Source organism: Euleptes europaea, chromosome 1 (genome assembly GCF_029931775.1).
Source record: "Euleptes europaea isolate rEulEur1 chromosome 1, rEulEur1.hap1, whole genome shotgun sequence".
NCBI lineage: Eukaryota > Metazoa > Chordata > Lepidosauria > Squamata > Sphaerodactylidae > Euleptes > Euleptes europaea.
In genome coordinates this window covers 177,346,746-177,417,538 of record NC_079312.1, presented here as the reverse complement: position 1 = coordinate 177,417,538, position 70,793 = coordinate 177,346,746, and the positions used below count along the sequence as shown (strand labels likewise).

Genomic DNA, 70,793 nt, shown 5'->3' with positions numbered 1-70,793 from the left:
TCCCCCGCTCCTTTACATGAGCGGCAGAGGCTAATCTGGTGGACTGGATTTGTTTCCCCACTCCTCCACATGAAGCCAGCTGGGTGACCTTGGGCTCGTCACAGCTCTCTCAGCCCCACCTACCTCCCAGGGTGTCTGTTGTGGGGAGGGGAAGGTGATTGTAAGCCGGTTTGAGTCTCCCTTAAGTGGTAGAGGAAGTCGGCATGTCAAAACCAACTCTCCTCCTCCTCCTTCATGTTATGGGGGGGGGGGGAAACTTGGAATCAAAGTTTTTTCTTCCTTAACACGAAGGAGCTGCTGAGATAGTTAATAAAAAAGCACAAGGATGCTTGTAAGTTCTTGTTCTGTCCTTGCCAGAGTATAAAAGATACAAAAAGTGGGATTTCTCCCCCCCCCAATGATGAGTCGTCTGGGCGTATTCTGCTCATTGTCTATTATTTGTGTTCTGTCCACAATTTGTGCAGCTTTTCTAGTTACTCCTAGGTCTTCATCGAGTGTTCCTTGAGGCAAATTGTCCAGCTTACTTTCCCGTGCGACAAAATGGGCACAACTTTTATGGCCACTGTTACTGTAAATGCATGCAGTTCTGTGGTAAAGAGATCTGTGGAACCTGGAAAGGTTCATACTCTTGCATTGTAAAAAAAAAAAACACTTTGTATTTGTCTAGCACACATGAACACATGAAGCTGCCTTATACTTAATCAGACCCTTGGTCCGTCAAGGACAGTATTGTCTGCTCAGACTGTAGGGTTGCCAACCTCCAGGTGGATTGCTTGATGAAGATGTCAACCCAGTGTGCGGCTATTGTAAAAAAGGCAAATTCCATGCTGGCCATCATTAGATGAGGAATAGAGAACAAAATTGTTGCTATCATACTGCCCTTGTACAAATCTATGGTGAGACCACACTTGGGATACTGTGCGCAGTTCTGGTCACCCCACCTAAAAAAGGATATTGCAGAGCTTGAGAAGGTGCAGAAAAGAGCAAGCAAAATGATTAGGGGACTAGAGCAACTGTCCTATGGGGAGCGGTTAAGACGCTTAGGGCTGTTTAGCTTGGAAAGAAGGCGACTGAGGGGAGACATGATAGAGGTCTATAAAATTATGCATGGCTTGGAGAGAGTGGACAGGGAGAAGCTTGTCTCCCTCTCCCATAATACTAGAACGCAGGGTCATCTGCTGAAGCTGGAGAGCGAGAGATTCAAAACAGATAAAAGGAAGTATTTCTTCACACAGTTCAGTTGTGGAACTCCCTGCCCCAGGATGTGGTGATGGCTGCCAACTTGGAAGGCTTGAAGAGGGGATTGGGCATGTTCATGGAGGAGAGGGCTATTTATGGCTACTAGTAAAAATGGATACTAGTCATGATGCATGCCTATTCTCCCCAGGATCAGAGGAGCATGCCTATTATATTAGGTGCTGTGGAACACAGGCAGGTTAATGCTGCTGCAGTCGTCTTGCTTGTGGGCTTCCTAGAGGCACCTGGTTGACCCCTGTGTGAACAGACTGCTGGACTTGATGGGCCTTGGTCTGATCCGGCAGCGCCTTTCTTCTGTTCTTACTCTTTAAAATAAAACAGAATTCTCAACAAAATAAATGACCAAGTCAAGAGTTCTCACCACAGAGACGTAAACATTTTCAATAGCTTGCATTTAGATAATGGTTCTCATTTATTAAATGGAGAGTTTCAAAGTACATCGAGGTTTGACCCAAGAGCCAAAGCTAAGTGGCGTGGCTTGTATGCGCTCAGAAAGCTGACCCTTCTTCAAGCATAGAGGAGGACAAGCACGCACATTGATCGGTGTGGTTGGCCGGCGGGGCATGGCATCTCTGGGTTGGCAAGGCATGGGATAAGAGGAGACCCACTGTCCGAGCCCCAGTGCCGATCAAACTCTTGTTGTTTTTCTTTCAGCGTCTGTGCACGCACATTGCTCTTAATGTTTTGGGGGGAATTGCAACCCTGGGAATGACGGGAAAGATCTGCAACCGTCAGCACCTTCCGCTGATAGATCACCGGATCCAGCCCATCCATAAAATCGAAAAGACAAGTAGAACGTTCTGTCCTTGCGGCCCCTTTTTCTTTTTCGTTGCCTGTTCTTGAGGGCAGAGACCAGTCCCGGTTGCATATGAGGTTCTGTAGTGTTAAGTGAATCAAAGGCAGTGTGTTCATTATTACCTTAATAACGTGCGTTCAAAATCGTAGCTTGGCTCCAAAGTTGTTTTTTCTCCCCCAAGTAAAAATACTTCTGCCAGCGGAAGTGGGGTGGTGGGGGGCAATTTTTGCTGATTCTTCCCTTCCCACTTCTGCCCCTCCCCATGTCACATCTTGTGCTATCACTGGGAACAACACTTGAACACATGAAGCTGCCTTGTACTGAATCAGACCCTCGGTCCATCAAAGTCAGTATTGTCTACTCAGACCGGCAGCGGCTCTCCAGGGTCTCAGGCAGGGGTCTTTCCCATCACCTCCTTGCCTGGTCCCTTTAACTGGAGATGCCGGGGATTGAACCTGGGACCTTCTGCATGCCAAGCAGATGCTCTACCCCTGAGCCACGGCCCCTCCGCAACATTTTGCATGGTCCAGAGGGTAACAGTGAAAGCGGAGGCGAGAAAGTTCTGTTTGTCTTGCTGATTTCCCCTCGTGCTCCTTTGGATCCAGCCGTTGTCAGCATCAGTCAGACAAGACAATCCTACACAGCAGGTGGCCCTACTAAGAAGGGTTGCCAACCTCCAGGTACTAGCTGGAGATCTCCCGCTGTTACAACTGATCTCCAGCCGATAGTGATCAGTTCACCTGGAGAAAACGGCCGCTTTGGCAATTGGACTCTATGGCATTGAAGTCCCTCCTCTTCCCAAACCCCGCCCTCCTCAGGATCCGCCCCCCAAAACCTCCCACCGGTAGCGAAGAGGGACCTGGCAGCCCTATAGCAAGTCCCATCCCATGGGGCTTTCTCACCTGCTCACCCAGTCCGTTTCAACGTTTGTGTCTCCCAGCAGGACAAAGTGAGGCAACCTCTGGGGGCCCCGCGAAGCCCCCCTGTAGGGTGCGGGGGGCTCAGCTTGGGCCCCCGGAGCGAGATCCCTGGCTGTGCAGACTGCGGGGTAGCCATGGGGGGTGCCGGCCCCCATGTGCACGACTGGGGGTCGGAGCGGATAGAGCCCTGCGGCATCAGGTCAGTCCGTTTTGCTACTCTGCCACTCTCGGGGGGGACCGGGGTGGCGGGAGGAAGAGCCGCCCTTCCCACAACCCATTTCATCTCTTTGTTGTCCCCCCTCCCAAAGCTGCAGCACCCGGCAAAGCCCCCAGGTAACCTGCGAGGCCCGCATCCCGGCAGCAGAAGCCACCCCTGCCGCAGGAGGTGAGTGTCAGAGCGGAGCGGGGTGTGGGGGGTATCCATAGGGTGGGTCCTGGGTTTTGGGGAGGGTTCAGAGTGGGAATTGATTTTTAGCCAGGGGCCAGGATGTTTGGCATTGCCCGCTGACCCGTGCCTAAGGAGAAGGAGAAGAGAGCCAGCGTGGTGTAGTGGTTAAGAGCAGTGGTTTGGAGCGGCGGACTCTAGCTTGGAGAACCAGGTTCGATTCCCCCACTCCTCCACATGAGCAGCGGACTCTAATCTGGAGAACCGGGTTCGATTCCCCGCTCCTCCACATGAGCGGCGGATGCTAATCTGGTGAACCGGGTTGGTTTCCCCACTCCTCCGCATGAAGCCAGCTGGGTGACCTTGGGCTAGTCACAGCTCTCTTAGAGCTCTCTTAGCCCCACCTACCTCACAGGTAGGGTTGCCAACCTCCAAGTACTGAATTGAGTTGTTTCTTCAACTCAGTTACTTTGTTCACAGCACGAACGTAGTTTTGCTTAACCTCCAGGTACTAGCTGGGGATCTCCTGCTATTACTCCTGATCTCCAGCCGATAGAGATCAGTTCTCCTGGAGAAAACGGCTGCTTTGGCAATTGGACTCTATGGCACTGAAGTCCCTCCCCTCCCCAAACCCTGCCCTCCTCAGGCTCCGCCCAAAAAACTCTCGCCGGTGGCAAAGAGGGACCTGGCAACCCTACTCACAGGGTGTCTGTTGGAGGGGAAGGAAAGGTGGTTGTAAGCCGGTTAGGTTCTTCCTTACGTGGTGGAGAAAGTTGGCATATAAAAACCAACTCTTCTTCTTCTTCTTCTTCTTCTTCTTCTTCAAAGCCTCTTGCTACTCATGCTATAAGAGAGAAAGCTAAAGAGCCCTTTGAGAATGCAGCAAGGTGCATAATATTGGGGCAGGGGGTCTCTCTACTGGGGGGGTGCCTTGGGAGCCTGATCTTATATTTCTACTTATCCAAGATTGTGAAAACATATTCAACCAGTTGGTTCTGATAGTAACAGAACATCTTTTTTTCCTAGGATGGGCTTGTAGAAGCCAACTATGGTTGTTTATGCATGGGAGTTTAACCTGAGGTTCGTTGCTCGCTGGACCCACACTTGCCTGTTGGGCACCAGCAGTCTCCAAGCTCAAATCCGGAAGTATTTGAATCCCCGCCCCTTGAAATGCTGCTTCGTAATTGGCTGTAGTGAGAGAAAAGTTCCCTCCCCCCCATCAAACCCAATTGCGGCATTAAAAGGCATTTTAAGAACATAAAACAAAAAAAATACGGCGCAATCTGAAAAGAAGGGGGGGAAATCCAAGCCTCGGTTTTAAAAAGCCTTTCTTTTGCTCAGAAAGAGCTCCGAGGAAGCAGGAAGCATTTGAATCCCCACCTCTTTACACGCTGCTTTGAAATTGGCTGGGAGAGAAACCAAGCTTGTGTGTCCCAGGCTTTGCCTTATGCACGGGGATTTCACCCGGGCTGAGCTCAGGGGAGAGGGAAGAATCAGGTTAACAGCGGAACGGGAAGTCCCAGGATTTGCAAGGGCTGGCCGCGAGGTCATCTCTAATGGAGGGAAAACTCATGCATAACTCCAAGGAACAACCGAGGCAGACCGGGGGCGAACGTGAGTGAAAGTACCCATGCATAAACGACCCACATCTACAGTTGCTTCTCTTTTCCACTCGGAGGTCACAAATAAGGGCAAGTGTGGACTGGAAGCCTAGCAAAACCCTTTCCAGGCCGCTAACATTTGTGAATGTATATACGAGGGGAGGTGTCGAATGCTCGTAAATTTACCTGTTGCTTTTCTGCTCCCCAAGTTGTCAAAACGGAGCCCTCTGTCGCCTTAGAATATGGGTAGGTGGTATGTACTATAGGTTTACTATTTTAGTGGAGTTGCCGTATCGCTGGGCACTGCGGTTTGGTACCACTTTCCGGCGTAGCGGCTGAGATTGCAGGTCTTCGCCCCTCGAAAGCATGAAGAGAGAGGCAAGCCGCAAAATAACGTTTATTCTTGCCAAATCAGAACCACGAGACGGCCAGAGCAATTTTAAATCTCCCTCCGGGCAATATACTCTGGTCTTTTTCAACCACCCCTTTTAGTATTAGAGGTGTATCTTTTCCGGAAATTATGAAGACATGGGGAGAAAAGCGCTTTTTTTTTTTTCCTGAGAAAGAAATGAAATTTTGGGAGAAAACTGACGTTCATGCTCGACTTTCCTATCAAACCTAGGCTTGCTGCGTGAAGGCTTTGATAGCATATAAAATGGTACTACATGAGATATTTATGAAAGTGTTTTTGGCATCTGAGAAAAAGGAAAAGATAAAAGTTGTAAGTGGGAACTACTAATTTTGAAGTACACCATATTAATTGGACACTGAAACAACTCTTTTCAGAGTTGTTAAATTTAACTCAATATCTAAAGCTACTGATAGAGTTTTACCACGTTAAAACTCCATCAGTAGCTTTAGCTATTGAGTTCAATTTAACAACTCTGAAAACCATCGACCTCTTCAAGAACGTATCGTGATCATATGCATGGTGTCCCATACTAATTTTAGACACGATTAGTCACATATAAACAAATAATTTATCCTGAAAGTATGCCGAATATGTATACAGCGTACACAGGAATTATCATGATCTAATATTGCAGTTCATCAAAACCATCACGCTATGCAGTTCTCAGAAAACATTCGGAGTGAGCAAAAACTTTGCCTTAGAAGTCATCTCACTCATTCAAAAAATATATATATATATATATATCTCATAGGAGTTTTTATTCAATGTTCCCCCAAAATTCCACATTTTTTTTCTGTTGGAAAGATTGAGAAAAAAGTCTTCTGAAAAAAAATTGCTTTTTCCACACTCCCCCAGGCCTTTATGTTTCTGCTTGGGATCCTGTCTCTTTCAGGGTCGCTTTTGTTTGTTGCAAAACATGTCAGCAAACTTGGCAACGGATCACAAGCACAAAAGTTCTGCCAATCCTGTCCAACAGGAGAATTGACTATAATATCTTCCTAGAGTCAGAGCTAGATGAATATATCATTCTGAATGCTCCAAAGCACTGGTTCCCAACCGGGGGTCCGTGGACCCCCAGGGGTCCGCGAGAACTAAATTAAGGTCCGCGAAACAAAGTTATAAACCCATAATAAATTAATATTTTCAATTAAAAGTTCTCTATTATAAAAATATATATTCAAATATTATTCTAAGTTTAATGTTTAACTAACAGTTATGATTAAAGTTTATTTTCAAATTCTCGGAATTTTTATTTTGAACCTTGGGGTCCCTGCACCGAACAAAAAAGTCCTTGTGGTCCCTGGTCAAAAAAAGGTTGGGAACCACTGCTCCAAAGGAAAGAGAAATATACCCCAAATTTTCAGGGCAGGGCAAGCATTTCTTTGGATTTACCAGGCCCCATCAGATTTAGAAATCCACAAATCTTATTCTGTTTTGCATTCACTGGGTATCTTTGATCCCATGACTGCTCTAGGGAGAATATTTTTTCCTCCTAAATGTTTCAAAGGAACCAGTTTATAGCCTTGCATTTGGGTCTTGCGTTCTGTAGCGGTGCGCTTCGTCTCGGCTAGAGCTGAAATGGATATCTGAAATGTGCCAGAATTGCTATTCCCCCACCCTCTTACATTGTGAATTTTAATTTCAGCATTTCAGTTCATATTATGAATGTGTACTGTTTCCTCAAAATTCACATTGTGTAGACTGGCAAGCATCTCTCTGTTGCTTTCGCAAGTTTTCTCCTTAAAAAACCACCACTACCCTTTGCCCTATCAAAGCCACCCCCAAAACATGTTAGTAATACAGTTTAATAGGTCCGAAATCTCACAAGGTGTCCGGTACTGTCGATACTAAATACTGTGACATGCTTTCTATCAAATGTTATCGGATCTCAAGTGCCTTTTCTTGCCAGCTGTCAAATATAATCTATAGGTTGGATCCAGGACAGCGGATCCACAGGGGCCAGGATTTCCACCCCCACCCCGCCACAGCAACCCAAATGCACCCCAAAATATTAGCAGCTAGTGTGATGCGTTCTTTAAGCAGCGGCTGAACAAGCACTTGTCAGGGATGCTCTAGGTTGATCCTGCATTGAGAAGGAGGTTGGACTAGATGGCCTCTATGGACCCTTCCAACTCAATGATGCTATGGAAATCCCACTTGTGGGAGAGAGGGCGTCCCCCCCAAAAAAAAACAGGATTTCAGGGGACATTTTAGGCCGCAGAGGGAAAGCCGAGAAAGTTATGCTCCGTGGGTGGAAGTCCTTGCATCCATAGAAACGTTGCACCGGACCCCGGCCTGTGCCTGAACACTTTTGATAGGTTATATTGCTTGCTAACCATTAGGTATTGTCAAATGCTAAATGCCATTGCATGCTTGCTTCCAGATGCAGCCAGGTACCAAATACCATCTGATGCAACCTATCAAATATCACAGGATGTCAAATGCATACGTTACATACTGGACCAATATTTAGCAAATATTGAACAGAGAAATATTTGGAGTATCAAAATGTGCAAGGGAGGATTTGGGAGACATTTTCTTGGGGAGGGGCTGTGACTCAGTTTGTAGAGCCTCTGCTTGGCATGCAGAAGGGTCCCAGGTTCAATCCCCAGCATCTCCAGTTAAAGGGGCCGGGCAAGTCGGTGATGTGAAAGACCTCTGCCTGAGGCCCTGGAGAGCTGCTGCCGGTCTGAGTAGACAATACTGACTTGGATGGACCCAAGGCCTGATTCAGTAGAAGGCAGCTTCATGTGGAGCAGATTTCTTTCAGCCCCTGTTTTTGGCTGTAATGGGTGCCGTCATTCTTTGGCAAGTATCAATTCCCCCCCCCTTTCCATCCTGCAGTGAATGTCGTAGTCGTGGTTGATGGGACCTGCATCCTCCAGTACACCCACCGGCAATCGCCTTGCTCCTGCCTCTCCGATGGGGAGCCTCTCTTGCCCCGTCGCCCTCCGCCAACTTACGGCACTGTGCCACCCAGCCCCACCATTACCCGGGGCCCAGCCTGTGGCCAAGAAGCCGCACCACCCCCATCCCGCAGGATCCGCGGACTCAGTGTGCGCTGTTGCACCAAAGCGTGCCTGGGCGACGAAGAGGACCACGGCGAGCGGCACTTCCACCGGGGGGCACCCTGCAGCCGCCTCACCCCGGTGCCCCTGCCTCGCAGCCCCTCCGGGCCCTGGTTTGGAGTGGGATGTCTCAGCGGAGGCAGGCCAGGGGCTCGGGTTGTGAAGATATGGGACCGGCAGAGGTGCCCTTTGCTGGAGGAAGGAGACGTCATCGCGAAGGTGAACGGGGCGGACGTCCGGGATCTGAGCCCTGGAGAAGTGGAGACGGTCTTGCAAGAGCACACGCGAGCTGGGGATGTGATCCTGCTGGTGGAGAGGAAAGGTAAGAGTCACCCGCGTGCAGGACTGAGTCCAAGGGCTTCTTGCTGCCTTTGAGCAGATTAAAATGTTTCTGCCAGTCTTTGAAAGATTCAACTTCAGGAGAGAGCTGATGGCCAAGAGGTTAAAAGCAAGCCAACAAGAGGAAACCTTAGCAAGAGCTGTTGCAGCCCAGTAGCTAAGGTCGTTTATGCATGGGTATTTTCGCTCCCCTTCGCCCCTGGTATGTCTTGGTTGTTCCTTGGAGTTATGCATGCGTATTCCCTCCATTAGAGATGACCTCGCGGCCAGCCCTCACAAATCCTGGGACTTCCCGTCCCTCTGTTAACCCGATTCTTCCCCCTCCCCTGAGCAAAGCCCGGGAGAAATTCCTGTTCATAAGGCGAAGCGCGGGACACGCTAGCTTGGTTTCTCTCACAGCCAATTACAAAGCAGTGTGTATAGCGGCGGGGATTCAAATGCTTCCTGGGAGCTATTTCTGTGCTATGTAGACTTCCTTGAGTAGATGTTCTTGCAGAAGCCACAGGTTATCTTAACATCTGAATACAGCCTAAGGCTGGGGTTGCCACCTTTTTTTTAAAAAAAGAGCTACTTCTGAGTAATGAAAATATGCTGAGCTACTTCCCACTCACCCATGCCATGGCACATTGCCTATTTTTCTGCATGTCCTAGAAACAGACCACGGAATAGGAAATGCTCCAGTTGGGAGACCCCTGGCATAGGTGTCTGGCAACTGCCCTGGCATCTGCCCTATGAGGAGCGACTAAACGCTTAGGGCTGTTTAGCTTGGAAAGAAGGTGGTTAAGGGGAGACATGATAGAGGTCTATAAAATTATGCATGGTATGGAGAGAGGGGACAGGGAGAAGCTTTTCTCCCTCTCTCGTGATACTAGAACGCGGGGTCATCTGCTGTAGCTGGAGGGTGACAGATTCAAAACAATAGGAAGTATTTCTTCACACAACGCATAGCTACATTGTGGAACTCCCTGCCCCAGTGTCGTGGTACAGGCGAGGAGCGAGGGCTGTAAGCGTAGTCTGGGGAACAGTCCAAGGTCATTCACAGTGAAGGCAGAGTCCGAGATATCAATACAGGCAAGGGAAGTCCAAAGCGTTAGTCAGAGCCAGTCCAAGAAGTCAGGATACCAGGAATCCAAAGGATAGCAGGGAAACAAGGCAGGTAAACAAGGCAGGTACTCAAGGAGGTTGGTGACAAGTTGCTTGCACAACAGCCAAGCCTAACTGATGGCTTAAATCCCTTCCCCTGCTGCTATAGCAGCCAGCTGATGCTGATGAGGCTGAGTTCACAGGTGGTGCTTCAGCCCTGCTCTTCCTCATCACTGCTACTGGGGAGGTTCCTCTGTAAAGCCTTCAGCCTAGCACTTTGCCGTCTCTGCTGCATTGCCAGACGGACCTGTTTTCTTCTCTGCTCCAGTGGCCCTGGCGAGGCCTCTGGAGACACTGCATGTTGCAAGGTGTCAGGTCCAACTGGAGTCCTTGAGCTGGCTGGCTGCTTCCATGGTGAGTCATCTCCTGACCTTGGCTGATCCTCCACTCCGGCAGGCTGTAGGCCCTGTGGTTGTTCCTGTGGGACTTCTGCCTGAGGATGTCCTTCTTCGTCAGAGGAGGTCTCTGCAGGCTGACTCATGACACCCAGGATGTGGTGATGGCTGCCAATTTGGAAGGCTTTAAGAGGAGAGTGGACATGTTCATGGAGTAGAGGGGTATTCATGGCTACAAGTAAAAATGGATACTAGTCATGATGCATACCTGTTCTCTCCAGGATAAGAGGAACATGCCTATTATATTAGGTGCTGTGAAATGCAGGCAGGACAATGCTGCTGCAGGCGTCTTGCTTGTGGGCTTCCTAGAGGCACCTGGTTGGCCACTGTGTGAACAGCCTGCTGAACTTAATGGGCCGTGGGCTGATCCAGCAGGGCTTTTCTTATGTTCTTATGTTCAACATCACAATAATAATTTAACCAACAGGGCTGTTGTGAAGATTACAAGATGCCGCACGAGAAAACACTACTGAAACGCTACCTCTCCCTTATGCCTGCAGGTCACCACTCCCGGAGACACCCCCACGAAAACTGCACTTCCAGACGGGAACACCTTTTGTCCGATCCCCCCCACAATAAAGGAGTCCCGCGAGACGCGCCGAATCCTTGGGGAGGCTCCGCAGGCGACACGCTGGCCGTGACCAGTTTCGTGGGCCCTGAACCCCGGGACGTCCTGGTGTGCCCGGCTCGCTGTTCCCAGAGGCTGAGGCGGCCCCGGCCAGCAGGGGGAGCTGGAGAGCCCACGAGCGGGTTGGATGGTCCCAAAGAAGAAGAAGGACGCAGCGCCGGCGGAGTCGTGCCAACCGACGGAGGTGGAGCCGGGCGCGCAGGTGAGAGTAGGGGTGCCAACCTCCAGGTACTTAATGTAAACAATGGATCTATGCTGTATTAACCACAGTTATACCAAAAAATCAGCACAAGGGCTCTGCTTTTAAACATAAGATTATATTCACCAATTGCCAGTTGCAAGTTTCCCTTATTTAAGTAACACTATATACATTGAAATCAAAATGAACATTTAAACAAGATAATACAAAGTGTTCAGTCACACCATTCAATTTCAGAATCAGTTACTCAAGTGTAAGCTGTTAAAGACTCTTTACAGCTTACACTTGAGTAACTGATTCTGAAAATGTTCATTTTGATTTCAATGTGTATAGTGTTACTTAAATAAGGGAAACTTGCAACTGGCAATTGGTGAATATAATCTTATGTTTAAAAGCAGAGTCCTTGTGCTGATTTTTTGGTATAACCTCCAGGTACTAGCTGGAGATCTCCAGCTATTACAACTGATCTCCAGTTGCATCACAGCCCGAATGTGGAATTAGTTGCGATAGCTGGTTACATCACACAGCCTCCTGATAGCACAGCACAAGAAATTGTCTGGAGGGATTACATTGGGGAAACCCACACATATCCCAGGGAACTCAAGGGTTTTCCCCCAAATACTGCTCCCATGGGATTGTTACGGGTTAGCCCTGAGCTGGACGGCCCAGGCTAGCCTGATCTCGTCAGATCTCAGAAACTAAGCAGGGTCGGCCCTGGTTAGTATTTGGATGGGAGACCACCAAGGAATACCAGGGTTGCTGTGCAGAGGAAGGCACTGGCAAACCACCTTTGTTAGTCTCTTGCCAGGAAAACCCCCCAAAAGGGGTGGCCATAAGTCGGCTGCGACATGACGGCACTTTACACGCACAGGAACATGGCACAGGGGGAAAAGCTGAAGCCTCTACAGCGTGGTGTGGTGGTGAAGTTCGTAGCGCGTTTTGGAAAGTGAAGTAATTGATCCATTTTTTCATCTTCCCTGATTTGGGCAGGAGTCAGGTGACGCTCAGCCTGCCAAGTTCTGGGTTTACAGGCAAACAGGATTAAAACAAAAAAAACATTCCCAGAAACCCTTGGGACATTATGGGTTAGGCGAGCAGCGATCTCCTGTAGAGAATCCTTGGCAACTTTAGCAGAAATTCTCAGCGCTTTTTGGTGCATGTCCCGACCGGTGCGAAATTGATATGCACCGCTGAAATCCGTCTCCTTGTTCAAGAATGAGAGTTTCCCTGCCCCTTGCCAATTTTGGAAAGAAAAGTGATTGTGCGTTTCGGATCCTTGGGCAGGGGGAAGGGATAATTCTGGGAGGGTGAGGCTTGTATCGGGGTTTGTAGGTTAGGGCCATCGCGTATTGTTGCCCTGATTGGGAACATGGGTGTCGAAACACCTGTCGCCAGGCTCGCGTCTGGCCAAGTGGAGCAGGAAATGCCGGAGAGCGGGTAGCAACCAGGCACCTCTCTGTGCACGGAGCACAGCAACCTCTCTCTCCTGGCTCCGAACAGGTTAAGGCTTGGCCCTCCCCTCCCCTGAAAGTCCTTGGCTTATCTGGCCAAACCTCCCCGGGCAGAGAAATTCCGGAGAGGTAGACGGAGGAGAGGCGAGAGGGTCTCGCTGGAAAAGCAGAGGGGTGGGCGAGAATCCACCCAGACTCTCCCTGGCCCCGCTGGTTCGTCCTTCTCCGTCTGGCACCTGAAAATGCTGGAGCAAGTCCAGTCCGTCCTGCGCCACATCCAGGATTTCAAGCGTAAATACTCACCTGCGGCCCCTTTTACTTGGTCGTTTTTGGGGGGTGCGGTGGGGGGGATTCTGCCTTCCAGAAAGGGGGGAGCACAGGGATAAAGACCTCTGGCTCTCCCTCCAAAGCGGGGTGGGTGGGTCGCTCTCTGCTCGTACTGCGTGGAATCAAGGTGTCAGGGTACGCGGGAGGTATGTGGGTTATTAGGGGGGAGCGAAGTATACGTCCGGCCCGGGTCTCGGTCAGATCTCGAGAACGAAGCAGGTTTGGCTCCGGTTCTTGCTTGGATGGGAGACCAGCAAGGAAGTCCAGGGTCCCTGTGCCTGTCTCTCGCCTTGAAAACCCCGTAAGGGGTTGCCGTAAGTCGGCTGCAGCTTGAAAGCACTTTCCACCGCTAGGTATAAGAGGGTGAAGATTACTCTGGGGTGGGGGGTTGTTGGCTGGAATGGTTGTGTATTGTTCAGCTCGGGAATGTGTACGCGAGTGACATCTGTCAGCAACAAGACTCCAAAGTTACTCCAAAGTTACTCCAAAGTTACTCCAAAGTTACTCATTGTCTGTGTGGAACAGGGGTTGTCTGGCCCTTCCCAAGATCTCTGCACATTTTTTTGGGGGGGGGGGCTGAGGTTGAGAAAGACCGTGAAGGTGTGTGCACTGTGGAATGCGTGAGGGCGCCGCGCTGTGATATGCGTACTGTGGGATGTGGGTGTTGGAATGAGGGTGTTGCGCGGCCCCGCATGCCGAGGGAGAAAGTTTACAAAGGAAGCCAAGGACAGTGAAAACAGCTTTTATGGGGGGGGGGTCTGTTTCCCGGGGCTGTTTGCGGGGCTTGTTTTTGCATTTCCCACGCCTAAACTTTAAGCTGTAAAAATTTCCATCAGCAAGAGCAGTTGGTTGGTTCAAAAGGGGGGTCTCTTCCATTTTCCACTAGCGGCATTGCTGAGCGATGCATTCTGGACTAAAGAGGCATTGTTAGCAAAGAGTAACAAAACTGATTAGGGGACTAGACCCCAATGAGGAACTGTTAAAACACTTAGGGCTGTTTAGCTTGGAAAGAAGGCGGTTAAGGGGAGACATGATAGAGGTCTATGAAATTATGGATGGTTTGGAGAGAGTGGACAGGGAGAAGCTTTTCTCCCTCTCCCCTAATACTAGAACATGGGGTCATCTGCTGAAGCTGGAGGGTGAGAGATTCAGAACAGAAGAAAGGAAGTATATCTTCGCACAACGCATAGTTAAATTGTGGAACTCCCTGCCCCAGGATGTGGGGATGGCCGCCAACTTGGAAGGCTTGAAGAGGGGAGGGGACATGTTCATGGAGGAGAGGGCTATTCACGGCTACTAGTAAAAATGGATACTAGTCATGATGCATACCTATTATCTCCAGGATCAAAGGAGCATGCCTATTATCTTAGGTGCTGTGGAACACAGGCAGGATGGTGCTGCTGCATCCGTCTTGTTTGTGGGCTTCCCGGAGGCACCTGGTTGGCCACTGTGTGAACAGACTGCTGGACTTGGTGGGCCTTGGTCTGATCCAGCAGGGCTTTTCTTATGTTCTTATGTTGTTACCTGTGCCAAAACTTTGCAGGTGGGACAGTAGCCCCAAAGATCCTATCGGTATCTCCGAAGAATCTGCTTGGTGTTGAGAAATTGTAGAAAGCCGCTGTATGCAGTGAACAGGAATGGAAGGGTGACTGTGTGTGTGTGAACTCAGAATATAGGTGCGTCTGCCTGTGAGACAGGCCCATGTTGATGTGTATGTGTGTGTGTGTTGGGGGTTCATTCCCCTTCCACTGCCCAGCTGAATTCCAGTGATCAGATATGGCAGGGTAAATATTGACTTGGAGGAATCTGCAAACTGTCAGGGGCCCTGTATTATACGAGAGAGGAAGGAGAAGCGTTTTAGGGTCGGTGTGTTTCCCTTTCGGGTGCAGTTTCTGGTTAGCGTTGCACAAGAAACGACTTTGGGGTTTCCAAAGATGCGCAGGGTTGGGTGGAGAGTTTCCGCGTAGGTGATGCATTCCAGATTAGGTCCCCAGATAAACGCTGTTGGCTCCTTCCGAAGATTGCACTCATGAAGATTGCCTCACGCTCGGGCTTTTCATGCATACGGGAGCGCCATATCCTCCAGCTGCTGAGTCTCATGCGCAGCAATATATGCATCATAGAGCCATAGAGTTGGAAGGGGCCATAGAGGCCATCTAGTCCAATGCCCTGCTCAATGCAGGTTCAGCCTAGGGCATTCCCGGTGGCGACGTGGGACCTGGCAACCCTACCCCCCACCCCCAGCCATTCCCCTCTCTCAAGGGGGAGATTTGAAGGGGCAGCATTTTTGGCTTGGTGCTGCATGTTGTGGGGCCAAAGGCCTGAGACTCTCATCTGCAGAGGCGGGGATAATCCTTTCTCCCCCCCCCCACATCTCCGCATTTGCTGATCCATCTGCTCCCTCTCCCCCCCAGCCAGTTCTTTGTTGCCCCATCAGGAAGAGGGCCCCTCGCATCAAGAGGACGGAGGACTTCTTGCACGGCTGTCCCATGGGGACGTCGGGGGCATCTTCCGCCAAGCGGGCAGCCGGGTTCGAATGAGGGTCCGGAATCGCAAGGATGCAGGTGAGTACGGGGTGTGGGAGAAAAAGCAATCTGAAGGGGGGGGGAATCCAAGCCTCGGTTTTAAAAAGCCTTTCTTCTGCTCAGAAAGAGCTCCCAGGAAGCAGGAAGCATTTGAATCCCTGCCCCTTTACATGCTGCTTTGTAATTGGCTGTGAGAGAAAGCAAGCTTGTGTGTCCCGCACTTTGCCTTATGCATGGGGATTTCCTCCTGGGCTGAGCTCAGGGGAGAGGGAAGAATCGGGTTAACAGAGGAACAGGAAGACCCAGGGTTTGTTAGGGCTGGCAGCGAGGTCATCTCTAATGGAGGGAAAACTCATGCATAACTCCAAGGAACCACCGAGACATACCGGGGGTGAACATGAGTGAAATTACCCATGCAAAAACGACCTTCCTCGTGCTGATTTCTCCCCATTCAATTCCAGGAGTTTCCAGCGACTTGAACACCGCTGATATTGACGTGGGCGAAAGTCCTCGGAGACTGACTTACCGCCCATCCCATAGCCAGGAACCGAAGGTGAAGGAAAGGACATTGGCTGGGGAAAGAGGGGTGCGGGGTACCAGAGCAAGGTCGAAGGGAGGAGGGGCAACAAGGCGTAGGGTGTCACCACTGTGGTGCATTCGGGGGCTGCCCTTGGAGACTGTCCGGAAGCTACGGTCGGTACAGAATGCTGCACCAGCATGTTGATTGGAGTGAATTGTAGGGACCCTATCATTTCGGTCTCGTCCCATCTACAACGGCTCCCGATTTGCTTGTGGGTTCAATTCAGGATGCTGGCGTTGGCCTTTAAAGCCCTGTATGACTTCAGGCTAGCATACCTGAAGGGTCACCTTCTCCCATGCGCACCTACTAATCCACTCTGGTCATCTTCAGAGGCTGTGCTTTGGGTGCCCCCACCTCCTGAGGCTGGACAGGTGGCAACCCGAGAAACAGATAAAAGGATGTGTTTCTTCACACAACACATAGTTAAACTGTGGAACTCCCTGCCCCAGGATGTGGTGACGGATGCCAACTTGGAAGGCTTGAAGAGGGGAGGGGATATGTTCAATGGAGGATTGGGCTACTAGTAAAAATGGCTACTAGTCATGATGCATACCTATTCTCTCTAGTATCAGAGGAGCATGCCTATCATATTAGGTGCTGTGGAACGCAGGCAGGATAATGCTGCTGCAGTCGTCTTGCTTGTGGGCTTCCTAGAGGCACCTGGTTGGCCACTGTATGAACAGACTGCTGGACTTGCTGGGTCTTGGTCTGATCCAGCAGGGCTTTTCTTATGTTCTTATGGAGGATGGGGCTATCCATGGCTACTAGTCCAAATGGGTACTAGCCATGATGCATACCTATTCTCTCCAGGATCAGAGGAGCATGCCTATTAGGTGCTGTGGAACGCAGGCAGGCTAATGCTGCTGCAGTCGTCTTGCTGGTGGGCTTCCTGGAGGCACCTGGTTGGCCACTGTGTGAACAGACTGCTGGACTCGATGGGCCTGGGTCTGATCCAGCATGGCCTTTCTTATCTTCTTAAAGGGCCTTCTCGGTCAGGGCGCCAAAACGTTAAAACAGTGAATGGGAAGAAAGCATCTTTATTCTGGTTGCAAATTTTAGGCTTAGATTAAATTGGGGGCGGAAGAAACTTCATCTAAGATGCAGTGCTTTTAATCGTATAAAGCTTTCAAGAGTAGAAGCTCCGTTCGTCCCTGACTGGCTCTCGAAAGCTTTTAACCTTGGAAATCTTGGTCTTTAAGGGGCTACTAGACTCGAATCTTGCTCTTCTACCGTAGACCAACATGGCTGCCCACCGGAAACCATGCCTTTCATTGGCGTCATTTGCCACGTTCAGCTCGGAAGCATTGGCCGTTACCACATCATGTACATCCAGGCCTTAAATGGCTTTAGGCAAATGTGCGGGGGCTAGACTTAACTGGACAAAATAACTAAATGGAACCTCCACGATTCAAAGTAGTCTACCTCTGAGAAGACGACAGTGGGAGCCCACGAGAGTGGATGGCTGCCAGCATTGTGCCTGGTTTGTAAGGCTCCAGATTACTCTGGCTGCCCATGGATGGACAACTGAAGAAAAAAGTGTGGGGAGGGGGGAGGAAGAAACTCAACCTAAAAGTTAGAGGAAACCAAAGGGGTTGAGCTAAACACTATCTACTGTAACAAAAAAAATACATCTATTTTTATTATAGCACAGCTGTATTTAAAAACACAGGGCCTAACATAAGGCTTCCTAAAAAGCACATAAATGTTTGCAAATATTATCAACACATATACGCATTTCTGGTCTTATTTTGGTCATTGCATGTACTAACATCGACTGTATATGTGTTGGTAATATTTGCAAACATTTATGTGCTTTTTAGGAAGCCTTATGTTAGGCCCTGTGTTTTTAAACACTACACCAGCATGGTGTAGTCCACTGCTTCAAACAGCTTCCACCGCTTCAAACCACCGCTTCAAACCACCGCTCTTAACCACTACACCAGCATGGTGTAGTGGTTAAGAGCGGTGGTCTGAAGTGGTGGACTCTGATCCGGATTCCCCATTCCTCCACATCAGCGGCCGAGGCTAATCTGGTGAACCGGGTTGGTTTCCTCCACTCCTACACACGAAGCCAGCTGGGCGACCTTGGGCTAGTCACAGCTCTCTTAGAGCTCTCTCAGCCCCACCTACCTCACAAGGTGTCTGTTGTGGGGAGGGGAAGAGAAGGCGATTGTAAGCCGGTTTGAGTCTCCCTAAAGTGGTAGAGAAAGTCGGCATATAAAAACCACCTCTTCTTCTTCGTCGTCTTAAATACAATTGTGCACAATGTATAATAAAAACAGATGTTCTTCTTGCCCCTGGGTGGAGACATAATACAAGATGGACCTTAGTCTGATCCAGTGAGATTGTTTTTTGCACCTGCATGGTCTGAAGCCCCTTGACTTCCTTTGCAGGAGACCGGCCAATACTCCGTGGAGCTGGCGCGAGGACCGAAAGGCTTCGGCTTCAGCCTAAGAGGCGGCAGTGAATACAACATGGACATCTACGTCTTGGCCCTCATGGACGGTGGACCAGCCCAGCAGTGTGGCAAGATCCAGGTATGTGATGCTGTCGGGAGCTGGTCTGTTAGCGGCTGGCGCTGTAGGATTGCGGAAGCCGATCCCTGGAAGTCTTCCTTTTCTATGAGTGCTATTTGATTGACGGGAGAGCTGTGGCTGGATGGTGTAGCTGCAAGCAGAAGGTCAAAGTTACAAGGAACAGGTAGTAAGTGATGTGAAAGACCTCCCCCGAGACCCTAGAAGGCTGCTGCCGGTCATAATAGACAAAAGCAACCTGGATAGACCAGGGATCTGACTTGATAAAAGGCAGCTTCAATTGGGAAGGGGTTGTGGCTCGGTGGTGGCGCGTCTGCTTGGCATGCAGAAGGTCCCTGGTTCAATCTGCTGAAGCTGGAGGGTGAGAGATTCAAAACAGATAAAAAAGGAAGCATTTCTTCACACAATGCAGAATTAAATTCTGGAACTCCCTGCCCCAGGATGGGGTGAAGGAGAGTGGACTCTCTTAAGAGAGGAGTGGACATGTTCATGGAGTAGAGGGGTATTCATGGCTACCAGTCAAAATGAAGACTAGTCATGATGAATGCCTGTTCTCTCCAGTCTCAGAGGAACATGCCTATTATATGAGGTGCTGTGGAAGACAGGCAGGATAAATGCTGCTGCAGCCGTCTTGTTTGTGGGCTTCCTAGATGTCCCTGGTTGGCCACTGTGTGAACCGACTGCTGGACTTGATGGGCCTGGGTCTGATCCAGCAGGGCTTTCCTTGTGTTCTTATGGAGGATGTGGCTATCCATGGCTGCTAGCCCAAATGAATACTAGTCATGATGCATACCTATTCTCTCCAGGATCAGAGGAGCATGCCCGTTATATTAGGTGGTGTGGAGCGCAGGCAGGATAATGCTGCTGCAGTCGTCTTGCTTGTGGGCTTCCCGGAGGCACCTGGTCGGCCACTGTGTGAACAGACTGCTGGACTTGACGGTCCTTGGTGTGACCCAGCACGGCTTTTCTTATGTTCATGTACACAAGCCCTGATGCTCAGCCTCTTCTCGGGTCAGGCCACCCATGCAGTACAAAAGGATAAGGGATCTGGTGCATCATCAGGAACTGGCTCATTCTCAGCTAACACATCCTCTCCTGGCTCTGTGCTGTCCCTATTCAGTCCCAGGGGCTTGTGAAATCTCACCCCCCACCTACCCACACCTTTGATGGAGATATTTGGGTGGTATGGATCAGTGCTTCGGTGCTGGGGAAGTTTAACTCTTCCCCACAATGTTGGCTCTTTTGGGTTGTTGATTTTTAATATATGCAAATTTTCTCTACCACTTAAAGGAGAATCAAACTGGCTTAAAGTCACCTTCCCTTCCCCTCCCCACAACAGACACCCTGTGAGGTAGGTAGGGCTGAGAGAGCTGTGACTAGCCCAAGGTCACCCAGCTGGCTTCATATGTAGGAGTGGGGAATCACATCCGGTCCTCCAGATTAGAATCCTCTGCTCCAGACCACTGCTCTTAACCACTACACCACTGCACCTTTTCCCTTATATAAAATTTGCTTTTAGCCCCGGTAAGGAAAAAATACAGGCAGAAAGCTGTCTTTTCCCCCTGCCAGGGCTAAAAGTAGCTATGGAGGCAGGGTTGCCAAACTCCTAGCTGGAGATCTTCCGCTATTACAACTGATCTCCAGCCGATAGAGATCAGTTCATCTGGAGAAAATGGCCGTTTTGGCCATTGGACTCTATGGCATTGAAGTCCCTCCCCTCCCCAAACCCTCCCCAAACTCTCCCCTCCTCAGGCTCCGCCCCAAAAAACTCCTACCCGTGGCAAAGAGGGACCTGGAAACCCTATATGGAGGAGACATTTCTGATCAGACAAATGGTATGGGGTGTGGAAGGGGGTTGAGTTCTACCTGCTTTCCCCAGCACTGCAGATGTGATGCATCTAGGGCCGGTGCTACCATTAGGCGAACTAGGCGGTCACCTAGGGGGCAGACCTCAGAGGGGTGCAGAACTGGCCTGAGGGGCACAGTTTTAAACAGATTCGTTCCTTGAGGAAAAAATTATATATTTTTTATTTTAAGATAAGTACCACAACAGTCCCAAAATAAGTACTGCAGTCCCAAGCTCTGCTCACGACCTGAGTTCGATCCCGACGGAAGTCGGTTTCAGGTCGCCGGCTCAAGGTTGACTCAGCCTTCCATCCTTCCGAGGTCGGTGAAATGAGTACCCAGCTTGCTGGGGGTAAAGGGAAGACCACTGGGGAAGGCACTGGCAAACAACCCCGTAAAACAAAGTCTGCCTAGGAAATGTCGGGATGTGACGTCACCCCATGCTTGCACAGGGGACCTTTACCTTTACCTTTTTACCAAAACAGTGCTATGGAATATAATGAATTATAACACCTCATAAAAAGTTTTGTGCTTTTATTTTTTCCCCCTACAAGAAATCTGTTTTTGAACATTGGTTAGCAGTGGGGTGGGCACAAGCCGTTAGCTTTGCCTAGGGTGCAAAGATGACCTGAATGCACCCTAACCCACGCACAATTCACCCCAGGGGATCTGAATCCAGTGTTGTTTGGCTCTCACTCCGAAACTCTCTGGCGGCAACAGGTGAGCGACCAGCTGGTAGAGATCAACGGGGAGCCGACGGCGGGCATGACGCATGCGCAAGCGGTGGAGCATATCCGGAACGGGAGTAGCCGGATACGCCTGGTGCTGAAGAAGGGCAACGGTTTCATTCCCGATTATGGTATGTCCACATCGGATCCCTTCTTTCTCTCCTACACAGCAGAGATAGTAAGTCTCAAACAGACCGTGCTGCTAAGCAGCCCACAAAAAATAATCCCTGTAAAGATGGGACAGCCCAGAGTGACGCGTTTTTCACTTTGGCGGGGGGGGGGGGGAATGGTGCGGTGTTACAGCCCTTCTCCCCTCACTCCCCCCCTACACACAAGCAACTTTTCTCCATCGGCTAACCCAATGGAGGGGAGGTGGCCCCTATTTCATATCTCTTTCTCAAGAGATGAAAATAGCAAGAGTCCAGTAGCAACTTCAGGGTTATTTAATTCATTTAGAATCATAGAATCATAGAGTTGGAAGGGACCACCAGGGTCATCTAGTCCAACCCTCTGCACAATGCAGGGAATTCGCAACTAGCTTCCCCCTTTCCCTCTAACACCCCCAGTGACCCCCACTCCACACCCAGAAGATGGCAAAAGCGAAGTAACGACCTCTATCTTCATAGAAGCATCGAGTTGGAAGGGACCACCAGGGTCATCTAGTCCAGCCCCTGCACAATGCAGGAAATTCACAACTATCTCCCCCTCCCACACCCCCAGTGACCCCTACTCCATGCCCAGAAGATGCCCAAGATGCCCTCTCTCTCATGATCTTCAGAGAATCAGCATTGCTGACAGATGGTCATCTAGCCTCTGCTTCTCCAGGGAAGGAGAGCTCATCACCTCCCGAGGAAGCCTGTTCCACCGAGGAACCGCTCTGACTGTTAGAAAATTCTTCCTAATGTCTAGATGGAAACTCTTTTGATTTAACTTCAACCCGTTGGTTCTGGTCCGACCTTCTGGGACAACTGGGCACCCTCCTCTATATGACAACCCTTCAAGTACTTGAAGATGGTTATCACATCCCCTCTCAGTCTTCTCCTCTTCAGGCTAAACATCCCCAACTCCTTCACCCTTTCCTCATAGGACTTGGGTCTCCAGACCAAACCTTGATGGATTTCCATTCTATACGGCTAAAGGTGGCGCCTTCCATGGAGATAGATCACAATGGGTCGCCATGTTAGTCTGTCACTAGCAGTAGAAAAGAGCAGGAGCCCAGCAGCACCTTAAAGACTAACAAAATTTCTGGCAGGGTGTGAGCTTTCGTGAGCCACAGCTCCCTTCTTCAGATACTTGCGCTGTGGCCGGTACCCTGCCAGAAACGTTGTTCGTCTTGAAGGTGCTGCCGGACTCTTGCTCTTTTCTACTGCTGCAGACAGACTAACATCTATTGCCCATCAAGAGATGAAGTCTGACCCGTAGCGGTAATGAAATTCTCTCCAAAATATGCCTTTCCCCCTCTCTTCCCTTTGGAGGGTCTCTGCAGAGAGGCAGGTTCTGGGGGCTTGAATATTCACCCCTCTCTCCTCTTCTCTTTTCTTTCCTGCCCCTGTCGTCCTTCGTCCGTCTGACTCTCCCCCCATACGCCAACCCACCCATGGTTCTGTCTGACCCCCCCCCCGCCTAATCTGTGCCAACCTCGCCTTATCCTGTCTGATCTGTGACGGCTTCATCCCCCACCCCACCTGATCTGTGATGGCCTTGTAACTTTCCCCATCGCCTCCCCCCCCCCAAGTCTCCATCTGTCTCCGCCCCACAGGGCAGCCGCTGGCCAGCCTGGTTCTCTGCGTGACCAACTCCCCCCGGGGGGAGCCCTGCTTCTGCCTCGTGGGACGGGTCGAGAATAAATGGTGGGTGCCCGGCCCCCCCCCATTGGACCAATGGAATTGCCCAGTCCCCAAGTATCTCTTAGTGTCCCAGGGAACAGCTGTGAAAAGCTCTCTGCGGGTGGTAGGGGGTTCTCTAGGGGAGATGATCGTGCTGGAGCCACCCCCTCCCTCATGGCAGGTCACATTCTCCATCCCTCCCTCACCTGAGTTTGAATACCTTTCCCCAGTCTCCCTACCATCATCCCAGTGAATCTTCTGTAGTCAGGGCCATGTGAATCCCACAATTCTGCACAAGGGCGGGAAGGCCACAGAATTGGGTTTGGGCTGCAACATCTCGAGGATCTTAGGGCGAAGGCTGACGTAACAGCTTGGTCATTTATGCACGGGAGTTTTACCTGAGGTTCGTTGCTGGCTGGACCCGCACTTTCCTATTGGGAGTCTCTGCACCAGCAGAGTTGGCACTTTCCTATTGGGAGTCTCTGCACCAGCAGTCTCCAAGCTCAAACCAAGTCCCCGCCCCTTGAAATGCTGCTTTGTATTTGGCTTACTTGTAGTGCTTACTGTGAGAGAAATCCCCCCCAAAAAACCCAATTGCTGCATAAAAAAACATTTTAAGAACAACAAAAAAGAGCAATCTGAAAGGGGGGGAATCCAAGCCATGGTTTTAAAAAGCCTTTCTTCTGCTCAGAAAGAGCCCCCAGGAAGCAGGAAGCATTTGAATCCCCACTTCTTTACATGCTGCTTTGTAATTGGCTGTGAGAGAAACCAAGCTTGCGTGTCCTGCGCTTTGCTTTCTGCACGGGGATTTCACCCGGGCTTTGCTCAGGGAAGATAGAAGAGTTGGGTTAACAGAGGAATGGGAAGACCATAACACTGCGAGAGCTGGCAGTGAGGTCATCTCTAATGGACAGAAAACTCATGCATAACTCCAAGGAACACCTGATTCAGACCCGGGGCGAATGTGAGTGAAAGTACCCATGCATAAATGACCTTTGACAGCAGTGGAGAAAGCATGGAAAGCCCCTTCCCTTCACTACATCCAAGCATTTCTTTTGCTGGCGCCAATTGGCTGGTGCCTGTGACATCACAACCTACTCATCCCATATCTCCACGGCAGTTTTGTACTTCTTTCAGTTTCCCCACCCCTGCACAATAGACTGATTTTTTTGTGTTTTTAAAAAGTGCCAGTACTTATAGTTAAGGGTGTCAGTTTCCACCAATTTGCCCTTTCCTCTGCACCCCCACTAGGCTGTAGCTGAAGATCCATTTTATCTTCCTGTGGCTGGGTGGGGTGGGCTGGCCCCCAAGGATCTGGACTTGGGAAAGCACAGGAAAGGGTGTGGGTACTCAGCACCTGTGAGTGTGGTCACCAAAGAAGCCCTGGTGATAGATAAATGGTTAAGTGAATAAGTGTAGATGCAGTGTGAAGGAAGGAAGGAGGGAAGGAAGGAAGGAAGGGAGAAAGAGAGAAAGAAAGAGAGAGAGAGAGAGAAAAGGAAAGAAGGAAGGAAGGAAGAGAGAGAGAGAGAGAAAGGAAGGAAGGAAGGAAGGAAGGAAGGAAGGAAGGAAGAGAGAAAGGAAGGAAGAGAGAGAGAGAGAGAGAGAGAGAGGAAGGAAGGAAGGACAAGAGAAAGGAAGAAAGGAAGAAAGGAAGAAAGAAAGAGAAAGGAAAGGAAAGGAAGGAAGGAAGGAAGGAAGAGAGAAGGAAGGAAGGAAGAGAGAGAAAGAAAGAGAAAGGAAGGAAGGAAGGAAGGAAGGAAAGAAAGAAGGAAAGAAAGAAGGAAAGAAAGAAGGAAAGAAAGAAAGAAAGAAAGAAAGAAAGAAAGAAAGAAAGAAAGAAAGAAAAGAGGAAGGAAGGACGAAAGAAAGAAAGAAAGAAAGAAAGAAAGAAAGAAAGAAAGAAAGAAAGAAAGAAAGAAAGAAAGAAAGCATACCTGAAGCACAGTATGAGGACATTCATTCTCATGTCCTCCTGGGAGATCAATCACAAAGCTGGATGGGATTCAGGCAAAGGTCACAGCTGAGGAACCAGTTTCAAGTCCTCTTTTCTGTTGACACCTGGCCATGCCTACGTTTTCATTAAAGGGAGAAAAATGCTGTAGCCGTTAGAGCCGCAAAGATTAAAACCTGAAGCAGAATAAAGGATGTGCATGCAAAGTTGTGTCCCCTGACCTGGATGGCCCAGGCTAGCCTGATCTCGTCAGATCTCATAAGCTAAGTAGGGTCAGCCCTGGTTAGTATTTGGATGGGAGACCCCCAAGGAATACCAGGGTTGCTGTGCAGAGGAAGGCACTGGCAAACCACCTCTGTTAGTCTCTTGCCAGGAAACCCCCCCAAAAAGGGGTCGCCATAAGTCGGCTGCGACTTGACGGCACTTTACACACATGCAAAGTTGTGCAGCATATACCTGCCAGAAAGTCCAGCTTTTCTCGGCGCAGAATTGTGATAATTCCCTCCACTCCTTTTTCGTGCATGCGGCCTTTCTGACCTCCTGTCACCCCCCTTTGGTTGCCTCCCTCGTTTTCCATCCCTCACTGGTTTTATTCGGGACTTTGCTTCCCCGCATTTGCACAATGTGAAATGTCATAGACTGTAATACATCTGTAAGACTAGATTCCCCCCCCCCACATCCACCCAAAGAAAAACCCCTTGCCAGGACTCTTTTAAAATATCTGGGAAACCCACCACATAGGGTTGCCAACCTCCAGGTACTAGTGGAAAAAAACTGCACAATGGCTCAATACTACAATAGACCTGTATTATCTAAGTGCATAACAAACCATGTAACCATATAACAATAGTAAATATAGTACACACATGTATACAAAATTCAATCTAACACCATCCAAACATACAAAGAGGGCAAAACTAGATAGTCCGCAGAGCTAATGCAATGTCCGAAGGACTTTCACTTGTAATGACCCACCGGTGGCAAAGAGGGACCAGGCAATCCTAGTTCACCTGGAGAAAATGGCCGCTTTGGCAATTGGACTCTATGGCATTGAAGTCCTTCCCCTCCCCAAGCCCCGCCCTCCTCAGGCTCCGCCCCCAATATCCAGGTATTTCCCAAGCCGGAGCTGGCAACCCTACTACAGACACCCTGTGAGGTAGGTGGGGCAGAGAGAGCTCGAGGAGAGCTGTGACTAGCCCAAGGGCACCCAGCTGGCTTCGTGTGGAGGAGTGGGGAAACAAATCCAGTTCACCAGATTAGCACCTGCCGCTCATGTGGAGGTAGGGTTGCCAACCTCCAGGTACTAGCAGGAGATCTCCTGCTATTACAACTGATCTCCAGCCAATAGAGATCAGTTCCCCTGGAGAAAATTGCTTTGGCAATTGGTCTCTATGGTGTTGAAGTCCCTCCCCTCGCAAACTCCACCCTCCTCAGGCTCCGACCCCAAATATCCAGGTATTTCCCAAGCCAGAGCTGGCAACCCTCTCAATACCGCCTGCCCTAGCTTGACGCTTTTGGCCTTACCTAGAAGGCCAGCATTTTAAAATTCTAGCATGTTATGATAGCAACTCTTCGCTGGGGCACTGTTCCGGGTAGGCTGCAGGGGGGGACTTCCTCATGGACCACCGACACCCCTCCGCCCTGATCTCAGCATCGCCTCGAGGCTTAACAGCTTTTCTCCCACCTACCCCCTCTTTTCCCTAGACCACGAGTACACCCAGAGTCCTACTAAGCTGCGGCAGGAGCCAGAGGCAGAGGACAAAGCCAGGCAGCGGCGCCGGAAGACAAACCCGCCCGGGCCCCCGCAGAACCAGGGACCGAACCCCTGCGACGGGGGCGGCCAGGAAGCATCGCCCGGGAACAGGCAGCAGCTCCCGAAAACCCGGCAGCCGAACCGGCAGCACCACTGCTCGGCCAAGGCTCAGGGGGACGAAGACCAAGAAGAGGGGGACGGGGGCTGGAGGCACGGGAAGGCCGCGGAGGGCGAGGGGGATGGCTGCAGGCTCCTCTCCGCCAAGCCCGGCCGGAAGCTGCGCTCGGATCTGGTCCCCGGGCCCTGGCTCGTCCCCAGCAAGGAGCGCCTCTCTCGGGCACTGTGGGGGGTCTGCATGGGTCAGGGGGAGGAAGAGGAGCAGAAGGGCGAGGCGGGGAGGGGGAAGGGCATGGAGGTGAAGAGGCGGAGCTAAAGCAGAACTCAGTGCCTGGGGCAATGGCACGCCCCCCCCTCCCCAAATCTGGACTATGCAATAGGATCTTCCTTCATTTTGTGTGTGTGTGCTCCCATTTCTCCATTCATACTATGCAACAGAAGCCTTTTTTTTTGCTCTGTGCAGCCATCCCTCTTCCATATAGGGTTGCCAACCTCCAGGTACTAGCTGGAGATCTCCTGCTGTTACAACTGCTCTCCAGCCGATAAAGATCCGTTCCCGTGGAGGAAAGAAATGGCCACTTTGGCCATTGGCCTCTACGGCGTTGAAGTCCCTCCCCTCCCCAAACCCCGCCCTCCTCAGGCTCTGCTCCGAAAACCTCCCACCGGTGACGGAGAGGGACCTGGCAACCCTCCTTCCATACTATGCAATGGTTCTCGTCACAACCTTCACTTCCCCACCCCCAAATTTCTGTCTCCTCCTTGCCCCCTTCCTTGGGACTGTGCAATGAATGGAATCTTCCACTCTGCTGCTGCTGCTACCCAAAGACTGTGACGGTGATGCCCTTTCTAAAAAAACCTTCCGCCCCGAAATCTTAATGCAGACTTCCTAGGAATTCTCCAAAATTCAATCGGGAGTTCCTCAACTAGAAGATCAGTAACGGCAGACAAGTCAGCCTAAACTTTGGGATGAGAATGGCTACAGGGGAGTGCTGAACATGCTCTAGCACAGGGGTGTCAAACATACGGCCCGCGGGCCAGATGCGGCCCCTTGAGAGCTCTTATCCGGCCCGTGAGCCACCCATGGCAGCCACACACACCCACTTTCAGTCTGGGCTGGGGAGGCATGGCCCGACCCAACCAAGTGACATTTATGTCCTATCTGGCCCCGATCGAGTTTGACGCCCCTGCTCTAGGCTATGCTGTCACTTTGCACGAGGTGAGGGTTAATCGCAACAGGCCAGATTGGAACGGGGCCCAAACCAAGCATATACCCTACCACGTGCCAAGATTTTGTATTTCTCAGTACCATTTTATCCCATCGTTCCTCCCGGGAGCTCAGAGTAACGTACATCATTCACCTCCTCCTCCATTTTATCCTTGTGAGGTAGGTTAGGCCGAGAAGGTGTGGCCGGCCTGCGGTCACCCACCGGGCTTCCACAGTTGGGGCTGCCAACCTCCAGGTACTAGCTGGAGATCTCCTGCTATCACACCTGATCTCCAGCCGATAGAGATCAGTTCCCCTGGAGAAAAATGGCCGCTTTGGCAGTCGGACTCTATGGCGTTGAAGCCCCTCCCCAAACCCCGTCCTCCTCAGGCTCCGCTCCAAAACCTCCCGCCAGTGGCGAAGAGGGACCTAGCAACCCTTTCCATGGTAGAGTGGGGATTCAAACCTGGGTCTTTCGGGTCTTAGTCCAGACCTCTAACCACTACACGGCAGCATAGTGGGGTTCCTTAAGAGGCACACCCAGAGGTTTTTCAGCTGCCCAGGAATTAAGATCACAGGGAGAGGCCCTCCTGACTGTCCCACTAATCAGAGCAGCTTGTCTGGTTGGTACAAGAGGGAGGGCCTTTTCGGTGGCAGCCCCACAATTATGGAATAACCTCTCCTTTTTGATCATTAAATCAACGAATCATAGAGTTGGAAGGGACCACCAGGGTCATCTGCACACGGCAGGAAATTCACAACTACCTCTCCCCACACCCCCAGTGGCCCCTACTCCATGCCCAGAAGATGGCCAAGGTGCCCTCGCTCTCAGGATCTGCCTAAAGTCATAGAATCAGCATTGCTGACAGATGGCCATCTAGCCTCTGCTTCAAAACCTCCAGGGAAGGAGGCAGTCGAAGGTGGTTTTATTTAGGATTGCATTTGGGTAAGTTACCAGCAGTCCTGACTTGTGATTTTAAATTTTGGTTTTTATGTTTTTAGTGCGTTTTGTTCTACGCGCATTATCTACGTTTGTAGCTGCCTTGAGCTTCGTAAGGAAGAAAGGCATCTAATAACAGTTTTAAATAAATTAATAATAAACAGCCCGTTAACTCAATACGGCAGGGATGCCCTGAGGGCCAAGAAGCTTGAAACCATCCTTTTCCACCCAGATTTGTCCGCCAAGAAACCTTCATGTGTAACCTGCACGTTGCAGAAGGTTCTGGGTCACGTTCTAGAGTTCACACGAAGCTAGAACTCACCAGTACCTACTTGTAAACTGAGAGTACATCTGTAGGACATACGGAGCCAGCGTGGTGTAGTGGCTAAGAGCGGTGGTTTGGAGTGGTGGACTCTAATCTGGAGAACCAGGTTTGATTCCCCACTCCTCCACATGAGCGGTGGAGGCTAATCCGGTGAACCGGGTTGACTTCCCCACTCTTCCACGTGAAGCCAGCTGGGTGACCTTGGACTAGTCACAGTTCTCTTAGAGCTCTCTGAGGCCCACCTACCTCACAGGGTGTCTGTTGTGGGGAGGGGAAGGGAAGGAAGGCGATTGTCAGCCGGTTTGAGTCTCCCTTAAGTGGTAGAGAAAGTTGGCATATAAAAACCAACTCCGCTTCTTCTTCCCTCTGACTCTTCCTTGGGCAAGAAGGGCCATCTACCTAACGTAGAACTTTGTCTGCCGTTGTTGATCATCTTCTGGAGGGACTCCTGCAAAATTGCTGAGGATTCCCAAGGGTTGGAAAACCCACCGCTCCTGTGTCCTTCCTTGGCTGACTTTTCAAGACTGTGTAGCGGTTTGTTCCACTTTATGCCTGAGGCCATTTATGCAAGGCTGTTTCCTCCGTGGTCGCTCTTTGACTGTGTCGGGGCGTCCTTTGGATTATGCATGCCTTTCCCAACCATCAGAAGTTGCCTCTCTCTCCCCGCGTGTTTCTGTGCATTTTGCCCATGTTTTCGGGATGCTGTTTTAGCCAAAATCGTGAAAACGCAGGCAAAACATGCGGAAACGCACGGGGAGAGCGAGGCAACCTATCATAGAGTTGGAAGGGACCACCAGGGTCATCTAGTCCAACCCCCTGCACAATGCAGGAGATTCACAACTACCTCCCCCACACACTTCCAGTGACCCCTCCTTCATGCCCAGAAGATGGTCAAGGTGCCCTCCCTCTCATGATCTGCCTAAGCTCACAGAATCAGCATTGCTGACAGATGGCATCTAGCCTTTGCTTAAAAATCTCCAGGGAAGGAGCGCTTACCACCTCCCGAGGAAGCCTGTTCCACTGAGGAACCGCTCTGACTGTTAGAAAGTTCTTCCTAATGTCTAGACGGAAACTCTTTTGAGTTTTGCGACCTCTGACGGTTGGGAAAGGCATGCATAATCAAAACGAAGCACCGGAGACGTCGGCGTGGGTGACCGCGAGGAAACAGCCCTGCATAAACGGCCTGAGTTTCTGAGCACAGTCCGGTCACATGAACACATGAAGCTGCCTTCTACTGAATCAGACCCTGGGCCCATCAAAGTCAGTATTGTCGACTCTGACCGGCAGCAGCTCTCCAGGGTCTCAGGTGGAGGTCTTTCACATCACCTACTTGCCTAGTCCCTTTAACTGGAGATGCCAGGGGTTGAACCTGGGACCTTCTGCATGCCGAGCAGATGCTCTGCCACTGCGCCACGGCCACATTCTCCTCTCTCCCCTGGGCTGATAGTCCACCAACCTCCTGGACCCTTTCCACTCCGCTGGTGCCTCAAGCCGTCCCAGAGCAACACAGGCCGGTCTCCCTTTCTCTGCCCAGAATGCCGCGGTATTCTCCACTCTGCTAGTGCCAACCGACACGTGCGTGCCAACCGTCATGTGCTCAAACACATGCCATATGGGGTACGGAACACCCCCGTGCGCCCACGCCACATGCACCCAGACATGCCTACCCGTGACATGACATTGGTCTTGTATACAGCTCAGAGCGTGCCGTTCCTGGCAGGCAATTTCAGCTTCTCCGCCCCGATCGGTCACGACATGCTCCTACCGGTGGGCATGATCTTGGCCCACTTTGCTTCACGCCACATCGAAAAGGTTTGCCGCTGACAGCGGGTCGTGGGATACGCGAGCTGGCTAGCAAACCTCTCGCTTCTCTTTGGCGGGTGGCGCGATGTCGTGAGAACAAGAGAGAGGGGAAATTGCAATCTAAACCTCCCCTTTAGAAAAATCTAGAGTTGCTCCCTCCTGTCGGATCTCTGATGCGACTTCTCCGTTCCTTGCCCAACACGTCTACCCAAGCGCTACCCAGCATGTCCGGGGAAGGGGTGTGGGTTGGCGCAACCCCGGGTCGTTCAAGCAAGTGTGCCTTGTGCCTCCCCCCACCCTTAGCAACCGATGTGCACTGCATGCAGCGTGCGCACATGAGCTGATGCGAAATGCGCATGCAAACACAAGGTGCAAAACACTTAGCGGAGACCATTCTTTACCCGGTGTGAGGCCCACAAATATGCACGTGTCAGATCAACCCGGGAGGGGCGTGCGTAACAATGGCCCCAGCGCACCCAGAACACCCACCTCATTGCGTTCAGAAAGCCAGGGGCTTATCTAGCAAGCAAACTTCCACCACATCTCACCCAGCTCCAGAAGCCAACGTAGTGGTTTGGAGCGGTGGAGTCTGATCTGGAGAACCGGGTTTGATTCCCCCACTCCTCCAGGTGAGCGGCGGAGGCTAATCTGGTGAACTGGATTGGTTTCCCCACCCCTCCACACGAAGCCAGCTGGGTGACCTTGGGCCAGTCACGGTTCTCTTAGAGCTCTCTCAGCCCCACCTCCCTCCTAGGGTGTCTGTTGTGGGGAGGGGAAGGGAAGGTGATTGTAAGCCGGTTTGATTCTCCCTTAAGTAGTAGAGAAAGTCGGCATATAAAAATCAACTCTTCTCCTTCTTATCTGTTGTGCAGACTGGCAAAATGTTGCGGGGTCTTACAAATCCCTGAAAGCCGCATCCTTAAAACCAGATGCCCCACCGCCTACTCTCAGGTGCGTTGACAGAGGTCGGTTTGTCTGAGAATGAGGGGGAAGCTCTTTGCAGAGCTAGAGACGTGGTGATCCCCACATGAAATGGATCCTGATTGATCCTTCTGGTGACAGAAATGACCTGACTGTAGGGTGACCAGATATAGTAGACCTCTGGTTCGCAACTGACCGCTTGGGAGCCACAGCTGGGTCATGCCACCCCTGGTGGATTGCACCAATGGCAATAGCATCCTTTAACTGTATTAGGTGGGGTGACTTAAAGAGAGCCAGCATGGTGTAGTTGAGAGCAGTAGCGGTGGACTCTGATCTGGAGGACTGGGTTCGATTCCCCACTCCACATGAGCAGCGGACGCTGATCTGGTGAACTGGGTTTTGTTTCCCCACTCCTACACCTGAAGCCAGCTGGGTGACCTTGGGCTAGTCACAGCTTTCTCCGTCCCACCAACCTCACAGGGTGTCTGTTGTGGGGAGGGGAAGGGGACTGTAAGCCGGTTTGATTCTTCCTTAAGTGGCAGAGAAAGCCGGCATATAAAAACCAACTCTTCTTCTTAAAGGAAGAGAGATTGGGGAAAATATGGGGAAAGCAAGAAGGAGCAGGGAAGGGGGAAAAGCAAGAGAGATGTGTACGTTTTTTTTAAAAAGCAGGTTCTGTGTTGGAGGATGGGGTTGAGGTGGGTCATAAGGCTACTCCAAAGACAAAGGGACCTTTTATTCCTTGTGTGCAAGACAGAATTCAACAGGTGCAGTTTGGGCCTTTTGACATGGGGGGTGTGGATACGACAAGAAAAACAATCTTGCAGGCATGCCTGGCAGTGAAGTTATGCAACAGAAATGTTTTTTTTTAAAAGAAATAAATCTTACAAAGAAACCAAAAGGTTCTGATTTTGTATTGCTTTCGGCTTGTCTAACCTTCCAGCGGTTCCCAAACTTTTTGAGTCATGGAGCTTTTTTCAGGAGAGAAATTTGTCGTGGAGCTCTGTTTCACCTGGCACCTATTAGGGCCGATATGATGGGGGACAGACAGCAAACTTTGAGTTTGGCACCAAGAACGCCGACCAGCCCTTTATAGTTACCGCTTCACAGCACACTGCAGGAGCGAAATAATTTCTACTCGATACTTACCTACACACAGTTCATGGCTGCAAAAATTCACAATTTTGAACACATGAAGCTGCCTTACACTGAATCAGATCCTCGGTCCATCAAAGTCAGTATTGTCTGCTCTGACCGGCAGTGGCTCTCCAGGGTCTCAGGCAGAGAGGTCTTTCACATCACCTACTTGCCTAGTCCCTTTAACTGGCAATGCCAGGGATTGAACCTGGGGCCTTCTGCACGCCAAGCAGATGCTCCACCACTGAGCCATGGCCCCTCCCCAATCTTGTCACATTTATTTTATTTATTTTTCTTTCCAATCTCTTCGTGGAACACTAGGAGATGTTTCGCGGAGCACTAAGTGAGCACCAAGCAGCTTCATGCGTTCAAAATTGTGAATTTTTGCAGCCATAAACTGTGTGTAGGTAAGTATCGAGTAGAAATTATTTAGCTCCTGCAGTGTGCTGTGGAGCACCAAGTGCTCCGTGGAGCACAGTTCAGGAACCGCGGGATTCTAACCCAAAGACCCTGCATAAAAACAACGTAAGCGGTGAGCCTTTTTGAGGGCTAGCAAATCAGCTACCGTTTCTGCTGCAGCCCACCCTGCACTAAACACACAGTCCTCCATCCAGCTGTAGACACACCACATCTGGGAGGGGTGTGCTCCCTCATCAATGTCAGAATACATCTCCAAGCAGCTGCAGGCTTCATAAGAACTTTAAGAAAAGCCATGATGGATCAGACCAAGGTCCATCAAGTCCAGCAGTCTGTTCACACAGTGGCCAACCAGGTGCCTCTAGGAAGTCCACAAACAAGACCGCTGCAGCAGCAGCATCCTGCCTGCGTTCCACAGCACCTATATAACAGGCATGCTCCTCTGATCCTGGAGAGAATAGGTATGCATCAAGATCCATTTGGACTAGTAGCCATGCATACCCTTCTCCTCCATGAACATGTCCACTCCCCTCTTAAAGCCTTCCAAGTTGTGTGAAGAAATCCTTCCTTTCCTCTCTTTTTAATCTCTCACCCTCCAACTTCAGCAGATGACCCCGCGTTCTAGTATTATGAGAGAGGGAGAAAATCTTCTCCCTGTCCACTCTCTCCATACCATGCATAATTTTATAGACCTCTATCATGTCTCCCCTAAACCGCCTTCTTTCCGAGCTAAACAGCCCTAAGCGTTTTAACCGCTTCTCATAGGGCAGTTGCTCTAGCCCCCTGATCGTTTCGGTTTCTCTTTTCTGCACCTTCTCAAGCTCTGCAATATTCCTTTGTAGGTGTGACCAGAACTGTATGCGGTATTCCAAGTGTGGTCGCACCATAGATTTGTACAAGGGCAGTATGACAGCAGCAGTTTTATTCATTCCCTGAGCCACGATGCTATATCAGCTTTTAAGCAAAGAAACAAGCCAGTTTTCTTTTTAAAAGGAGAATGACTTGCTGGTCAAATGACTGTAAATAAACTGAACTGAACTAAAACATGAGAATGACTACCCGTACGTAAGGCTTAAACTATCCCACGGCTGGCAAGTGAGCCAAAATTAGCAGACCCAGCATCTACGTGTGCCAGTCTGATCTACAGGTGAACGCAAACGTCTGAACTCGAGCATTTCCAGGGGCTTCACAAGTTTGAAACCGGCCCTATGAGCCTGGACATTTGCTGGAACTTCTTCCCTGCCCTGCCTTTTCATGGCCGTGGGGAAGTTGTCCCAAGGTAATTCTCACACAAGATAATATTTTCTTCGTTTTAATGGGATCTGGATCGGCTGGTTGTGTGTTGCGGTTAACCTGTGCTGAGTAATTAGACTGGAGGGCAGGTTAAAAATTTGCACAGGATAAATAACAAAACGCTCCTCCTCTCCTTCTGGATTGTTCACTTCATTCCAACCTCCCGGACACCGCCCCAAATTCAAGGGAAGGCCCTGAAACTATCCCGAAAGAGGATCGGGTTTGAGTGTGTTTCCGAAATGGTCCCCTAAGGTTGTGTGGTTCTGATGCAGCTGTTGAAAGGAGCTGTTCATGTGCCTCCGATTCCTGAACGCTCCACACAGGCGGTGGCATGAAGAGCGGTTCTTGGGGATGGGACCTGGGGAGACAAGAAAGTTGACACTGGTTAACTTTCGGCCTTTCCAGGCTTTCTGTTGTTTGGAGATCAGTGGTAATTCCAGGAGACCTCCAGGCCACACCTGGAGGTTGGCAACCCTAATCCTGCCTCTGAATTTGGAACTCCTGTTCAGCTATCATGCGAATAGACAGCGGTGGGTTTATCATTCACAAATGTGCCCAACCTCCTTTTCAAATCCATGTAAGCTAATGGCCATCGCCACATCATGTGGCAGGGAGTCCCACAAGTCAACCAACCACCCGTTAAGTATTTTTTTCCCCCTTCTGCCTCAAAATGGCCACAAGGGTGGTTCCCACATTGCCTCCACATGAGGATACGACTTGCGGTTTCCCACCCTTTCCCCTCATGCCCACCTCTCCTGCTATTCCAACTGATCTCCAGCCGAAAGAGATCAGTTCCCCTGGAGAAAACGGCAGCTTGGGCAATTGGACTCTATGGCATTGAAGCCCCTCCCCAAACCCCTCCCTCCTCAGGCTCTGCCCCCAAAACCTCCTGCCAGTGGGGAAGAGGGACCTGGAAACCGTATCACAGGCTTACAAAGGTTGGGGTCCCTTGCTTTAAGCACTCTCTATGGTTCTCGCAATCTCCAGAGCCAAGAGGAATCCCAGCTCCGTGAATCCTTGGCACACAAACCCGTCTTTTGCATCTGGATCCCAGTGGGAATCCAGGACGCTTTCTTGGGTTCCCCGGGAATCCTGACATAGTCCAGGGCGTTGGAGAACATTGGGCTGGTCCAGGCCTGTCCCGGCTTGCTAGCTGCACAGGGAAAGAAAGCACAACAGCCCAGACAAAAGCCACGTGAGTCAAATTAGCCCATGGCCCACCCGGCATCCCTGCCCTGGTACAGTAAGAGCTCCTTCGTACAACCAAATTAGCCGGGTTGGAATCTGAGTGGAGTGACGCTGTGTTGTGTAAGAAGGGTGTTCAGTTTCCATTCTGCCTTGCGGCGCTGGGATGGGAAATTCCTGGAGATTTGGGGGGGTGGATCCTCTGGAGGGAGGGGTTTGGGGGGGAAGCTCAGCGGGGATGAAGCTGGAGGGTGAGAGACTCAAAACAGATACAAGGAAGCGTTTCTTCACACAGCACATAGTTAAATTGTGGAACTCCCTGCCCCAGGATGTGGCGATGGCTGCCAACTTGGAAGGCTTGAAGAGGGGAGGGGACATGTTCAGGGAGGAGAGGGCTATCCATGGCTACTAGTCAAAATGAATAGTGGTCATGATGCATACCTGTTCTCTCCAGTATTGGAGGAGCATGCCTATTATATTAGGTGCTGTGGACCGCAGGCAGGATAATGCTGCTGCAGTCGTCTTGTTTGGGGGCTTCCTAGAGGCACCTGGTTGGCCGCTGTGTGGACAGACTACTGAACTTGATGGGCCTTGGTCTGATCCAGCAGGGCCTTTCTTATGTTCTTATGGAGGATGGGGCTATCCATGGCTACTAGTCCAAATGAATCCTAGTTATGATGCACACCTATTCTCTCCAGGATCAGAGGAGCATGCCCATTGTATTAGGTGCTGTGGAACGCAGGCAGGATAATGCTGTTCCATTGTCTTGTTTGTGGGCTTCCTAGAGGCCCCTGGTTGGCCACTGTGTGAACAGACTGCTGGACTTGATGGGCCTGGGTCTGATGCAGCATGGCTTTTCTTATGTTCTTCGGCTTTAAGAGAGAAGTAGACATGTTCGTGGAGGATAGGACTATCCATGGCTACTAGTCAAAATCGCAGCAAGCGTTACAAAAGCACTCCAAGAGAGATAAATATGACTAGTCACTTAAAGCTGAAGCATGAAGACGAGGTTAGGCGGAGGCGAGGTTTCGAACAGACGGTTCCACGGCAGTTCTGTCACCTGGGGCAGACGCTTGAACTTCCTTTAGCTTGGCTCTTGCAGTTCTCGGGTTCCCTTTGGGGACACAGAGCCAGAACCACCTTCCAGATGAATTAACCTGGATCAGGGACAGCCTGTAATACAGCCAATTGCTTGCAGGCCTGTTTTGCTATGAATCCAATTGGTAGGGTTGCCAACCTCCAGGTAGTAGCTGGAGATCTCCTGCTATTACGCCTGATCTCCAGCTGATAGAGATCAGTTCACCTGGAGGAAATGGCTGCTTTGACAATTGGACTCTATGGCATTGAAGTCCCTCCGCTCCCCAAACCCTGCCCTCCCCAGGCTCCGCCCCAAAAACCTCCCGCCAGTGGCGAAGAGGGACCTGGCAACCCTACCAACTGGCTAGCTCAAACCTATGGTTGCCAGCTTCCAGGTGAGGAATGGTGATCACCTGGAATTACAATTGATCTCCAGACTGTGGAGCAGAGTTACCTTGAAGAAAATGGTTCCTTTGGACTCTATGGCATTATACTCTGATGAGGCCTCTCTCCTCCCCAAAATTCTCTTCCCAGGCATTATCCCCAATTCTCCAGGAATTTCCCAACCTGGAGTTGTCAACCCTATTTACACCTTACAACCACATTTCATTTTGTATCACGTCATCTGTCCCATGGCTTAAGTGTTTCCAGGATCCAGCAGGGTCTTTCTAATAATTACACCCATTTTGGGTAATTGAATATATAAATATGTTCTAGGTTAATTGCCCATAAATGCTACAGAACGCATGGTAATTAGAAAGCAGCAATGGCTTTTTCACCTATATATATATATATATATATATATATATATATATATATATATATATATATATATATATATATACACACACACACACACACACACACACACACACACACACACACTTACAAAGAGGTGAGCTTTTGTATGATTGTATTTAATTGCAGGTCTTATTTGTTATGATTATTACTTACCACATGTATGGAATCATAGAGTTGGAAGGGACCACCAAGGTCATCTAGTCCAACCCCCTGCACAATGCAGGAAATTCACAACTACCTCCCCCACGCACACCCAGTGACCCCTACTCTATGCCCAGAAGATGGCCAAGATGCCTCCCTCTCATGAACTGCCTAAGGTCATAGAATCGGCATTGCTGACAGATGCCCATCTAGACTCTTCTTAAAAACCTCCAGGGAAGGAGCACTTACCACCTCCCATGGAAGCCTGTTCCACTGAGGAACCGCTCTAACTGTTAGAAAATTCTTCCTAATGTCTAGACAGAAACTCTTTTGATTTAATTTCAACTCATTGGTTCTGGTCCGACCTTCTGGGGCAACAGAAAACAACTTGGCACCCTCCTCTATATGACAGCCCTTCAAGTACTTGAAGATGGTTATCATCTCCCCTCTCAGTCTTCTCCTCTCCAGGCTAAACCTACCCAGCTCCTTCAACCTTTCCTCATAGGACTCGGTCTCCAGACCCCTCACCATCTTCGTTGCCCTCCTCTGGACACGAATATATTGATTTATCTTGTCCATGGCAGATATTTGTCAAGGGATGAACTGAAGGAAGTAAACTACGGAACGGTTCAATTTCTAGAAGACTTTGTTCATGTTAATTTCAATGCACAGTATATGATCTTAGATTGCATGCAACAGACAAGCTGTATATGTCAATTTCAGCCTGCAATACAAGGTAATTATTTGATGCATGATTGCATGGTACACATTGTGGATTTCTTTTTGGCTTCCTTTGCTGATTTAAGAAGTATATAATAAGGGCAGTTTTATTTTCAAAGGAAAATCTGTTCCACTTAGGGTTGCCAGCTCCAGGTGGGGAAATACCTGGAGATTTTGGGGACGGAGTCTGAGGAGGGCAGGTTTTAGAGAGGGGAGGGACTTCAACATCATAGAGTCCAATTGTCAAAGAGGCCATTTTCTTCTGGAGAACTTATCTCCATCACCTGGAGATCAGTCGTAATAGCTGGAGACCTCCAGACACCACTTGGAGGTTATTCAAACTATACAGCTATTATGGCTATATAATCATATGAGGAAGTTAAACTATATATAACCAATCACAAACAAAGTGCTGTTATTTCCAAGAATTACCTTTATATATATCTTTTTTTCTCAGGTTCAAACAGAGATTATGTCACAATTCTAGTTTTTATCAATGCTGCCCGAAGTACATACACATTCAACTTATTTATACAATTTTGAAAAATGTGGAATAAGCCCAAAAGAAATGGAAATGAAGCGGAAAACATATACATAAAAGTGTCACAGGTGGCTGACGAAGATAGGGAAACAGGATTTTTCACCGGGAGCCTGTTCCACCCCTTGCATGCTTTATGGACTGTTTTGGGCTTATTCCACATTTTTCAAAATTGTATAAATAAGTTAAGTGTGTATGTACTTCAGGCAGCATTGATAAAAACTAGAATTGTGACATAATCTCTGTTTGAACCTGAGAAAAAGGATATATATAAAAGTAATTCTTGGAAATAACAGCACTTTGTTTGTGATTGGTTATATATAGTTTAACTTCCTCATATGATTATATAGCCATAGTAGCTGTATAGTTGGAATAACGTTGTTTAAGCAGCTCGGTTTCATTTTGGTTTGGACCGCTTGGAGGTAGGCAAGTCCAGTTCCTCTACATTTGCACGTAGACGTAGGCAGCAGGGCAGCCAACCAGGACTCTCTTCCATGCGTTTATGCAGGAGGGCAGAAACTTCAGACCAGGGGTAAAAAAAAAAGAGAGATAACAGAGACCTAGGAAAGAAAATATAATGAGTAGTTCCACCCTGAAACCTCAGGACTCATTAACCCTGAAACCAGAAAACCCTACAGGAAGTAACTCGGGGAAGTGGAGCAAGGACGTTTGGATATTGCTAGAAGAGAATGGAGTGTTCTGACCACACCCTGCTGAAGAGTAGAAATACAGGCCAGATCTCTGGCCCCACTCCTTTACAGCCCAAAACTACGAAATTAAACTTTTCCTGGCAGAGAGGCAAGTCGAAATGCATTTTTCCAGGCTGCTGGTAATGGCACAGGGGCCCATAACCCTTATGGCTGCCAACCTCCAGGTTGTAGCTGGAGATCTCCTGCTATTACACCTGAACTCCAGGTGGCAGAGATCAGTTCACCTGGAGAAAATGGCCTCTTTGGAAGGTGGATTCTATGGCGTTATACCCCACTGAAGTCCCCTCCCCTCCCCAAAGCCCACCCTCCTCAGGGTCCACCCCCAAAATCTCCAGGTATTTCCCAGCCTGGAGCTGGCAACAATATTAACACTCAAGGTCTTCAGCCCTCACGGGCTACGCAAACATCCATGGGCCGGACGAGGTTGTTAAAAACAACCCCGAGGGAAGCTGAGACAAGTGGCATTAGTGGTGTTGGGAGCGCCCCAAAGGTTGCTCTTCCCAGGCCCAGGCCCACAGGTGGAAGGCTTGAAGAGGGGCGTGGACATGTTCATGGAGGAGAGGGCTACCCGTGGCTACTAGTCAAAATTAATACTGGTCATGATGCTGCTGGACTTGATGGCCTTGGTCTGATCCAGCAGGGCTTTACTTCTGTTCTTATGGAGGATGGGGCTACCCATGACTACTAGTCCAAATGGATACTAGTCATGATGCATACCTTATTCTCTCCAGTATCAGGGGAGCCTGCCTATTATATTAGGTGCTGAGGAACACAGGCAGGACAATGCTGCTGCAGTCGCCTTGTTTGGGGGCTTCCTAGAGGTACCTGGTTGGTCCCTGTGTGAACAGACTGCCTGACTTCATGGGTCTTGGTCTCATCCAGTATGGCCTTTCTTATATTCTTGTGTGAGCCTAACCCCATTGTTATCACACACACCCATATCCTGGGTTGGAACCACACAGCCCCTGGAGTGCGGCCAGCCCCACATGGGCCTTAATTCTAGGCTGCCGATGGCCCTCTAAGGTAGCAACCTGATGGGAAATATCCCAGGAACCAAATGCTTTGATCCGTTTAGAAACTGGCATGGTGAAGGTGGAGGCAAGGATTGTCCTGTCCTCGATTTATCTCTGGCTAAAAATTAACTTTAACCCTAATGGTCTTCTCCCACTGATCCTTTGCGACACCTTTAGGTCAAAATGGGTGATAGCCGTAGAAGACAAATTAAATAACTTGGGTTTTACACCCCTAGCACTACCTCAGTTAGGGTGGGAACAAGCTAGGCTAATTATATCCCAAAGGATTAAAGACATTGAGAGACAAGCAGATTTAGCAAGGGCGCCTCTATTCATGGCACCCCTCCATTCTAAATGCATCCTATCACCAGCAGCCTATCTCCACTATTTAGAGATAAATAATTATAGAAGGGCCTTTACCCTGGCCAGATGTGCAGCCTTACCTTCTGCTATGCTAGAAGGGAAATTTAAGAAGACACCCTGGGAGGAGAGATTCTGCCCTTGCAAATCAGGGGACTTAGAAACTGTTGAGCATGCCCTCCTGAACTGCAGTTTTTATACATTACCCTGTGCAAAGTTTATTGAGCCCCTCTTATCGAGAATGGGACCTGACAGGGCAGGAGAAAGGATTGAGATGCTCCTACAAGGGGATAATCCTTCAATCACTCTTCAGGTTGAGAAAATTTTGCAAGGCAGCAATGAAAATTCGACACCATAGAACAGCCTCTTAGCGCAATTGACAGATGTGTCCCAGCTGTAATTTTCTTTTTAAGTGTTATAAGACTCGGACTGTAATTCTTTGTCTGTAAGAATTTATTAGCCCATGTTTTCTGTTTTATCTTGTTTTATCTGGCTAAGGGCCGTAAATAAATTATCTATCTATCTGTCCCAGGAAATTAAAGGGCCAGTCTGCATCTCAGCATTAAACTCCATTTTAAAATGATATGAGTATCTGGAGAAAGCACTGCAGTTTTAGCAACAGTAAACCAAAAAAAAGCTCCATCAAGTTTCTTATTAAATTGAACCTCTGAGGGTCACCAGCCTTCACAGGTAGAGCTGGGAGATCTTCCGGAATGACGATTGATCTCCAGGTTACAGAGATCAATTCCCCTGGAGACAATGGCTGCTTTGGAGTGTGGACTCTATGGTGCACGACACCCTGCTGAGGTCCCTCCCCTCCTCACACCCCTCCCTCCCCTGGCTTCACCTCCAGATCTCCAGGAATTTCCCAACCCAGAGTTGGCAGGCCCATGCCAAAATCATTCCTATGAGCTTTCCATCCCTTTAATTTTTTAAAACAAACATTTCAATTTTTACCCTAAAAAATTATTTCTTGGAGAAGGCTATTTGCTAAGAACAATTTGTGAAATCTATAGGCCCTAGTGTGTGTGTGTGTGTGTGTGTGTGTGAAGTGCCGTCAAGTCGCAGCCGACTTATGGCGACCCCTTTTTGGGGGTTTTTCCTGGCAAGAGACTAACAGAGGTGGTTTGCCAGTGCCTTCCTCTGCACAGCAACCCTGGTATTCCTTGGTGGTCTCCCATCCAAATACTAACCAGGGCTGACCCTGACCCTGAAATTGCAACTGACTTCTCTAATTTTTGTTAGTCTTTAAGGTGCTACTGGTCTCTTGCCCTTTTTGAGGGCTGACCCTGCTTAGCTTCTGAGATCAGGCTAGCCTGGGCCATCCAGGTCAGGGCATGGGCCCTAATGCCGGTATTCAAATCAGTGCTCTTAGTAGGGTTGCCAGGCCCCTCTTCGCCACTGGCGGGAGGTTTGGGGGGCAGAGCCTGAGGAGGGTGAGGTTTGGGGTGGGACTTCACTGCCATAGCTCTTAGGCATATTTAATTTTTACTGGGTGTAACTTGGGCCGCAGGAGGGTTTGGTCTTCCCTGATAAGAGCAAAGAATTTCAAAGGCCCTTCCAGATTTAGGGCTCAAAACATTTCCCTCTAGCAGCTTTGCCACTCTGCGCTTTCAGCTTCCGGAGCTGGAAGAGAAAATAGGAGCGGCTTCAAAATGCAAACAACATTTCCTCCCTATCTGATTAGGCTGTACTCCGTGCCGCTCTGTCCTCTGGGAAACCCTGATAAAACTTTTAACTGGCCAGAGCCTGAAAGAGAGAGACGGCGATTCCAAACCGGATTCTTTTCAAAGGGTTTCAATAGTCTGGAGAGCGGAAAAGAACATCCGAGTGACCTCCCCATTACAACATGCATTGCCTTGGCTTGGATCTCTGTGACGCCATAAGATAGGGTTGCCAACCTCCAGGTACGAGATGGAGATCTCCTGCTATGACAACTGGTCTCCAGCCAATAGAGATCAGTTCACCTGGAGAAAATGGCCGCTTTGGCAATTGGACTCTATGGCATTGAAGACCCTCCCCTCCCCAAACCCCGCCCTCCTCAGGCTCTGCCCCAAAAACCTCCTGCCGGTGGTGAAGAGGGACCTGGCAACTCTATCATAAGAACATAAGAACATGAGAAAGGCCCTGCTGGATCAGACCACGGCCCATCAAGTCCTTCAGTCTGTTCGCACAGGGGCCAACCAGGGGCCTCTAGGAAGCCCACAAGCAAGATGACTGCAGCAGCACCATCCTGCCTGTGCTCCACAGCATCTAATACCATAGGCATGCTCCTCTGATACTGGAGATAATAGCTATGAATCATGGCTAGTCTTCATTTTAACTAGTAGCCATGGATAGCCCTCTCCTCCATGAACATGTCCACTCCCCTCTTCAAACCTTCCAAGTTGGCAGCCATCACCACATCCTGGGGCAGGGAGTTCCACAATTTAACTCTGCCTTGTGTGAAGAAATACTTCCTTTTATCTGTTTTGAATCTCTCACCCTCCAGCTTCAGCAGATGACCCCGCGTTCTAGTATTAGGGGAGAGGGAGAATCCTTATTTCCACCACCACAACACTGCCAGCCAACCAAAGAAACATCCCAGCCTGGCTTACTCTCGGGCTGTCAAACGGTGACGTGATTTCTATAAACCAACACATGAAGCTTTCTGTGCCCTGACGTGGATAGCCCAGGCTAGCCAGATCTTGTCACATCTTGGAAGCTATGCAGGGTCGGCCCTGGTTAGTACTTGGATGGGAGACAACCAAGGAAGTCCAGGGTTTCTCTGCAGAGGCAGGCAATGGCAAACCCCCTCCGTTGGTCTCTTGTCCTAACCCGGATGGCCCAGACTAGCCAGATCTTACCAGAGCTCAGAAGCTAAACAGGTAGGGTTGCCAACCTCCAGGTACTAGCTGGAGATCTCCCGCTATTACAACTGATCTCCAGCCGATAGAGATCTGTTCACCTGGAAAAAATGGCAGCTTTGGCAATTGGACTCTATAGCATTGAAGTCCCTCCCCAAACCCTGCCCTCCTCAGGCTCCGCCCCAAAAACCTCCTGAAGAGGGACCTGGCAACCTTATAAGCAGGGTTGGCCCTGGCTACTATTGGGATGGGAGACCTACAAGGAATACCAGGGTCGTGAGGGGAGCCTGAATGTCTCTTGCCTTGAAAACCCGACAGGGTCGCCATAAGTTATATCCTTTGTGTAAATTCACAGAGAATCTGATATCGGTAAATTCTAAATAACAATACCATTTAGAAATGAATCATGCTTGCCTTGATGCAGAAGTTCTTCGGATTGTTTATTTGGGTGGGAAATCCAGGGCTGCAGAGGAAGGCAATGGCAAACCACCACACATGAACACATGAAGCTGCCTTCTACTGAATCAGACCCTCGGTCCATCCAAGTGAGTATTGTCTGCTCAGACTGGCAGCGGCTCTCCAGGGTCTCAGGCTGAGGTCTTTCCCATCGCCCACCTGCCTAGTCCCTTTAACTGGAGATGCCGGGGATTGAACCTGGGACCTTCTGCATGCCAAGCAGGTGCTCTACCACTGAGCCATGGCCCCTCCTCCTGTTCATCAGTTGCCTTGGAAACCCTACGGGGTCCCCATAATTTGGCCATAACTTAGCACTTTACACACAGAAAGACTTGCAGCTATGAACACCCCTCCTCTTACACACAGGAAACACCCTTCACAACTTCCCTGCTTTGAGGACTCCTATTTCTTCATTCTGAACCAGGGCAGCTGGCTATTTATCCACTGACTCGTTTTAAAAGTTGTACTCCGTCCAATTTAGAATGGCTCACGATCCATACATACCGACATCCAGCCAAGAAATCCCCACCTCGTATCCCGCTAAGCTTTCAGAAAGCCCGACGGGCGGAAATCAACCGGTGAAGCCTTTCTAAGCCAGGAGAGGGAGGAACGCAGCACCTGTGGAGTTCTGCCTGTTCAATGAAAAGGTGGGGAAGAGGCTTTTGAGGCTTTAAGAGCTGACAGAAGGAATGCAAGAGGCAGACAAAACTGCCCCCCGCCCCCCCCCATCTTCTCTCTGGGATAATTTGGGGGAATGTCCATTTGTTGCCATCTGATACAAGCATAGGAGCCCTGCTGGGGGGCAGGGAGGGAGCTTAGCGTGACCATAAAAAAGGAGAATGCTGCTGCGGTCATCTTGCTTGTGGGGCTTCCTAGAGGCCCCCGGCTGGCCCCCGTGTGGAGAGACTGCTGGCCTTGATGGGCCTTGGTCTGATCCAGTGGGGCTTTCCTTATGTTCTTATGGAGGATGGGGCTATCCATAGCGACTAGTCCAAATAAATACTAGTCACGATGCATCCCTATTCTCTCCAGGGTCAGAGGACCAGGCCTATAATATGAGGTGCTGTGGAACACTGATCCAGCAGGGCTTTCCTTATGTTCCCTGTCTGAATTATGCACTTTCAGTCCACATTAGTGATTGTTTTTGCAAGGGGGGCTTCGTGCAAAGTCCTGCTGCAAAGTGCCCTGAAAGCGGACTGATTCAGCAGTTGTGGAACTCCCTGCCCCAGGATGTGGTGATGGCTGCCAGCTTGGAGGGCTTTAAGAGGGGAGTGGACATATTCATAGTGTGTGTGTGTGTGTGTGTGTGTGTGTGTGTGTGTAAAGTGCCATCAAGTCGCAGCCGACGTATGGCGACCCCTTTTTGGGGTTTTCCTGGCAAGAGACTAACAGAGGTGGTTTGCCAGTGCCTTCCTCTGCACAGCAACCCTGGTATTCCTTGGGGGTCACCCATCCCAATACTAACCAGGGCTGACCCTGCTTAGCTTCCGAGATCTGACGAGATCCGGCTAGCCTGGGCCATCCAGGTCAGGGCCATATTCATGGAGGAGAGGGGTATTCATGGCTGTTAGTTAGAATGGATACTAGTCATGCTGCATACCTATTCTCTCTAGTATCAGAGGAGCATGCCGATTATTTTGGGTGCGGTGGAACACAGGCAGGATAAATGCTGCTGCTGCAGCCGTCTTGTTTGTGGGCTTCCTGGAGGCACCTGGTTGGCCACTGTGGGAACAGACTGCTGGACTTGATGGGCCTGGGTCTGATCCAGCAGGACCTTTCATATATATATATATATATATATATATATATATATATATATATATATATATATATATATATATATATATATATATATATATATATATATATATATAAATTAATTAACACACACACACACACATATATAAATATATATATGTGTGTGTGTGTGTGTGTTAATTATTTTTTATAACATAAAACAAACAAATACAATAAAAATAATATAAAAAGAAAATAACAAAATACAAAAGAGTAGCTGTATATACTTATTAATACATTCGTAGTTACAAAGTTATACAGACCAAAAAGATACCCCTCCGACCCTCCACCCACCTTAAAAAAGGGACCCATCACCCGACTTCCGAATAAGTGTCTGGACAGTTTTAAAAATATCCATTAACAGTAAATTATAAAGATATTAAGACTAGTTTCTATAACTCACTAATTAAAGTAGTAAAATCCATATTTGCCACTTTATCCCAATATGTGATCGTCTTTGCCCAAGTTTTTTTTTTAATTCTTCCATATCTTTTCCATGTAGGAATTCGGTTAATTTGGCCATCCTATGTTCTTAGGACATAATAGGACATATTCCCTATTACTATGTATGGGTGTGAAAGCTGGACAGTGAAGAAAGCTGATAGGAAGAAAATAGATTCCTTTGAAATGTGGTGTTGGAGGAGAGGGTTACAGATACCCTGGACTGCCAAAAAAACAAATCAGTGGGTTATAGATGAAATCAAGCCTGAACTGACCCTAGAAGCTAAAATGACTAAACTGAGGCTGTCGTACTTTGGTCACATTATGAGAAGACAAGAATCTCTGGAAAAGACAGTTAAGCTAGGAAAAGTTGAGGGCAGCAGGAAAAGAGGAAGACCCAACAAGGGATGGATGGACTCAATAAAGGAAGCCACAGCCTTCAATTTGCAGGATCTGAGCCAGGCTGTCAAAGATAGGACATTTTGGAGGACTTTCATTCATAGGGTCGCCATGAGTCGGAAGCGACTTGACGGCACTTAACACACACACACACATGTTCTTAGTAGGGTTACTCGCTGGAGATCTCCCGCCCTTACAACTGGCAAGCCTATTCCGCAGCCGCCCCGAGGGCTCCGCCCTGCCCGCCGGCCGGCCGGCCTTAAAAGGGCCGGGCCCGTTCCTGCGCAGGCCCTGCCCAGCCCAGCCCAGCCCAGCCCAGCCCGGGGGCAGCTGCAGCAGCGCCGCGCTCGACGGGGCCAGATCCGGCGCCATGGAGTCGTCGGGCGGTGGCAAAGGCTGCATGCAGCAGCTGGCCGGCTTCATCCGCACCCACAAGGGGATCCTGCTCACCACCGAGATAGTAAGGGACGGGCGGGGGGGGGCATTGCCTTGATCCGTGTTTAGGGGGATGGGGGTGCTTGATCCGTGTTTGGGGTGGGTGGGGGTGCTGGCCTTGATCCGTGTTTGGGGTGGGTGGGGGTGCTTGCCTTGATCCGTGTTTGGGGTGGGTGGGGGTGCTGGCCTTGATCCGTGTTTGGGGGGGTGGGGGTGCTGGCCTTGATCCGTGTTTGGGGTGGGTGGGGGTGCTGGCCTTGATCCGTGTTTGGGGTGGGTGGGGGTGCTTGCCTTGATCCGTGTTTGGGGTGGGTGGGGGTGCTGGCCTTGATCCGTGTTTGGGGGGGTGGGGGTGCTGGCCTTGATCCGTGTTTGGGGTGGGTGGGGGTGCTGGCCTTGATCCGTGTTTGGGGTGGGTGGGGGTGCTTGCCTTGATCCGTGTTTGGGGTGGGTGGGGGTGCTGGCCTTGATCCGTGTTTGGGGGGGTGGGGGTGCTGGCCTTGATCCGTGTTTGGGGTAGGGGTGCTTGCCTTGATCCGTGTTTGGGGTGGGGGTGCTGGCCTTGATCCGTGTTTGGGGTGGGGGTGCTGGCCTTGATCCGTGTTTGGGGTGGGGGTGCCGGCCTTGATCCGTGTTTGGGGTGGGGGGCGCTGGCCTTGATCCGCGTTTGGGGTGGGTGGGGGTGCTGCCCTTGATCCTTGTTTGGGGTGGGTGGGGGGCGCTTGCCTTGATCCGTGTTTAGGGCCGGTGGGGGGCGCTGGCCTTGATCCGTGTTTAGGGGATGGGGTGCTTGATCCGTGTTTGGGGTGGGTGGGGGTGCTGGCCTTGATCCGTGTTTGGGGTGGGTGGGGGTGCTGGCCTTGATCCGTGTTTAGGGGGTAGGGCGCTTGATCCCTGTTGGGGGGTTGCTGCCCTTGATTCGTGGGGGGGTGCTTGCCTTGATCCGTGTTTAGGGGTGCTTGCCTTGATCCGTGTTGGGGGGGGTTCAGCCGTCGCTGAGCAAAACAAAACCTGCAAAACCCAACTCTCCCTCCCGTCGGTTCGAACCGAGGTGGGAGGAAAAGGCGAGCAAATAGAGTTGGGAGGAAGGAGGGAAATAACTAGGGGTGGGGTGGGGTGGGGTGGGGTGGGGCGCTTCAGCTCCGCGATCGGGGGGGTGGGGGCCGAGCCTGGCTTTCATTCTCAAAGGGGGGGGCTTCCCCGAAAGGAAAGGGTCTTGGCTCCTTTTAACGCCCCCCCCCTCCGGAAAAAAGACCTCGAATGCCAAATGCCTAAAAAAAAAAAATGCCATTTATGCCTGGGAGGTTTCATATTTTCCCCATGCAAATTCTCAAAACTCTGCAGGGAGGGTGTTTTTGATTTGGGAGAATTTGGGTGGGGAAAACGGGCAGCAGTCCCAAAGCTTCCCATGCAGAAACGACCTTTTTTCCCCCCTTGCACCGGATTGAAGTTTAGCACGTGGCGACAAGGCGAGAGGGCGCTTGGAAACCGTCCGAGGAAACGCCCTGCGCGTCCCGGCGCGGGGAGGGTTAAAAGGGGAGGGGCCGGGAGGGAGACGGGCGCGTCTCCCGCCAAGCGCAGGATTCGAACTCGGAGCCGGACGCCGGGAAGATCGCGCAGGGGCGTGATTGAATGCGGATTGAAGAGCTGGGGTGGGGGGAGAGAAACTGGGAACTGGGAACCAACTTCAGCCACCGACTTCCTGGACGGTTTGGAAGAGAGATCCCTCCTTTTGCGTATCCAAAGGACAAAGTCTTAAGACGCTTGTTACAGAGTAACAAATGCACACCTGCGCGCTACTTTTTGGCTTTTCTTTCATCTTTTTGGGGGGAAGGCGCAACACGATTGCTGCTTCTTTGAACAAAAAGTATTATTTTTTCGAAATATAAGGGGACAGAAAAAAGAGAGGGGAAAGACGGGATTTAACATGTCATTTGTTACCTCTTTTGCCCAGAATTAACCTTTTACTTTTGCCTCGCCCGACATTAAAACCTGATATATTATAAAAAAACATATCCTGAGACCTGAAGTTTTAACATTGCTCCTAGACCAGTGGTTACCAACCTTTTTTTGACCAGGGACCACTAGGACTTTTTTGTTCAGTGCAGGGACCCCAAGGTGCAAAATAAAAATCCCGGGAATTTGAAAATAAACTTTAATCATAACTGTTAGTTAAACATTAAACTTAGAATTATATTTGAATATATATATTTTATAATAGAGAACTTTTAGTTGAAAATATTAATTTATTATGGGTTTATAACTTTGTTTCGCGGACCTGAATTTAGTTCTCGCAGACCCCTGGGGGTCCATGGACCCCTGGTTGGGAACCAGTGTTCTAGACTGTGGCTAGTTAGTTCAAACACCATATTTAAGCCTCCCGCCCGGACACTTAGATTCCCATTAGTTATCCTCCCCAGTCTCTCCATTCATTTGTGTACTTACGTCATGCATGTCGGTGTTGATCATCGTTCAATCCGTGCATACCAATTCTGACTTTTAAGCTAGGTTCATTTATCAACTCTGTTTATACACGGTTTAATCGTGCGTATCCGTCAAACGGGGGCTGCCATTTTTTGTTTGTGATCTTCCGCAAATGAATTTCTGAGAAAATTGCTTTGGTGTGGCTCAGGCTGGAGCATCGCTGCCCGGGGGAACGGTTAGTTGCGGCTCCGGGAGCACCTTCGAGAAAGATCACGATGGGTCGCAGTGTTAGCCTGTCGCTGGCAGTAGAAAAGAGCAAGAGTCCCGTAGCTCCTTAAAGACGTCACAAAATTTCTGGCAGGGTGCGAGCTTCTGTGAGCCACAGCTCTCTTCTTTCAGATGAAGAAGTGAGCTGTGGCTCACAGAAGCTCACACCCTGCCAGAAATGTTTAGTCTTTTCGGCGCTACTGGGGGTCGGACGGACGAAGGACGACAGGGGCAGGAAAGAGAAGAGAGGGGTGAATATTCAAGCCCCCAGAACCCGCCTCTCCGCAGAGACCCTCCAAAGGGAAGAGAGGGGGAAAGGCGTATTTTGGAGAGAATTTCATTACCGCTACGGGTCAGGCTTCATCTCTTGATGGGCAGCCGTGTTAGTCTGTCTGCAGCAGTAGAAAAGAGCAAGAGTCCGGCAGCACCTTCAAGACGAACAACGTTTCTGGCAGGGTACCGGCCACAGCGCAAGTATCTGAAGAAGGGAGCTGTGGCTCCTGAAAGCTTACACCCTGCCAGAAATGTTGTTAGTCTTTTCGGCACTACTGGACTCTCACTCGTTTCTACAGCTAGTTGATAGACTAACACGGCGACCCATCGTGATCTTTCGCCGTGGAAGGCACCCCGTCTAGCCGTGTAGAATGGAAATCCGTCACGACAGGGGCCGTGGCTTCGTTTCTGCCTTCTTCTGGGCATGTAGGGGTCACTGGGGATGTGCGTGGGGGTAGTTGTGAATTTCCTGCACTGTGCAGGGGGTTGGGCTAGATGACCCCGGTGGTCCCCCTTCCAACTCTATGATTCGTGACTTGTAGTAGTTGGCATTGATTGTTCACGATGGGTAGCCATGTTAGTCTGTCGCTAGCAGTAGCAAAGAGCAAGAGTCCCATAGCATCTAACTAACAGAATTTCTGGCAGGGTATGAGCTTCTTCAGGGTATCTGACGAAGGGAGCAGTGGCTCACGGAAGCTCACACCCTGCCGGAAATTATGTGAGTCTTTAAGGTGCTGCTGGACTCTTGCTCTTTTCTACTAAAGGTTTTGTGTGCAGTCCTGGAGGCCCCGCTTCAAAAAGGACGAGGACAGAATCGAGCGGGTGCAGAGGAGAGCGGCGAGGAGGATCTGGGGCCTGGAGACCGAGCCCCGCGAGGAGAGGCTGAGGGAGTTGGGAAAGTTCAGTCTGGAGAAGAGGAGGTTGAGGGGGGACATGATGGCTCTCTTTAGGTATCTGAAGGGCTGTCGCTTAGAGGAGGGCAGCCACCCCACAAAAGCCCCGGTGGTACAGCAGCTAGAGTTTCAGAGTAGGATCTGGGAGACCCAGGTTCAAATCACCACCGCCCCAGAAGCTGGCTGGGTGATCTTGGGTCATTCCCTATCACTTAACCTAACCTACTCTGGGGAGGGGCTGTGGCTCAGTGGTAGAGCATCTGCTTGGCATGCAGAAGGTCCCAGGTTCAATCCCCGGCATCTCCAGTTAAAGGGACCGGGCAAGTAGGTGATGGGAAAGACCTCTGCCTGAGACCCTGGAGAGCCGCTGCCGGTCTGAGTAGACAATACTGACTGTGGTGGACCCAGGGTCTGATTCAATATAAGGCAGCGTCATGAGTTCACGTGAGCTGTTCCTGTTGGCAGCAGAGGACAGGACTCGCAAGAATGGGTTTAAATTGCGGGCGGAAAGGTAGCGGCTGGATATTAGGGAAAGGTTTTTTACAGTAAGAGCTGTTCGACAGTGGAGTCGGCTACCTAGGGAGGCGGTGAGCTTCCCCTCACTGGCAGTCTTGAAGCAGAGGCTGGACAAGCACTCGTCAGGGATGCTCGAGGCTGATCCTGCCTCGAGCAGGGGGGTTGGACTAGATGGCCTCTATGGCCCCGTCCAACTCTAGGGTTCTGTTTACTGGAGACCAACGCAGCTATCCTCTGAAACTATCTGGGCAGGAAGAAAGTCAGTTTTAGTCACACGCAGGAAACCCAAAGAGGAGGCTTGCAAAATGAGCGCCTTTACTCCAAGCCCTAAATCTTACTCTTTCAGATGTCACGCCGTGCTTTCATTTAATCCCCCCACAAAGACCCATGTGCCTGATGCGCTGCCCGCCGCAACCTCTGGGTTCCCAAGCCGGTTTTGGAGAAGGAAGGAAAGCCATGCTCGAGCCACGATGATGCCATTTCCTCTGGCTGCCGCGTTCAGTCTTGAGACCTTCCCAGTTCTCTCTCTCCTCTCCCCCCCCCCGCCATGTTTTTGGGTGCGGCCAGACATGTGTGGCGCTGTTGGCAGCTCCTATGCGCGCGCACGAGAGTGACTCACCGGGGCTGGCCGGGCGTAGACAGGCAGGGCTCTGTGTGTGTCTGACTGAGCTAATGGGAGGGTGCCCCCTCCCTCTCAGTTGGTTCCGGAGGGTCCTGCCCCTGCTTGCTGGGGGGTGCATTAATGTAGACCCACTGTGCATGCAGGGATTTTGCAGTCACCCCAGGGGTGCATTCAACACCCAGGCCTTTGCATTGACATTTGCATGTGGGAACCAGGAGGGATTGCTGTTAACTGTTGTCCTTAGACACTGTTCCTGGGGTTGCCAAATCTTTTTTTTTTCCTGGCAGGGCTCCAAATACGGTAGGTTGAGCGTTCTGGTTTTTTTTTTAACTGCTTTTGAGAGTCCTCCAGAACACCCACTTAGGCATGAGAGGTTTTGCCTTGGATTTGCCGCTCTCGAGATGCACATTTTCCCCACCCAAATTCTCCAAACTCAAAAATAAGCCCGCATGCAGAGTTTTGAGAATTCGGATGGGGAAAATATGCGCCTAGAGAGTGGAAAAACCTCCCATGAATAAATGGCTCCCGTTTCTGAAGAAGAGGAGTTGGGTTTTTATATGCCAACTTTCTCTACCAGTTAAGGGAGACTCAAACCGGCTGACGATCACCTTCCCTTCCCCTCCCCACAACAGACACTCTGGGAGGCAGGTGGGGCTGAGAGATCTGTGACTAGCCCAAGGTCGCCCAGCTGGCGTCGTGTGTAGGAGCGGGGAAAACCGACCCGGTTCACCAGATTAGCCTCCACCGCTCGTGTGGAGGAGTGGGGAATCGAACCCTGTTCTCCAGATCAGAGTCCACCGCTCGTAACCACTACACCACACCTGCATAAAGCTTGAGGGTTGGTTGGCTTCATAACACGTCCTACACGGTGCCTGTGCTTGGATTTTCCTTGGATCCCCGTGGCCATCTGCAACTAGCAACCACCACCTGTTGGGTTTTTGCTTTTCCTGCAGCCGCTGAAGAACAAAGAGTCCTGCCAGAACGAAACTTGCTCCCTCTTGTTCGCTCGCACCAGGAGCAGAATTTAGCTGCCAGCACATGTTTTTCATGGAAGCGTTGAGTCGTGCAACTTGTGAAATGATGCCGCTTCCAGGCATGTGCAAAACAAATCTTCACATCCAGGTAGACGTTCTACTTCCAGCTAGGCGTGCTAGTTACACCCAAGTTTGGATTTTTGAAAAACGTTATAAAACCGGTCTGTTGTGGCTCTTGGAAATTAGGGTATTGCCATTTGTAATTAATTGTAGTTTCGTGCTTGCAGGTTATATAGTGTGCCGGGTTTTGCGCTGCTTGATCCTACGGGGTCGCCATAAGTCACCTTTGACTTGCTGACTCTTTCCACCACCACCCGCTATTGGCTCCAAACCTTTTCAATGGCGCACGGTCCGTTTTTTAAATAATTGTGACGTTGCTTGTCATCTGTCTCTGATAGAGCTGAGAAACCTCCATGGTCCCCTGGCCATGGGTTCTGAGCTGGGGGTCGCTCCAGCATTTCACAATATTGCGGGAGGGGGGAAGTCTGTTGTGAATTTTGACGTACGAGTGTTTATATGCGTAACAGAGGGTGTCTTCAGGCCGTTCTTGTAGCTGTACACATTCAGGCAAGATGCTGCCTATGCTTTATAAGGAGGGCATGAATGTAGAATCATAGGGTTGGAAGGGACCACCGGGGTCATCTAGTCCAACCCCCTGCACAAGGCAGGAAATGCACAACTGCCTCCCACCCCCTAGTGACCCCTACTCCATGCCCAAAAGATGGCCAAACAAAATTCCTCCGGGATCCCTGGCCAATCTGGTCTGGAGGGAAATTGCTTCCTGACCCCAAAGTGGCAATCGGCATTTCTCTGGGCATGTTAAGAGCGGACCAAGAAAGCCAAGCGCTGGCTCAACCCTGCCCTCCCTCTCTTTTTTTGTTAATCAAAATTTTATTTTCACATCTATAAAATACAAACAAAACATACAATACAGAACACCACAACACGCACAACCCAATATACCAAAACATTCTTTGCAAGGGTGAACTTAAAACATACGATTTCATTGTAAATTCTATCTTATAACAGTCTCTCCTCAAATAACACGAAAATCCTTTACAAACTAACAGCTGATAAGGATCCTGAGATAACCCAAAACGTGGCAAAATTTCTGACGATAGCAATCAACCAATGGGAATCTAGTCGAAAGTAGAATCACAACATTAAGGACTGATTTTCATTAATTTTATTTTACTTTAATTTTATCCTTTTATATACTGCAAATTGTACTATGCCAATAAAGCTATTTGAAATATACCAGTCTAGTATAATGCTATTACTAACTGCCTTTGATGATAACACTCAAATCATGTTATCTATGCTTTACATTTGTCCTATTATCCATCAATAATTACTACCAACGTACATATTTTCAGACAGGATTATTTATAAACAGGAGAATGGAGAATATCCATTTATAAACATGCATCTTTTCACTCCCTGTGTGTTGTCTGCATGTACTTTTTATTGGTCTGTACCACACGCTCTTGAAAATACAAGCATGGTACATTGCAATGTGTATAGGTAATTTGCAATGTACCGCTTGTGAACAGGAGGTGAATGTAATTCTTCGCGCAACGCATAGTTAAACTGTGGGACTCCCTGCCCCAGGGTGTGGCGATGGCTGCCAACTTGGAAGGCTTTAAGAGGGGAGTGGACATGTTTATGGAGGAGAGGGCTATTCATGGCTACTGGTAAAAATGGATACTAGCCAGGGTGGTGTAGTGGTTAAAAGCGGTGGTTGGGAGCGGTGGGGTCTGATCTGGAGAACCAGCTTTGATTCCCCACTCCTCTACATGAGCTCCTCTACATGAGTGGTGGAGGCTAATCCGCTGAACTGGATTTGTTTCCCCGCTCCTGCACGCGAAGCCAGCTGGGTGACCTTGGGCAAGTCACAGCTCTCTCAGCCCCACCTCCCTCACAGGGTGCCTGTTGTGAGGCGGGGAAGGGAAGGTGATTGTAAGGCGGTTTGAGTCTCCCTTAAATGGGAGAGAAAGTCGGCATATAAAAACCAACTCTTCTTCTAGTCATGATGCATGCCTACTCTCTCCAGTATCAGAGGAGCATGCCTATTTTATTAGGTGCTGTGGGACACAGGCAGGCAGGATAATGCTGCTGCAGCTGTCTTATTTGTGGGCTTCCTAGAAGCACCTGGTTGGCCACTGCTGGAACAGACTGCTGGACTTGATGGGCCTGGGTCTGATCCAGCAGGGCTTTTCTTATGATCTTATGGAGGACGGGGCTATCCATGGCTACTAGTCATGATGCATACCTAATCTCTCCAGGATCAGAGGAGCATGCCTGTTCGGTGCTGTGGAACACAGGCAGGATAATGCTGCAGTCGTCTTGCTTGTGGGCTTCCTAGAGGCCCATGGTTGGCCACTGTGTGAACGGACTGCTGGACTTGATGGGCCTTGGTCTGATCCAGCAGGGCTTTTCTTATGGAGGACGGGGCTATCCATGGCTACTAATCCAAATGGATCCTAGTCATGATGCATCCCTATTCTCTCCAGTATTAGAGGAGCATGCCTATTACATTAGGTGCAGTGGAACACAGAGAGGCATGATGGTGCTGCTGCAGCCGTCTTGTTTGGGGGCTTCCTAGAGGCCCCTGGTTGGCCCCTGTGCGAACAGACGGCTGGACTTGATGGGCCTGGGTCTGATCCAGCAGGGCCTTTTCTTACGTTCTTATGTACTGAGTGTCTGTTGCAGGGTTGTCCTGAGATTTCATGCAGACGTGACTGATTTATGTCCAAGGCGGTGCGCAGGCATGCGTTCTGGATATTCCACCCCGCCCCAGCCCTGGGAAGAGGCATTTGCTTCCTCTTTGCCCGGACAAGAGATGACTGGAACAGCCCGTCCTTGTTTCAATTATAGGCGCAGCTGCTCTTCTGCCCTCGTTGCCAGGGGAGTCGGCTTCGCTCTCCCTAAAATCCCTCCGCTTGCATTAATTATTAACCAAAACCTCTTCCAATCCAGCTGCGACTCGGAGTTCTGTCTCTCTCTTTTTTTTTTAATTACATTTTTATTATTTCAAACATCACAGCACCACCGCACAAACCCCACGCACACATCGTGGATAGGCCCATCCCGTACACTTCCTATTCATACGTGTGGCACCTTACCTAAAACATCTCTAAAACAAGATCTGCCTTTGCATCCCTGGGAGCAAAAGTACTACATTCTACTGCGTGGCGTAGTGGTTAAGAGCGGTGGTTTGGAGCTGTGGAGTCTGATCTGGGGAACGGGGTTTGATTCCCCGCTCCTTCACGTGAGCGGCGGAGGCGAATCTGGTGAACCGGGTTGGTTTCCCCACTCCTGCGCATGAAGCCAGCTGGGTGACCTTGGGCTAGTCACACTCTCCCAGCCCCACCTAGCTCACTGGCTGTCTGTTGTGGGGAGGGGAAGGGAAGGCGATCGTCAGCCGGTTTGAGTCTTCATTAAGTGGTAGAGAAAGCTACCATATAAAAACCAACTCCTCCTCTTCCTCTTCTCTTCTTCTTCCCCCTCATAATTTTTTTTCCATGCAACGCTTCATTTTTACTACTTTGAATTATGTCAGCTACCGTATCAACTGCTATAAAGCCTGGGAAATAATTAATTGTAAATATATAATATTCTTCCCCCCATAAAAAAAATATCCATTTAACGCTTCATTTTTTAATACTTTGAATTATGTCAGCTACTATATCAACTGCTGTAAAGCCTAGCAAATAATTAATTGTGCATGTATAATATTCTTCAATTAAAAAACATATCGCTGCTTTCCACTATTAATGAACTACAGTTAATAAGCGACTTAATATTCTAGTATACTAACAAGAGCTTCCCTTCTATAGGCTCATTTCACACCCGGGTTCTTCCTCTTAACCCAGCTTTCTTGGGAAAGGCGCACGTTCTTGCAAACAAGAACGAGTCCCGCCCCGTACGACTACACACATTGGAGTTGCGGAGCAGCCGGCGGCCCCTTTAAGGCTGTAGGGTTGGGTGTGTGATATCAGTGCGGGAATGATAGATTATTTTTTTTATTGGGCTGCGAACAGCAGGTCCCAACAAGCACCCATGAGGAGGGTGAAGAGGATAAGAGAAGGTATTCTGCGTGCCTTCTTGGACCGCACCCTATCGCTCTGAAGACTCTGGTGCTCTAAATTATAAAGGCCAGCGTGGTGTAGTGGTTAAGAGTGGTGGTTTGGAGCGGTGGACTCTGATCTGGAGAACCGGGCTTGATTCCCCACTCCTCCGCATGAGCGGCGGAGGCTAATCTGGTGAACGGGATTTGTTTCCCCACCCCTACACATGAAGCCAGCTGGGTGACCTTGGGCTAGTCACAGCTCTCTTAGAGCTCTCTCAGCCCCACCTACCTCCCAGGGCGTCTGTTGTGGGGAGGGGAAGGGAAGGTGGATTGTCAGCCGGTTTGATTCTCCCTTAAGTGGTAGAGAAAGTCGGGATATAAAGACCATCTCTTCTTCTTCATTCCCTGTCTTTATTTTTTTGATCGCACCCTTTTGTTATCGGCTTCCCCCCCTTCAAATGCAAGGGTTTTCCACTGCAGGTTGAGGAGGGCTGATAAGCATCTGGGCTTTCCTTAGTTAGTACGCTACTCCTTTCAAGATTTCCTTAGAAACGTAGAGCTGGAAGGGACCACCAGGGTCATCTAGTCCAACCCCCTGCACAATGCAGGACATTCACAACTACCTCCCCCCCCCAGTGACCAGAAGATGGCCAAGGTGCCCTCCGTCTCATGATCTGCCTAAGGTCAAGGAGTCAGCATTGCTGACAGATGGCCATCTAGCCTCTGCTTCAAAACCTCCAGGGAAGGAGAGCTCACCACCTCCCGAGGAAGCCTGTTCCACCGAGGAACCGCTCTGACTGTCAGGAAGTTCTTCCTAAATGTCTGGACAGAAACTCTTTTGATTTAATTTCGACCCGTTGGTTCTGCTCCGACCTTCTGGGGCAACAGAAAACAGTTCAGCACCATTCACTTGAAGGACTTGAAGATGGTTGTCATCTCCCCTCTCAGTCTTCTCTTCAGGCTAAACATCCCCAGCTCCTTCAACCTTTCCTGTTAGGACTTGGTCTCCAGACCCCTCACCATCTTTGTTGCCCTCCTCTGGACACGTTCCAGCTTGTCTACATCCTTCTCAAGCGGTGGTACCCGAAACGGAACGCAGTACTCTAGGTCGGAGAGCATCTTACCTCCTCTTCCTTGGAGATATGAGGAGGGAGGTCTTCCATTTGGCTCTGCCTTTTCCAAATACATCTTGTTACAATAAAATCATCCTTCTATTAATTGTAAATAACATTTTTAGACTCCCCCCCTCCACCCTCCTCCATCCGGTATTAAAGATAGTTACTCCCTTTTCTATTACAGTTTCTAATCCAACCTCTTATATTTTTAGATTACTATATTTTAACCTTACTTACTTTCATTACTTTCATTTATACACTATTTATTGTTATAGTAATCCTAATAAACTTTCATCTAATTTAAAAAATAAAAATTCCATTATAGTATAATTAGCTTCAGCTGCTGGATTAAATCAATGTATACCCTTTACATTCCCCTGTATTTATTTCACTTTCACAATATAATGTCCATGCCTCCCGTTCTCCCACAAACTCCTCATTCTCTTTTTGATTTATCAACGCAGTAAGTTTAGTCATTTCAGCCAATTCTAACATTTTTTTAAAAAAAATAAAACATAAGTTTCACAGAAATTCTTGTAAAATAAGTGTGTAGGTGGATGACGTAGATGTACTGATAAGAGGACATGATTCATCATGGAAAGGAATGTGGGTGCCGCAATGTATTGCTTTTACAATAACGATAAATATTCCAAATATACAGCATCACAGTCGTAAGTTAATTATTTTAAAAACCTTCCTCTCGATTAGGGTTGCCAACCTCCCAGGTGGCACCTGGAGATCTCCCGCTGTTACAGTTGATCTCCACACAACCAAGATCCATTACTCTGCAGAACATGGGCTGCTTTGGACTCTGTGGCATTATACATGGCTGAGGTCCCTCCCCTTCCTAAACCCCGCATGCTCCAAACTCCACCCCCCAAAATCTCAGGTATTTCCCAACCCAGACCTGGCAACCCGGCTCTCGATCCTAAAAACAAGCAAAATACTTATTCCAGTATTCACTACATTAATTCAATTTCTGAGCCAGATATGCTGGAGGGACGCATTTGTGCAGTGTATTTGGTGTAGTGGTTAAGAGCGGTGGTGTAGTTCTTAAGAGGGTTGGTTTGGAACGGCGAAGTCTGATCTGGAGAACCGAGTTTGATTCCCCACTCCTCCACGTGAGCGGCGGATGCTAATCTGGTGAACTGGATTTGTTTCCCCACTCCTACACATGAAGCCGGCTGGGTGACCTTGGGCTACTCACAGCTCTCTCAGCCCCACCTACCTCACAGGGTGTCTGCTGTGGAGAGGGGAAGGGAAGGTGATTGTAAGCCGGTGTGAATCTCTCTTAAGTGGTAGAGAAAGTCGGCATATAAAAACCAAATCTTCTCTTCCTCCTCCTTCTTCCCAATTTTGAAACTTTAACCAACCCGAGTAATCGTTCATGATAGGAATCATTCCAATGTCTGGCCCAGGCTATTTTTGCCGCAGTTAAGCTTCAATATAAACAGGCTAGTATTAGTTTGATTGGTTTGAGCAACAGTTCGCTAAACTAAAGCGATCAAATCTCGCTTCAGAAAGTACTTCGCGGCTTCATTGTTAGTTTCTACCTGTGCAAGGTGCATTAGATTACACCAAAGTTTGGAGGACAGTGTAAGAGTTACTCCCCTTTTATTTGAAACAAGAATGCCAGCATGTATGTATTACCTAGTGGCTAGAGAGCCAGGGTATCCCGATCTTGTCAGATCTCAGAAACTAAGCAGGGTTGGCCCTGGTTAGTATTTGGATGGGAGGACCACCAAGGAAGTCCAGGGTTGCTCCGCAGAGGCAGGCAACGGCAGACCACCATTGAACATCTCATGCCTTGACAACCCTACGGGGTCGCCTTAAGTCGTCTGCAACTTGACGGCCCTTTCCACCACAGAGAGCATATTCCTCTTCTCCCCGCCCCTTAAGATCAAGCTGAGATGTTGGGTAGCAGAAGATCTAGGATAGAATCCCCCAGTTCTAGGATTCTTCTTCTGTAGAACCGAACTCTGTTCTTCAAAGTAGATGGAAAAATACAAACAGCTGTGTTGTCCCATGAGAAAAATGCCTTTACTTAGGACCAACTAAAAATCGGAGATGAGTAAGTCAGCTTTCCAGTTTCACATTTAAAAAAACCCAGAGTATTTAACTGGTAATGAGGTAGACAGGAAGCTTGGCTTCTGAAGCCGCAGCCGACTTTCGGCAACTAACGCCAAGAGACATTCAGAGGTGGTTTCCATTGCCTGCTTCTACGTAGCAACCTAGGACTTCCTTGGTGGTCCCCCATCCAAATACTAACCAGGGCTGACCCTGCTTAGCATCCCGGATCTGACGAGGTCAGGCTAGCGTGGGCTATCCAGGTCAAGGAAAGAGATGACCAGAGGTGGTTTGCCATTGCCTGCCTCTGCGTCGCAACCCTGGACTTCCTTGGTGGTCTCCCATCCAAATACTAACCAGGGCTGACCCTGCTTAGCATCCCAGATCTGATGAGATCAGGCTAGCCTGGGTGTACAGTCTCCGAAATAACAAAAGTCAACTAATGTGTGGCTTTTTTTTTTAATGAAGGATTGCAATCATAGCATTTTTTTTGCATTGATTTATGGATGGCCTGCGGCAGGGTTGCCAACTTCTTGCTGACCCGGGTTGCTGTGCCTCGAAGAGCTGCGGAACGTGCGAGCGTATTATTGTGTGATCAGCCCCCTTGCCAGCCCCCCGGGGGTGGGGGAATACCCTAGCTGATTTCTAACCTGATTTCTACAAGCTGCTATAAAGAAAGGGCTAGGCCATTCCCCCCCACAACCATCTGAGAGAGTTCAGGATACAAATAGTAATGCTAAGTTTAGTTACTTAACTGCTGTTCCGGCTCTTTAAAAATGTCTCTCCGGCCTGTCTTCAAACCCACAAATACTCCCTGTGGGGGACATTTACCCCTTAACAGCTCTGTATTTATTTTGGAGAACAGGACAGCTAACAGAACAGTACCCCGCCTGTTTTGCTTTGCTCTTGTTATAAATATGCTCAGCCTTTGCATAGAAAACGCGGGCGGGCCATTTAACTTGCAGAGAAATTTCCCAGGGGGGCACTGCCCTAGTGGCCGGGAGCAAGTGTAACTGAGCTCCAAGCGCAACGGCCCCCAACCTTTTTTCAGCCTGAAGGCACCTTTGGGACTGTGATCCAGTGGGGTGGACTTACTGATCCAGTGGGGAGGAGCCAGCCAGAAAATGGTTGCCACAGCCTACTTTCACAGTGAAGATCTTTGTGCTATGGTGGCAGGTGGCACCTATGCAACATTTTTAAAAATCTGCACAACGAATCCAGTCTCCGATGGCCAATAAGAACATAAGAAACGCCATGCTGGGTCAGGCCAAAGCCCATCCAGTCCAACAGTCTGTTCACACAGGGGCCAACCAGGTGCCTCTAGGAAGCCCACAAACAAGATGACTGCAGCAGCACCATCCTGCTTGCGTTCCACGGCACCCAATATAATGGGCATGCTCCTCTGACACTGTCGAGAATAGGTATGCATCATGACTAGTATCCATTTTTACAAGTAGCCATGGATAGTCCCATCATCCATAAGACGTCTTAAGGCCCTGCTGGATCTGACCAGGGCCCATCAAGTCCAGCAGTCTGTACCCACAGGGGACAACCAGATGCCTCTTGAAAGCGCACAAGCAAGACGACTGCAGCAGCATTATCATGCCTGTCTTCCACAGCACCTAATATAATAGGCATGCTCCTCTGATCCTGGAGAGAATAAGCATGAACATCAGCAAAGCCCAGCTGGATCAGACCAATATAATGGGCAGGCTCATAAGAACATAAGGAAAGCCCTGCTGGATCAGATCAAGGCCCATCAAATCCAGCAGTCTGTACCCACAGGGGCCAACCAGGTGCCTCCAGGAAGCCCACAAGCAAGACAACTGCAGTAGCATTATCCTGCCTGTCTTCCACAGCACCTAATATAATAGGCATGCTCCTCTGATCCTGGAGAGAATAAGCATGAACATCAGAAAAGCCCTGCTGGATCAGACCAAGGCCCATCAAGTCCAGCAGTCTGTTCACACAGTGGCCAACCAGGTGCCTCCAGGAAGCCCACAAGCAAGACGACTGCAGCAGCATTATCCTGCCTGCGTTCCATGGCACCTAATATAATAGGCATGCTCCTCTGAGACTGGAGAGAATAGATATGCATCATGTAAAGGTAAAGGTCCCCTGTGCAAGCACCGGGTCATTCCTGACCCATGGGGTGACATCACATCCCGACGCTGAGTCAGAATTCCAAAGGTGCTCAAAATGTTTGGGGACCCCTGCCTTAAGCACGGGGCAACCCCAGCTTTTGCCCCTGTCAATCCGTTTGCTATCTTTCCCTGCCTCTCTAGATTCCTTCCCGTCTTGCTTTTTTTGCTCTGCTCTTCTGCAGCGGGCTTTCCTCCCCTCCCTTTCCTTCCGCCTGCTAAAGGGCGCCTGTCCCTTTAACTCTTTAATTCCACACCCGAGAATCTTTGGCAGCAAGCTCCTAGTTTATTTAACGGTTGCCCAGCAATGGCTGCTCTCATGCTCCCGTGTGCTGCCGCCCCTCCTCGGCTCCACACATTGGCTATTTGTCCCAACACTTGGTATTTTTAGCTGCCAGATGTTGTCGTCAGGACGTTCTCACAGCTGCCAGTCTGTTTCCTGGGAAGCAGCTTGGAAAACGCATCGGTCCCTCTTCTCCACCAGTTTCCTTGGAGGGGAAGGGGTTATGGGATGGCCTCCCTGGCCAGGTTAGGAAGGCTCCCCTCTCCTAGCTTTCCACAAACCATGCAAAGCGGAATTATTCAAGAGGGCTTTTTGCCAGGGTAAAATAGAAGAAGAAAAAGAGTTGGTTTTTATATGCCGACTTTCTCTACCACTTAAGGGAGACTCAAACCGGCTTACAATCACCCAGCGGGCTTCGTGCAGAGGACTGGGGAAACCAACCCAGTTCACCAGATGAGCCTCCGCCGCTCATGTGGAGGAGTGGGGAATCAAACCCCGGTTCTCCAGATCAGAGTCCACCGCTCCAAACCACCGCTCTTAACCACTACACCACAATGGCTCTGGTAAAACATCTCCATTATGAGGACAGGGAGCGGCTTCTTTACCTTTGGAGAGTGCTGTCCAGAACTAGCTGACCCAGAGGGGCTAACTTGATGTAAGGCAGTTTTAGAAGCGAGCGGCTTATTTCCGGGACGTGCACCAGGACTGGGTTCAAATGCTGCTTTGTTGCTTAGAACCGATTTGTAGGCGCTCTCTGCCCCATGCTCTGAAGCCGTACAGTTGCTTGCGAAGGAAGATTTTGCTCTAGTTTTGCATCTGGACTGCAGTAGGGATTGGGGGGGGGGATATTCTAACAACATCTAATCCCTTTCCATGTTTTCCCCTTCTTTGCCGCAGTCAGGCCAGGTTTGGGAAAGACTGACGTTAAAATGTCTTTGCATGCAAAGTGAGCAGGAAGGTGTGCATTTTTAAGGTCACACGGACAGACACTGGTGCCATTTTTCCCTTTCTCAGCCCACTGGCTGCCATTTCTCTCCCGGTCCCCACCCGCCACTGGGGGGCTTTGGATAGGGTTGCCAACCTCCAGGTAGTAGCTGGGGATCTCCTGCTATTACAACTTATCTCCTGCCGACAGAGATCAGTTCCCCTGGAGAAAATGGCCACTTTGGCCATTGGACTCTATGGCATTGAAGTCCCTCCTCTCCCCAAACTCCACCTTCCTCAAAAATCTCCAGGTATTTCCCAACCTGGAGCTGGCAGCCCAAGCTTTGGAGGGTTTTAAAAATCAAAATCAGAAATTGCTAGATCTCTGTAGTGTTATAACACTCTCTTGCTGTGATCTGCTAGTTCCTCTGAATTCCCTGCTTTCGTTCTGTTGCATCAACGGAAACAGCTAGAGGCTTACACCACTTCCACATGAGTAATTTGCCCTATGCTTGGTACTGTTGGGAAGTGGATTTCCCCCCCCCTTCCCTATAACACCATAGTACAGTTTTGTCCCGAGTTTTCCCCTGGCTTTTCTCCGATCTTTCACAATCCAGCTTTACTATGAAGTTTTCAAAAAGATTGCGGCAAATCCTAGATGGCTGCCATGTAGGCAAAAAAGTTTGGGTGTATCAGTCCCATCTACACAGCAGTTGTTTTCCCTGACCCTGCGGCAGCCCTCCCCTCTCTTCACCAAGAGTCTTTGTTTAAAAAAATCAGCAATTGACTGTTATCACAATCTGTATATAAGATTTCTCTGAATTCTTAGCTTTCGCAGTAAAAAATGAAGTCTCTATCCCCTTTTGTTGCAGAGGTGTGCCTTTCTGCTTATATCTCCGCAACAAAAAAGGGGCGTAATGCCATGGAGTCCACCCTCCAAAGCAGCCATTTTCTCTGGGGGAACTGATCTCTAGTGTGGAGATAAGTTGTAATTCTGAGAGATCGCCAGGCCCCACCTGGAGGATGGCACCCCTAGTTTGTGCCCACAGGTATATAATGTAAATTAGTGGTTCCCAAAGTGGGCAGTACCTTCCCCTAGGGGTTGGTGGGATTACCTATGGGGGCACTAAGAAGCAAGAGGGCAGCAGGGGGGCGCTAGAGGCAGCCCCCTTCAACTGTGTTGTTCACTAATTTCCAATAGATCAAGCTGTGGCACCAGGCTGGCAAATTTGGTGGAAACGATCAGAATTCCCCCCCCAGACTTCGACCACTGGATCAAGCTCATCAGCTTCGTTGAATAAATTTCAACTCAAAAGTTTTAATTCGATTTTTGGAAAGAGATGCAATTAATTGTTGCTGTTTTGAAATTTTATTGTTCTTATCTTCTTTAGTGAGTCACGCGAACCCCTATTTTGAATAATGCTTTTTATAGGATGGGGGGGGCTGGGGTTGGGTTTGTGGAACCGAGGGGGTGGTGGCCCCAAAACTTTGGGAACCACTGATCTAAATGATAGTGATATGGACAACTGGAAGGAGTAAGTGCATATATCCAGGGGTTCACCTTTACGCCTCATTTTGGATTTTTACCGCATGTCTGTCCTCTTGTGATTGACGGCGAGTTCTGTTTCCCCCTTTCTCCCAGGCTCTGTGTATACTCATCTTGATCTGCTACGGGGCCTCGGTGACGCTCGGCTACGTCTCCCTGGCCATCTTCGAGCTGATTTACACCACCGTCATATTTATCCTCTTCGCTTTCGAATTTCATCTCCAGATCACATTTATCCACTGGGGATGGACGGTAAGACTCTTTGTTCTGTACCGATTCTGGAGGGGGTTTATGGATGTCTGGAGAAGAGGTTGATGGGGGACATGATTGCTCTCTTTAAGGGCCGTCACTTCAAGGAGGGCAAATCTCGCCACTGACGATGTAGACTTGGGATCCCTGTCACTTAATAAAAAAGGCATTATGTCAGACACAGAGGCATTAGATTTATATGTTAAAAGGGGAGAGATATAACGTGATCGGAGTTCCTCATAAAAGCGGTATTCTAAGAGGGCACGAGCTAATGAATCAATGGAGCCGGAAGAGCAAGGACATGTCCTTTCTGGGTATGGTATAGTCATAATTCTGCCTTGCATAACCATAGAGGGGTTAGCATTCAGTTTAGCTAAACAGAAGGCTCTAGAAAGATAAGTTGTTCTCAAATAACAAATATAAGCAGGCAAATATTCAGGTTTTGGCGATGCACAAGTGGGTTTGCTTTTTCTAATTGATTGCTTTTGTTGTCCTTGTCTTTAGGATTTCCTCAGGGCTCTCATTGGGTCCGTGGCCTTCCTCATCACCTCTCTCATCGTCGTCATAGGACACCGCGACGGGGCAGGCGTTGCTGCTGGGGTAAAAGCCACCGGGGATTCCTGGAGGGTGGGAAAGGGACAGTGGGATGTTGATTTTGGCAGCCAGCTTGAATGCGGAGAAACGGCAGTAGGTTGGCTGAGGGGTGCTCTGCGTCGGACCTGAGCGAACTGGGGGATGCAGCAGAGCCGATAATTTATTGTTTTGACTTGTATACCGCTTTCTGGGTTCAATCCCCGGCTCAATCCCCGGCATCTCCAGTTAAAAGGACCAGGCAGTAGAAGACCCAACAAGAGATGGATTGACTCAATAAAGGAAGCCACAGCCTTCAATTTGCAAGATCTGAGCAAGGCTGTCAAAGAGAGGACATTTTGGAGGACTTTCATTCATAGGGTCGCCATGAGTCGGAAGCGACTTGACGGCACTTAACACACACATACCGCTTTCTATCCTGGCCAAGGCAACCTTTGGGGCCGCTGTGTCGGCCTCTTGGTTGAAGCAAAAAATGTCAACAGGAGGGTTAAATCGGTTGGACTTTGGGCACAATCCAGACACCAATACCCTGACGCCAAATCGAAATTCAGTTTGGCTGCTGTATCTAGGAAAGGCTGGTGTTAACGTGGCAGAAGGCCAGATAAATTTATCTGCTTATTTATTTACTCCATTTATTGTCCACTTTTCTCGTTGAGACCTGAGGCGGATTACAGAGTTATATAAAGACCAGTCTAATTCATACAATAAACATGCCATACACTGGATTTCACAGTTAAGAGAGCAATGAAATAAAAGACAGTATTATAGATCCAATAAACAAGGCAGTATGAAGGGGAGGGAGAGAAGGAAACTGCCGAACAATTTCATGGGTAATTAAACTTCGATTGTCGCTACTTTTAGAGAATGCAACCTGACCACTCTAGAACAAATAGGTACATTTTTTGCCAAGCAACCCCTTTCCTACTAGGATTATTTATTTTTATTTATTTACAAAATGTGTATCCTGTCTTTTTGCCCTTTCAAGGGCGACCAAGATGCCTAACATTTAAAAGATACATGATAAAATCACACTTTAAGGCCATTAAAATTGGGGGGAAACCCCTCCCAAGCATACATCAGTGATAGAGCATGCTGAAGGTCCCAGGTTCAATCCCCGGCATCTCCAGTTAAAGGGACTAGGTGAGTAGGTGATGTGAAAGACCTCTGCCTGAGACCCTGGAGAGCCACTGCCAGCCACATGAACACATGAAGCTGCCTTACACTGAATCAGACCCTGGGTCCATCAAAGTCAGTATTGTCTTCTCAGACTGGCAGCGGCTCTCCAGGGTCCCTTTGACTGGAGATGCCGGGGGTTGAACCTGGAACCTTCTGCACGCCAAGCAGAGGGTCTACAAACTGAGCCACAGCCCCTCCTATCTGCACAGCCAGTCAGAAACCCTACTGGGCAAAAGCCCCGCCTAGCCCTACCCACTTTCTAAAAAGCACATGGCGGTGGTTAGGGAAGGTGTCGGTGGGTACCACATTGGAGACCCCTGGCATAGGGCTTTGATCACCCCGTAAGAGTTTGCTTGCAACGTATAATAAAAAAGTTGACAGGTATTCAAGCTGTTTTTTTCCCATTCCTTTCCAACAGGTGTTTGGGTTGCTGGTGGGAATTGTCATGGCCTACGACGCCTACACCATTGTACCGCAGCTGAGAAAGCAGCATTCAGCAGTCCCCAACCCTGGTAAGTTTTCACCGTGGAAGGAGACGGAGAGTCTTCGTGCATGGCTGTTCGCCAACCCTAGTTGGTTCAGTCTCACCATGTGACTTCGGGGTGGGTGGAGGTTCTCTTTATGCGCGCCTGCGCTTGGCTCGCTCTTTCCTGTGATCCGCCATTCCCCAGCTGCTTCATTGGCTGAGCTGCTGTGATGTCACGAGAGTCCCGTCTGGGAGGGAAGGGTCTCGGTTGCCAATAGAATGGTGACAAATGGCAACCCTTCCGGGAGATTCGGGAAGGGTCGGGTTTGGCTGCGGAAAAGCTTGTGAGAGGCATAAAGGCTGGGAGGAGCTGTCTGTTGTGGTCCAATACTGGTGGATCTTCTGTACAAGCAAGGAAGCTCAGTGGGAGAAAGGGGATTACGAGAGGAAAAGGGAGCTCAAAATCAGCGTGGGCATATGGACAGGAAGCTGGCTTATACCTGATCAGACCACCGGGCCATCAAGGACAGTATTGTCTACTCAGACCGGCGGCAGCTCTCCAGGGTCTCAGGCTGAGGTCTTTCACATCACCTACTTGCCTAGTCCCTTTAACTGGAGATGCCAGAGATTGAACCTGGGACCTTCTGCATGCCAAGCAGAGGCTCTACCACTGAGCCACGGCCCCTCTCCGTGGCTCTCAGGCAGGGGTCTTTCACATCACCTACTTGCCTAGTCCCTTTAACTGGAGATGCCAGGGATTGAACCTGGGACCTTCTGCATGCCAAGCAGAGGCTCTACCACTGAGCCTCGACCCCTCTCCATGGCTCTCAGGCAGGGGTCTTTCACATCACCTACTTGCCTAGTCCCTTCAACTGGAGATGCCAGGGATTGAACCTGGGACTTTCTGCATGCCAAGAAGAGGCTCTACCACTGAGCTATGGCCCCTCCCGGGCTGGAGGAAGACCCAAAGCAGGATGGGTGGTAGAGTAGTGGAGATGAAGGAAAGAGACTGGGGAGAGGGGTGCTTGGAGTCTCCTGTACCTGGGTACAGAATGGGCTGTATGTTGGCAGGAAGGACCTTTTGGAGGCTGGGCGGTTATATGCTCCAAAGAGGCACAAGGGATGTGGGGAAGTCTGCATTTCACATACTAACCAGCTTAGGCCTTGACTCTCAGGTTTCTTTGTGACTTGACAGCACAAATAAATGCATCTTACTTATGGCGACCCCACAGGGTTTTTCAGCGTATGGTGCAGTGGTTGTGGTTTGGAGCGGTGGACTCTGATCTGGAGAACCGGGTTTGATTCCCCACTCCTCCACATGAGCGGCGGAGGCTAATCTGGGGAACTGGATTTGTTTCCCCACTCCTACACATGAAGCTAGCTGTCTGACCTTGGGCAAGTCACAGCTGTTAGAGCTCTCTCAGCCCCACCCACCTCACAGGGTGTCTGTTGTGGGGAAGGGAAGGTGATTGTAAGCCGGTTTGAGTCTTCCTTAAGCAGTAGAGAAAGTCGGCATATAAAAACCAACTTCTTCTTCCTGGTGGTCTCCCATCCAAATACTAACCAGGGCCAACCCTGTTTAGCTTTCAAGATCTAACGAAATCAGGCTAGCCTGGGTTACATCGTAGTGTGTTAAAATGTCTGGGAGGGAGCTGGAATAGCCTTACTCAACGTTTCCTTTTGGTGTGTCTGTGCTCCTTGCAGAACCGTCCGGAGGGATCTGAAGCCGTCTACACCAACGAAACTCCACGCTGGACCCTTCTCCTCTCACCTGCCGCAGCTTCCAAAGGGAGGCTGCCCCCCGTGTCTAAATTCTGAGCATCCCCGTCTCTGTCCAGAGACCCGTTGATCCTTGAAAAAGAGAATTTAATCCACCTCTTCGTCTCCCCTATCTTTGGTCTCCAGCTGCAGTTTCTCCTTTCCAACTCTGTCCTAGCTGGGGGAAAGGGAAGGCACCTTAGGGGACGAATGGTTGGCCCCCAGTTATGGGGAGGAGAGGAGGTTAGAGAATACGCCCTTTTAATGTCTAAAACCTCTCCACATTGGCTGAGGTTCACAAGTTCCCTTCGTTGAGTGTTTTCCGGCCCCGGTCACCTCTAGAATGCTGACAACCGAAAACACCTTTGTGGTGTAAAGGGAAGATAATTTTGGTTGCAAAAACTTGGTGTGGGGCTTAAAACTTGCTAAAACGTGTGGGTGGGGCAATAGGACCCCTGGGTTCTACCCCCCCAGTTCTAGGAGATGAAGCTGGTGGATGACGGTGATTCTTGGGCTCCGCCTCGTGCTGCGAACCGCTTTCCCTTCCGATATGCCTCGGTTTCCCCCATTTAAAATGGGGGCAGGAGGCAGTAGTGTCTAAATTTGTGGAGGGGATTAGAAGCTGGGCGCTTGC

At 49.7% G+C, this 70,793-nt stretch overlaps 2 protein-coding genes across 2 annotated transcripts; both read left to right on the top strand.

Annotated features, from left to right (window-relative positions):
• The first annotated feature begins 12,815 nt into the window (after window positions 1-12,815).
• Window positions 12,816-26,687, top strand: MAGIX (MAGI family member, X-linked). The gene is made up of 6 exons (XM_056867353.1): window positions 12,816-12,885; window positions 15,336-15,485; window positions 18,420-18,563; window positions 21,126-21,264; window positions 22,869-22,983; window positions 26,618-26,687. Coding segments are annotated over exons 2-6 (405 nt in total). The 5' UTR covers window positions 12,816-12,885; window positions 15,336-15,479; the 3' UTR covers window positions 26,619-26,687.
• A 20,990-nt stretch (window positions 26,688-47,677) lies between these two features.
• On the top strand, window positions 47,678-70,125 carry PLP2 (proteolipid protein 2). Its single transcript, XM_056867041.1, has 5 exons — window positions 47,678-47,767; window positions 66,016-66,171; window positions 66,673-66,768; window positions 68,354-68,447; window positions 70,106-70,125. Exons 1-5 carry the CDS (start codon window positions 47,678-47,680, stop codon window positions 70,123-70,125), a joined length of 456 nt encoding a protein of 151 aa, XP_056723019.1.
• Window positions 70,126-70,793: the final 668 nt, after the last annotated feature.

Excerpts from the sequence above, each read along its gene's own strand:
- MAGIX (XM_056867353.1), top strand. Across the intron at positions 18,564-21,125 it reads AGCAGTGTGGCAAGATCCAG|GTGAGCGACCAGCTGGTAGA; the intron begins GTATGTGATGCT and ends TGGCGGCAACAG. Across the intron at positions 21,265-22,868 it reads CGGTTTCATTCCCGATTATG|TCTCCATCTGTCTCCGCCCC; the intron begins GTATGTCCACAT and ends CCCCCCCCCAAG.
- PLP2 (XM_056867041.1), top strand. The coding sequence starts at position 47,678 with ATGGAGTCGTCGGGCGGTGGCAAAGGCTGCATGCAGCAGCTGGCCGGC. Across the intron at positions 47,768-66,015 it reads TCCTGCTCACCACCGAGATA|GCTCTGTGTATACTCATCTT; the intron begins GTAAGGGACGGG and ends CCTTTCTCCCAG. Across the intron at positions 66,769-68,353 it reads GGGCAGGCGTTGCTGCTGGG|GTGTTTGGGTTGCTGGTGGG; the intron begins GTAAAAGCCACC and ends CCTTTCCAACAG.